Source organism: Brachionichthys hirsutus, chromosome 20, assembly GCF_040956055.1.
Source record: "Brachionichthys hirsutus isolate HB-005 chromosome 20, CSIRO-AGI_Bhir_v1, whole genome shotgun sequence".
NCBI lineage: Eukaryota > Metazoa > Chordata > Actinopteri > Lophiiformes > Brachionichthyidae > Brachionichthys > Brachionichthys hirsutus.
In genome coordinates this window covers 2,023,662-2,084,572 of record NC_090916.1, presented here as the reverse complement: position 1 = coordinate 2,084,572, position 60,911 = coordinate 2,023,662, and the positions used below count along the sequence as shown (strand labels likewise).

The window sequence follows — 60,911 nt, the reverse complement described above, 5'->3', positions numbered from 1 at the left end:
CAGCGATGCAGGAAATGTGTGCAATCCTGCTTGGTTACTGCCAGATCCGCCCTGCACATGTAAGAATACACGGCGCTCAGCTGTTGAAGATGATCGGCATTGATGAGGAGGGATGGAGCACATTGCAGAAGGTTTTGTTCTGCCAGGCGAAGGAAGCATTGTGCTCAACCACTTTATACCAAATAAAATATCCCAACTTGATGAATTGTCCGCATTGCCCTTTTTATTTTGTCCAAACTAATGACAAATCTGCGAAAACTTTACGTGTGGTACTTCTAAATAATTAGTTAACAAGATAACATGCTAAACTCAGCTGGTGGGGCATCATAAAAAAATAAAAAATAACTCATCAGCATCATCCATGTGAGCATTTTACAACTGACAGACCTCTCTGCTGTCTGACACAATAAAGATGTAATGTTCCAGATAGGCACGAGGACAGTGTCCGCCAGCATGTCAGAAGACAGCTCTGCAGGCTCCTTCCCTGCCGTTCAGGCCAGTCTGTTGCTAAATACCAAAACCGCAGAGGTCGAACGGCCCGGGAGGAAACAGCAAAGATCTTTTCTTAGTGACCAGAGGCCTGCGCTCTACAAACCAAGCTCACTTGACCTCTACAAGTCCTTTCCCAAAAGCTGTGCCCAGACAGAAGGAATCATAAAGCAGGGACGCGGTCTAAATTTGAGATGGTCGGGATGCTCACTTCACTGTCGTCGAAGGTCGAAGGTTACGGTTCACTAGGGCTCAGAGGACAGCTAATGTTATCCATGTTAAAAACAGAAAGTGAGGACGTTTCCATGACAACTTTGTCCAAGTAGAGTCATTAAAATGCCACTTTGGGCAGGTCAGGTTTGTGGTCTACTTATATAAAGCCAAATGGCATCACTGGCCCATTTCAGTGACCGTTTTGGTTAATATGTGATTCTTCTATCCAAAAGCTGCACTCTTCTAATTTGGGACAGACTTGAGGGCTCTCTTCCAAACCTCAGAAATACTCTAAATCTATCATGTAGTATTTATAGCGCACCTTCATTTCTGCATTGCTTTAAATACCCATATATTGATCTCCTGTAATATCCTATCCGGCACCAGGTCTCCGGGGGGGTTTTTGGTGGCAGGAAAGCTCTTTGGTGTGTGATTTGTTGCAATGATTGTTTCATGGGACGGACTACATCAATAAAGTCTAATTATCACTTCTACTGTTGTTTTGGGGGCAAAAAAAACCACACAACTCAGAAAACAAATAATTAATTTGGGATTTCTTGAATAATCGCAGTTCTATTAAAAGTAGCAACAACCAAAAAATAAATAAAATCGTACCAGACAGCCAATGCCAAATGGCTGCTTAAGGGTTAATGTATACAGAAGCTCACTCTTACTAACGCATTGAATGGCGCATTTATTTTGACACATCCTTGACTTTTTCAAATGCATTAACAGAGGCCTCCGCAGCAGCTGCTGCGCTTCACTCGCACCGTCTATTGTAGCACGAAGGGAAGCTGTTTGACCATATTAGTCCACAATCTGCCCATCTTTTCCATTCGCTAATGCAAGCTGTAAACGTTGTATAAACCTGCGTGAGGCAGAGTGGGACAGCGTTGGTCTCCGTCCAGCGACGGGAACGTGTTGATGTGCGACAGCTCGGCTACGTGGGCAGAACACAGCCCGCCATTCCGCAAGGGAAAGGTTGTGGGCTGTGCAGTCACGACGCTATTCTACTGTAAAACACGTGTTTGTGCACCGATTGTTAACCCGGCAGACCTCCGGAGGCGGTCTGCCAGACGGTCAAGGTTCTCCACATAGCAGAGGCCTGTTGGAACAAGAGGACATTCCCGTCATAGTCAGGTGAACCTCGACACTCCCACCATCACCTGCTCTCACTGAGGAAGAGGACGGATCAATGCGTCTCTATGTGCAGTTCAATCAGTCAGAGCGACTGATTGAACAAGGCTAAGAGCCCGCTAGTTGATAATGACGCCAAACACACGCTGCATTTTCCACGTCATCAAGAAGAATGCTGTTTATCGAAATGTAAAACAAATCCGAGGGAAACATCAGGACGTCCTCTTGCTTGTGGTACGAGACGACTCTTTTGTCGTCCTTTATACACATCTAATTATTAAACCCGCCCAACCGGAGTCAGACAAACCCGCCTTTGTCTGAAGGAGAGGTCTATCCTTATTGGACAGACTAAGCAGTTTTTTGTGGCCATGTGGTTTGGAGGGTGACCTGGTGCGAGTCCAGGACTGTAAAAAGACTCCCAGTGTTTGTAAAGGGAGTGTCGGCCCGTGCGTGAGGCCCGGGCCAAGACCTCCCCTCTAAACAAGCCCAAGTGTCAGGTCAGCCGGAGAAAAGACAGAAGCTGAGAAGACTATTTTAATCTAAACACACCCTTACTCAACATGCGAGCGTCCAAAGACGACCCAGCTGCTGTCTCTCTGTCTTTCAGCCCAGAGCGCTTCTACATTTCACTGGTTTCGTTCAATCTTGCGTGTCTTTTCCAGCCTCATCTATTGTTCAAGCTGCCTCGAGTGGAAATTAAGTGGGTTAGATTTCATAGTATAGCAGTATCGCTGTCACTTGCAGAAAAGCACTATTGGGAGAAACTTGTGACGCTGTTATCCAGACACCACTATGACAAGAACAGCAACGTTCTGACTACTGAAACGACTACAGCAAACAATGTGAACAGCAGCTACAGGAATGACCATCAAACCGACACCGTAATACACCGCAGGATTGTTTCGGCATGAGAGCCTCGTCGAAATGCCTCTCTTGTGTTTAAGTGCTCTAATTATCAATATTATGGCATTTATTTAAAGTCTTTGAGCAAGGCACAGACATTCTCCCTCTTCTAGGTTCTTCTGTCTGACCCTGATTGTCATGTTCTACAATCATCCTTGGATTATGGAATTTATGAAGCACTGAAAAAAAGACGGTGCGTGCTCTAGTGTGCTGTCTAAACAAAGGAAACACATATCAGTAGAATTATTCATCATCATTGTTACGTGACTGATGACTGGCGGGAGCTTCTGGAACACACTTTATCGCCTGTATTTTCACACATTTTTTGCTGCCGTCTCTCGATTGTGAGCTGCAAACATGACACATCAAAAATGGAACAAACCTGTACTCTCTTTCGAGCTTTTTATCGTGTATGAAGTGGCGAGGCATGACAAAAGTACACAGACACCACAACTGTTTTCCTTCTTCAATCATTTCTTCATTGTACTCAAATCTTGTCAGGAGAATGCAGTGACATCAGTGGTGCACCAAATGGCAGCTGGTGCATAGAAGTTGCACCAAAAGGGCTTTTAAGTGTATTCTATTTATTTTTTTTAAAGCCAGTTAAGACACAATGTGGTTTAGGGATTGCAGTGCACTTTATAAAAACTCTTGCAACCGTTTGTTTCACTACGATACATTCGGTCATTTACGTTGGATCAGTTTGGACAGTTGCAAACAAAAGGCTCAAGAGTCGCAGTGAAGGTTTGTGGGTAAGTCCTTTCATCCACCCAGCTCAAAATCAAACTCGTGGGCAAGGAGAAGGCGTCGCTGCTTAACCTGACGTACTCAAAACTATTTTGTGGCAACCAAATGACCAATAGTTGCACAATAAAGACCTAAACACTGAAACTCCCTCATGTTTTCAGCTCAAAGGCAACGTGGCCGCCTGGTAACTGAAAGCAAACAGAACTGATCTATTCATCAATATTCTGAAACAAACAATCCCCTCTTGTTCTGCAAACTGCTCAATATCACCCAAGAAAGAATAAAGAATTCTACTCTATTCTATTTATAGATCATAACAAAGTTATTTCAAGGCACTTTACAGGAGTAGCAGGGAAAGCTAGAACCCAACTTGAACCGCAAGAGAAAGCACTTTGGCGACAGAGGCAAGGAAAAACTTCCTTTTATTAGGCAGAAACCTTGGACAGAACCTAAGGCTCATAGCAGGCGGCCGTGACCGGCTGGGTTGAGAGAGAGAGAGAGAAGGAGCAGACAAAAACATAACGTAACATAACATAACTTATATGCTGCAGAACAAGACACTGAATATAGAGCTGCTATATAAAACTATAAATGCTAATGCTATCGATCGGGACATCAGGGGTGAGAGCCAGAGGTACCAACGAAGAGCAAATAACTGTGCCATTACAGAAAGGCCGTGTTTCAGGTCGAAAGAAGATTAAAATCAATGTTAACAGCTGCCAATCAGACAACGGAGCAGCCGTTGAGTGAAAGCGGCATGATGCATGTGATATCATCTGCATTCTGTGTCACGCTGACAAAGGCATGACCTCTGGAGCGTTACTGTCACATCACGGCTGTGGGAGTGGGAGGCGGATTAACTTACAGGGACTCAGAGGCAGCGGTGCGCAGCAGCACAGAGACAAAGGAAGTACTTCTTCCTTTTTACGCTCGTCTACATGGCTGCAGGGCCAGAAAGTTTAGATCTCATCACGCTTTGAAGTAAGTTCAGCTGCTCATTGGTTGTATATATAGTGCAAAACATTCCATAGGCTGAAGAGTAACTGGACTCTTTTGGTCTGCTTCGGTATTCCAGATATGCAAACGGACATTTGTTGTTCTGGAACAACAGGGATCTACATCTATGTCATTGTTAAACCCACACCATAGTTGGCTGAGCAATTAAGATGAGAATGAGAAATGTTGTAGCTTTTTCTACCAACTATTGCCGGTAACTATTTAAGGTGAGGCATTTATCCAGAAAGATGAACGACTAAGATTCAAGCATTTAAATCAATGGTTTTCTGATTTTGTCTGTTTTTTGTATTTTATATTGTATATATATTGTATTTATAAGCCGCTCGATGTGTTATGGAAGACTGTGAAAGATATTTTTGGTTTTCCACCACAAAATAGTTTTTTTTCCCCGGTGAATTCATTTACTATTTCCAGGTTAAAATCTGTTTGTTTCTCATGAATATGACATTTTGTTCCTGAGCCCTGTTTCAATGACTACGAACATTTTCTGGCGCTCCACTCACACCCTTCATTCAAACAGAATAAGGTCAGAGGTTTCTATCTACGCTGCTCTTGAAATATTTGAAATTCTCTCATGTGATGCTTTGAAACTGATGACGCTTCATATTATTTGCACTGTTAACAGCCAGTCAACGCGGCAGAAAGCAAGAAGCTCGATTATTCTTGTCTTGTCAGTAAATCCAAATGCTTTTCCACATCCTCCCTCATCAGAGCCTGAAAACACTCCAAACAGACAGCTGAGGACGGAGTACAAGTGTTTATACTACTCTAGACTCCGCTCGCATTCCGCAGATGCATTCAGTTTTTTCCTGATTGTTCTGTAGCGCTCACAAAAATGCGAGGTACGCAGACCCCCCCGCTTTTTCAGAATGTGTAATTCCAGACTCGTGGTTCCCGGGAGACGTTAGATCAGGTCAGGCTTCTGTAGCTCTGGCCACACCTGCTTCTGACAGTCAACTTTAATAAACTGGTCAGAAAGCAAACTGCAAGGAAAGACACGGGTGGCACGGTGGTTAGCGCTGTTTCCTCACAGCAAGAAGGCCGCAGGTTCAAATCCAGCTTGGGGGCCTTTCTGTGAGGAGTTTGCATGTTCTCCCTGTGTCTGCGTGGGTTCTCTCCGGGTTCTCCGGTTTCCTCCCACCACCAAAAACACGCATGCCTAGTCCAGGTCGTTATTGGAAATGAGAATTAGTTAATTAATCAATTAACTTGCCTGGTTAAATAAAGGTTAAAAAGTCAGTTGTTTTGTTGCCTGAAAAAGATTCTGCTTTTTGCCTGAATGGTCCATTTATTGGCAGACCATGATACACTTGCATACAAACCAATCCTTGTCGTCATCACAGATTAAATGAAAAACAACCGTTATAAATAAGATATAAAACCAAAATGCCCCGACCTATTCAATGTTCAGTGTTTGATTCTTAGATGAATGAATAATGCCCCAAAACAAAACAAAAACAAAAACAAAGAACATTTCGGGGAGTGTACGGCTGAAATGTAGGGAGGACAGAGATGAAACGGTGTGTGAAGCTGCTGCTCTTTCTGCAGGCAGGGTCGTCAAACTCGTTCTGCAGACAAACTCTCCAACCCCCCCCCCCACTCTGAGCATTCTTCACCAGGTCAACACTTCAAGTGGAGGTTAGACTCCGGCCGAAAAGGGAAGACACTCACGCACGCGACAAAATCCTTGCCATGGTTTTAGCACAGTCGTCTGGGCCGCCTTGATAAATTATAATCCAAATCAGTGTAATGAGATTAGCTTGGTTTATAAATAGATGGTTAAAAAACGTGAAAACATACAGTTGGTTACACACAGCTGCTGCAGTCTGACGAAGGAGACATAAATGAAGCAATTAAGCGGCGAATCGAGCGGCACAGGAAAAACGCTAATGGGCTTCGGCAACTTTTATGTTTATTGTTCACGGAAGACAAAGTTGGTTTTGGGCTGCAGAGCCAAAGGACTAATGTTTCACAATAACTGCAGAAAGGCAGAGACCGATGGGGATATGGAGCTTGTTACAAACCATTCTAAATCAAACGGTTAAAAAAAGCAATGACTCTAAACATGTCTGCTTCACCCAGCACCAAGAAGCGTGTTCAGGAGCAGCTTCGGGATCCTGACCAACGACTGCACGCAGATCCTTGTTTATAATATGACAGATGAATACTAGAAATATGTAAAAGATGAATTGCTAAAAGGTCCCCGAGGCACCAGCAGGGTGCAGATAAGATGATTTTGTAGATGGTATCTCTCCCTTTACAGCAGCGCTCTCAAACTCGGGGCCCGCGGGACGATATGAAAGTTTAATGTTAATGCTGCCCTCAAGTTTTATGCATCTTTGATTTTCTTTTTATTATTCCATGAATGCAATCTCAAAAATGTCTTTTGAGCTTTCGCTTGTTCGATAGTTCGTTAGCTCACGGCCATACCTGCCTGAGAATGCCCAAAAATTCTGAAGATAAAATTCTTTTTTTGTAGACGCTAACACTAACCGCTGCACCACGGTTCATTGCTGTGGTTGTCGACTGTGGGGTGTGTATATATATATATATATATATCACTGTCATGCTCTCCGTGGGGAAGAGAGCACACACACCACAGTCACCATATCGATCACAAACACATTCCTGAGTAGTGAACTGGATATTCTCTCAGCCGGTCAATAACGGGGCGTGGAGATCGTTGTAATCTGTTCCAGGATACCCTGAGCATCCGCCTGTCCTTTACCTCTTCCTCAGTTGCTATGGTAACCAGAACGGTGGGTGATGGGTGCAATCTGGGTGGGTGATTTAACGTAAGCCCCCTTTCGCCGCACGTTACCCCTCCCTTTTAATCTGCGCTGGATGTTCATAGGAGACAAAATAGGATCGTCTCTCTAATTCAGTGCACAGAAACAAATAACCGAACGGCTTCGGATTACGGAGTCAAGCCTCTCACCGTGAAATCCTGCGGAGTCAAAGAGTAGCTGCCAGTCCCTTTGTCGTGGCCCAGTACGCATTTACATGTGACGAGAGGACAGCCTCTAGATAAGAATGGAAGGGTGAGGATGAACTCTCTCTCTCTCTCCCTCTCTGAAGGTGACTTTCCCTCTCATCGACCTGATAAGCTGCGCTCCCTCATAATGGAAAAAAGCGTGCGTGCGTACCCTCTCTCACACTCGCTCGACACTGATAATGGGTTGCATTTGCCAAACCGCAGGGTGTGTGTGTGTGCGTGTGTGTGTGAGTGTGAGTGCACACACACACATGTATTTCTGCCACTACCTCATCCCATCTCCAGACCAGCCTTGTCATTATGGGGCATCCCCCCCCCCCCCTCCCGTACATACAGGACAACTCTCTCATTACAGAATCAGCCCCGGGGCTCTCGCGGAGCGCCTCGTCATCACCCCCCCCCCCCCCCCTGGTTACTACAGCAACACTTTTTTTCCACGCCGACACCTCCTAATTAGACAGACATGACACGATCGCTCACATTTGACAGAGGAAACCAGCCTGGATCCTGGGGAGTGAAAACGCAAACGCACCAGCTCTGACTCCCCTCATGCTCTCACATCGATAGCCTCGAACTATCTGCCGGTCACATGCGGTCCAAGCACACACACACGCACATTCCAATCACTAGATAGTCGTGCACAAATGTTTTAACAAATGTATAACAGGACAATTCATTGAGCTCATCTTACCCTGTCCAAGTGTGCGCTCGTGTCTTCTGCGCTCTGAGCATTCCCTTTATATCCTCAACTCACTGCGGCGTCCCGCTTTCTGCGCCGTCGACAGGAAAGACGATGCTTGTACACAACGTGCGGCGGAGCATTTCCTGCGCAAGGTAATCCACAGGTTAAAACGTGTCCGCCCGGGGGTTGAATAACCAGAGACTGCCAGGATGTGCCAGAAGGAAGATCCGAGTTAGACGGAGAGTGCTCGTCTCTGACGGCGGATAAACTCGTCATAGAGCGTAATTCTGCTGCTTGAGCCAGCTGGCCGGCGAGAACGTATCCTTGGCGTCTCTCCTCCCTCCCTCCCTCCCTCCCTCCTACTCCTATGTGCTTTTCTCTGCAGAATGCAGTGGGGGCAGAGAGGATAGGCACAGATGTTACTCATTCCAGGCCACACCCCCTTTTTTTTTTACACTCCCAGTTCTAATAGGTTGTTACGGAGCTATGGGCGCCGCCCAGCTAACCCCCACCCCCTCGGTACAGACTTTGGACGACTTGTTTAAATGTTTGCTTAGAGAGAGTTGCAGGAGGAAGACAAAGCCGAGGGGGGGCACTGAACGCCTCACACGGCTACTGAAGAAAAGTAATGTCAAAAATAGGAATAAACACAAAACAGGTTCATTAAATGGAACGCCTCGTGTGTAATCTAAATATATCCAGCCAAAGCAACCTAACACACACACACACACACACACACACACACACACACACACACACACACACACACACACATGCTAGATCAGGAGCATCCCTCCCGAACAGCAACTAGTTACCGACCCGCAACATCTAGTATCCACAAACACTCCATGACATTACTTTGGAGTTTGCATTAAATACACCGTAGTAATTATTCTAATCATTTTATTTTATTAAGAATAGGTAACAGAATCAATCTCGACACATTATAATAACGTATGGTAATCCATTTCCCTTGGGCCATACTTTGCATTGGGACAAAAATAGAAAGGAAGATCCACGGTTCTCCTTTAGGACAGCTGGGTTCTATAGCAATGACCCACTTTCTTTTGTGCATCCATATAAAATCAATAACCTAAGCTTATTAAAAACCTCATTGTTTTTGGAGGCGGCCATTCAGTGTTTAAATCATGTAACTTGTGAAACAATATATGTAGGTGCGATTTAGATTGGACTTTCACTGCGACTCATGCAGGTTCTCTCACATTGAGGTCTAGTTCTTCTGCGTATATAAAGGCGTTGGGTGCTGATTCAACACTGAAGTAATTCCACAGCATTCAAACAAATTACTGCACTGTCAATCCGTGTTAATACAGGAGCCGAGAAAGTCAGACGTGTTCTCATGCACCTGATTGAGGCCCTGCAGGTTTCAGCGCAGGTGTTGATGAAATAAGTGTCACGGAAGAGCGTCCGACTTCCTGTTTTTCTGGAGTGAGTCAGGTCTGGCTGTAATGAGACACTGCGGCACGCTTCTTGCTTAAATTGTCCAAACAGTATAATCAGGAAATGTGACAATCAACGAGACATATGGATTTAAACTACCAGCCGAGACATCCTGGACTCAGACGAGTCTTAATGCCAAAATGGAGTCAAGCTTCATCCTTAAACATTGTGAGTACACGTCAAGCAATCTGCAATTTTCATCATTGGAGATGATCCTTAAACACACACACAGCAAGTCATTGCATTCATTCATCTTCTGTTGTTAACAAGCAAAGGACACAACAGTCTTCACTCTGTCAAGAACAGCGTGGAAAAATGCAACCCAACGGCCAGATAACCAATCGCTGTTGAGTTTCAAAACATTGGAGGTCAATTAAATATACAACAAACACCCAACATGCATCATTTGCTCAGAAGACAACGCTTTAACAGGTTCCTCCAGAGGAGAGCGCCGTTTGGTGGTTAGCGAGGCCCCTTTCACACACATACAAGTTTCTAGAAGTGTTCAAGCAGCTGCCTCTTGTTGCCGGTGGCGACGTCGACATGTAAAGGCCCCCCAGCATGAAGACCGCTGCCAGGTCAAATGTCATCCTAGCAGATACTGTAGAGCGCAATCTTCTAAAGCGCTGAAGCTTTCAAGCCTGGATTCTAAAGCGTCCTCCTTTGAGCCAAGAACCCGGGCTCATGCGAAACAGTTTATCTGGACAGGGCTGGCGTTTACAGACATCAGTGGCGAGCCGCTGGCGGTGCAGTCGTGAGTGGATAAGAGTGGACGCCGCACGGTCCCGAGCCGCTGCATCTGTAAAGAATGTGACGCAGCTGGAATAACAGGCCGGTGGTTCTCACGGAGGGCTTCTGTTCTGGTTGAACGGATCACCCGGGTCAATAAAAGCCAGGGCCGATGTTCTGGTGACCCCCCCCAGGGACATATGGAAAGACGTACACGCATGGACAACATGTTGGGTGCCCCTCTCCTCATGAAAGAACAACCCACCATGATCACAGAAATAAACCTGAAACCGGTGAAAATTTACTGAAAATGAACCAATGAAAAATCAAACATGATGCTTTTGAACAACAACACCATTGTGGGGTACCAACAATTCTGTCCTCGTGTGTGTGTGTGTGGGGGGGGTATAGGATGGAGTTTGGCTAGTAGGGAACTTAATGCTAAAAGTGTCTCCCGGGTTAAAGCGAGGTCACTTTGTCCACTGTAATGCTTTTTGTCTGCTAAACAAGCTGAAGCCTGAGAGCTTCGTGGGCTCTGCTATCTACAGTATGACATTACTGTTGCCACATGTGGTTGTTTCTGAATAAGGGAGTTTTAACTACCCTTGATTCAATCCTCCCCCCCCCCCCAAGTCTCTACAACGTCAGACGCCAGAGCACAGAAACGGCGTTCGTGAGAACCGCTGCACTCTCCTGGTAATTATTAAATACGTAAAGGGGCAGACAAAAACTCACTTTGCATGTAGAAATACAAAGAAAAAAAAGGCTAAATATATAAAGTCGTTTTAAACTCTGCCATTTCAAGCCATGCTTAAACCCAGTTTAAGCCCAAAACAACGCCATTTGGGGGCACCACGTTTGACCAAAGCATGGAATTAATCAGGTCAATCTGATGAATGGAACTCTGATTAGCTGCAGATTGCAGACGACCCTGAGAAGTTTATAACCTGAGGCGTCCCGTGTGCGTGGCGTCAGTAATCCAGCATGCAGAAATAATCCAGCCATGGAGCGACGCAGATCCGCGAGCAGAATGTTCCCTTCGTGATACGTATATTCTCAGTAGAATCATGACTGACAGCTCCCAAATAAAAAGCAGTTTCTCAGACTGCTGTGAAGGAATGTGTGATGGGGGGGTGGGGGGGGCGCTATATTATGGCTTGTATCATGTGGCGGAGGGAAACATGTGTTTCATCCAGGGTGGGGCTATATCTATAAATTCCACTAATGCCGCCCTTCACTTGTAGGATACCCCAACGTCCCTGCTAAACCCGCTGGAAGACATAATTACCCTCTTTAATAGAGCGGCCCGTCCCCCAACAGGACCACACGATTTTCTGCATCCACTAATCTCTTTAAAACATAAACACTTCAAACTTTAGATGCTATAAAAAGGAGCAGAGACCAATTTGGAAACATAAATAGTAAAAGCTCCTTGTACTTCACTACTTCCATTTCCTGCTACATAACACTTTATTTAGTACCTGTGATTAGTATTTTTAAAAAATGCAGATTCAGATCACTCAAAGTTGCTTTTTAACTATTATTTTGTGTCGTGTAAATATTCAACTTTTACGTCAGAACAGGCAAATTGTAGAACGCACAATGACAAGTAAAGCAAATCTATTCCAGCATATCATGCTACAGCGCAGATTACTTTGTAACCCAAACACCACTAATCTTAGATTTAGTAATCACTTGGAACATCTGAAACTGAAGCTAAAAAAAATAGATGATATCATTTCCTTAGGAGCTGTAAATTAGCATGATGTCCTTGACCGCTCTATTTAAAAAGGAAAAGATGAAGGAGCTAAATGACAGATCCCAAAGGAAATGGACTGCACATTCGCAGAAGCAGCTGCAGCTGCAGCAAACATGCCTGTAATGGATCGACATGAAGTCGAGAGTTTAAAGGCCGAGGCCTTGACTCGTTGCTCCATCCAGATGCAGGCCATGCTCACAGCACTGGTTAATGTTTGGAGCAGAGCTATAGTCCAGCATAATCCAATCAGTCAGCTACGGCTATTACCTAATGTCACATGTGGACGATGAGAATCCGTTCAACAGATTGCATGTTTGTGAAACGTTCTGAGGTCTCAGCTTCACCTTTGACCGCTAACGCAGTTGTGAAACCGGTATTAAGGGCAGCCCGGCGCACGGCGCACGGCTGACGGACACGGAGGCAGCGTCTACAGTGAGTTCAAACCGGCATGCGGCGCACGGCCATCTCGGACGGCTGAGCCACAAGCTGCTTATCTCCCAGCGGGCCGCAACCTCAGCAGAGCAAAACAACCCGAGACGAGGATCCGCCGGAACACAATGTCAAAGCGAGGAGCAATGCGCTGCGTACAAATCGTCTGAAATGGAACCCAAACACACGAGAAGGCACAAAAACAAAGCAGAAGAAGAAGAAGGATCTTTAAGGGCGTCCACAAGGACACCTGCTGTTTAACGGGATTGACCTGACAGCGTAGAGCGCCGCAGCACTCGGTAAACAAAACGACCACAAGGTACAACGCACTCAAGCAGTTGTTCTGGTGGGTCGCCTCAGAATCAGAACGCTGGCGACGTGCAGCTCCACAGAACTCATCCGGAGGATGCGGACGATAACCGCCGCTCAAAGTCAGAATATAATGTTGAGGTGTTGACGCAGCTGGATGGTGGTTGTTTTGACGGCTTTACTGCAGCGATGTTATTGCACCCGATATGTTACACTGTGGGAACCTGCTCGGTGGAACAGCGGCCCAAAGACCTGCTCAAAGACAGTTCTGCTCCTGGAGGGAGAACATTTCCTACCTGTCCATGCGCACTACCAAGTCGAGGCCACAGAGCGGTCTCAGGCCAGAACCAGGAAGAGATTTGGGTTTTTTTTTTTAAACTTTATTTATAAAAATTCATAATTTACCTCATACGAAATCCAAACGCAAGACAAAGGGTGCTTTTTAAACTCTAAAACTGCACAAATTCAGCGAGGAAGTGCGTGACTGGCATTAGCGGTTCCAACCGAGTTAACCGTAAATTAAATTACTGTGGTAAAATGGCCGCTGGCCTCATAATGGTTTAGCAGGATAGTCAAGTGGTAAACAAAAACAAGCATTTATTTTCATACACTCTTCATCTGGAATGAGGATTGGACATTCTGGCTTCTCTCTGTGAGCAAGTCTGCATCATTTTCATGAATGAAATGAAGATAGCAGATAAAGCCGGAATCTATTTTGGTTGACGACTTGTCAGAACTTGAGTGTTCTCCATGTAGGGGGGGGGGGGGCATGTCAACAGCAGGATAAAGTATGCCTCTGATTCCGATATCTGCCGACCGCTTCGAGCCCTGCGGCATCTGATTTGTTTCGACTCTAAAGACGACACATTTTGACATCAAAGTCTAAAAAAAAAAAAAGATGCATATCCCAGTCCTAGCACGCCGTTCAGAGTGAGGCTCTTCATTTGCGTGATGAACCCGATGCGTTGAACCCGCGTCAGCGGGCTCTGATCGCGCTGCGGTTACCATAGCTACGAGTCGGAACCTGGATAGCGCTTCTGTAATATTAGACAAAAACGAAAATGATGGGATTCTCGCACTCTCTCTGAATCTACACACAATACGCGGTTCTTATTTCTAGCATCTCTGCTTTGGGAATTAACATAAATGACATCTTAGACAAAAGGAGACAGAGGGCAGGCGAGGACTGAAACACGAAGCCCTATTGGCCCATAAAGCCCCGCTTCCATCCTCATAAACCAGCATCTCCGTTGGTTTGTGAACCCCCCCCGCCCCCCACACACACACACACGCGACCCACATGCCGACTTCGTCTGAATCCAGTATGGCTGCACTCTTTCCACGTCTTGTGGCCGAGGCACACAAGTAATTAATCGTGCAGCTCGTTCTCATGATCATCTGAGGTTTCCCTCAATCTGGCAAGAGAACAGTCGCTTCCTAATTTATCTTCAGCTGAACGGCACTCGTGAGCAAGAAAAGGCAAATTTAGGCTATTAATTAAAAACAGCAAACTGAAGGGGGGGGGGGGGGGGGTCTGTAATTAAAAGAAATCGCAAAAAGCCATTATAAATAAAAACTCTTCTTTGTGGCGTAGCATGACGCAATCATTGGCGTTTCAAATATCCGGCACTCGACCAGGAAAAACTCAAAGGTTTACTGCTGTGCGGCACATTTATGACTGGAGCAATTATATTCAATATAATCAATAAAATCCTTTCGTTGACAGCTCAGCGGTAAATCTGATTGCTCTGTGCTTTGTTAATTTAAGCATCACTTATTGTGGGATACGGTGTGAGAAGCCACTTCTCATGGAAATGAATTGCAGCTGTGTTCAGTGGCGAGTGAATAATACTGCAGGGCCATTAATGATATTGATCGTTTTAACAGTCGCACTAGAAATTAAAATCAAAGCACAAATATATCTTCTGAGACCGAGGCGACAGAGGATCCTCCATAAAACCAAAAGGGGCACCATTTAAAATGTATTCCTCACATATCAGAAAATAAACGCTGATACAGACCATGAGATAATAGCGCTGAATATTGAACCTCATAAGTGTCCAGGCAGGGAATCGTTTTCTCCCAAGTGTACATTAAAGCATAATTAAGAAAGCTCTGGAGACTTCAGCTGTGTTTGTGGATGAGAGCGATTTTGAGCAACTCCATTTTCACAATCTCACATCTCAAGAGGTCACATGTTATAAAATGGTTGAGTCAATCAATTAAATTGCAATACAAGCTGCCACAGTTTGCACATTCTGCCCGATAATAAGGTGTCTACGGGACAAGGAGCTGTCTTGACAGGCATCAGGAATAGCCCCGCTCGAGCTCTGCACTTCGGGGGATTACAAAAGCAAGTTCAGATCAGCCCAAAATATGATTTCATAGGTCACCCAGTTCTAGTTATAGAGCTCTAGGACTGCAGATTGGGGCTTGTTCCTCTGGAGAGCCTGCTCTGTGTAGATCAGTCTGTGCTGCAGAAATAATGGCCTCGGCTGCTGGAGGTTAGCTGAAAGCTAGCGACTAGCACTAAACTATATCAGAGATGCTATGCTCCACATGCTTTATAATCACATTCGTTCAAATGTAAAGTTGAAAGTAGCTGTGCGTAACAGCTGGATTTTGATCATTAATCTTCAGCAGCTGTGATAGATTTGCAATGCTATTAAATTTGGCGTCGGATCGATTTGCCACGGAGGATCCATCGCTCAAAAACAGGTTTGAACGTCTACAATGTAAAAACGATGAATTTAAAAATAAATCTGCATCACTGAGCGGCGGAGCTAGAAAGTGGGAGTCCCACCCTCTGACCTCTGACACAATCAGGAAGGTCAAGAGTCAGCGGGCTGGGGAGGGGGACAGGCGACATGCAACCACTGAGTGCGAATCTAAACTCATCTGCCAACGTAAATGTTTCGCATGCATCGTTGCGGTATTCATGGGAATTAGAATTATTCAGTAATAACTTCACTTCTTCAAACAGTAGATTCTAAAGGACACGTTTTAAACCACACTCGTGTAAACAAACGAGGCTTTAAGCAGGGCTTACGCAGAATGAAGTGGAAAGTCACCATCACCTGTCCTAAACAGGCGAGTTCACAGATGAGTGCCGAACGGCTATGGTGGCGTGTCGAGTTCAAGGTCAGTTAGGAAACGGCGTCAGAGAACAATCGGAGATTCAAGCTGCAGCACGAAAATGAGGTTTCCAGAGTTAGCCGCGAAGAAACAATCCTCAAAACGTAAAGTTGGGTCTCGGTGTGGTCAACAATGGCGGTCTAAAAGCCGGGCCAGACTGGGGCGGGGGGGGGGGGGGGGGGGCAGGGTGTGGCAGGGCAGCGGCGCCATGGTGACGGAGCGGGCTACGGCAGAAAGGGGATGCTAAATGAAGCCATTGTCTGGCCCAAGTGAAGCACATCACACAAAGAACGGCGCGCTGAAACAGCCGTACGGGCCTATTGTCGAGCCCCGGCAGAGAGCTGCAGGCCCACAGTTCATCTCCCACAGAGAGGCCGACCAGAGGCAGCCGCTGGCTCCTCAGCAGAACCGGATCATCACACCGGCCCGGAGGAACCGACTCGCCCGGGCCGACATCGCTGAACTAGTTTGGATAGCAGCAGAGGAAACGAGGGTTTTATTCTGGCCGACGCGTAACGTCCCGGCTGGGAGGTGGAACGCAGACGCAGCTCAAGCGCAGTGATAAAATCAGTGTCACATGTCATATCAGTTTATGTTGAAATGTAGATCTAGATGATCTAGTGAGGAACGGTTGCCCCCCCCCCCCATCATGGAACTGAGATTTGTTGCATGCCTCGTGAGTTCGTCTCACAGGTGAGTTGAGCAACGACATGCATCCAAACCGGATTTACTTCATAGCGCAGCCGTGCCTTCACCGACTGGCACGTCCTACTCGCATATTTCCTGCAGTAATTCATCCACTGAAAATAGTTCCTACCGCAAATAGGCATGAACTTATATTTGTATGCACACGCAGAATCAGTTATATCCCTCGTATTTCCCGGGACGCCGACATAAAAGCTGATTATAACAACGTCAATGAGCTTTAACTTCATTATGCTCATTGGGAAAACAGTCATGAGTTAATGAACCAGCCCTGCTGGCGTATGGTGGTCTGAGAGGCTCAGCTGTCGTGACAGCTACTCCTACAATACCCCCCCCCCCCCTGTTTGTTGTGTGTCATTACTCCGTCGTTGTTAATGCCACCCAACCACAGTGTTGAGTGAAACCCAACACCCGAGTGCGTCAACGTCGCTCCTCTGCGCACGACGCAGCCGCCGCTGGTGAACAACTGCTGTCAGCGGCGTGCACTTTCCTATGATCAGGCGCCGCCGGCCAACGTGCGCGTCGATTCTCCTGCAGTGCTGCTGACTGAAAGTGAGTCACAAGGCCGCAGCCCGTTTCACGGAGAGTCCATTTTATTCCGATTTCCAAGAACAGCGCGTCTCCGGCAACACGAGGAAGGAGAGATGAAACATCAACAGCAAAATGAAATGATATTTGCCGTAGCCTCAGGCCGCGGGCGCGTCGAGAGAACTTTCATAAAGCCGAGCGACAGCAGCCGACATGCTGAACAACAAGCTCGCCGAGGTAAAGACACTCTCTAAGGAGCGCGTGCACAATAAATAAGTCATACACGTGAAGCCCCCCCCCCCGTAGCAAATTGGCGGTGTGTGATTTTGGCATACATATATATAAAATAAACTGGTGTGAATACTGGTACTGCCCCCCTTTGATACGTCTGACCAGAAAATACAGTCGTTTCCACCACAACAGCATCAGTGCAGTCTGGGGCGAAGCAATAACAACCGGTGACGCAGGAGATTCAGAAATCAGAAACACCGGTTCAGAAAAGCAATATGCGTAATCCAAATGTCAGGGCCTGCCCGGGCGGATCTGCACCCCCACTCGTGTTTTTGTCTGCGCATCGACACTGTGGACAGAATAACAGCGCGGTACATCGTGTACGGCTTCTCTCGTGTTTACAGCGCAAACACGTCTGCGGATCCTTTCACAAGGCAGCGTAGGAACAAGCACACACAAGCAGCCCCCCTCCATGATTTAGGCCGTTCTAATTCTCAGGAATGCAAGCATTTTCCGATAAGTGCCTCGCCGAATAGGAGCCATCGCTGGAACGATCTTTTTGTGTCCCGCTCGGGGGCTGATCGCTAACTTTGTGGCTTCCGCAAGCGAGTAACCGACCGGCTCGCCGAAATAGTGATACAAGGTGAATATTAACTCAGAGTAGGTGATACTGTGTCACAGTATCCACACTCTTACGGTGATGCCACCATGAGCCCCCCCCCTAAATCGAATCTGCTTCACGCTAAATTCACTAAATGTTTTTGACTGATGCTGGAAACTCACTTCAAGAATTTGGAATCGGCAGCAATTTAAGAGTCATATTAGTTCCTACTGGCTCTGGACACGCGTTCCATTATTCAGAGATGAACGCTTCTGTACCAGCTCAGCTAAATGCTAGCGGCGTTGCCGCGTTTCCGTTCCTCTCCGCTAGTGCCTTGGAGCCCGATCGATATCGCGCCCCTGTTTGTATCTAACTTGTGCAAAGCGGTGGAACATCTGGAGTTGTTGCTATCCCTGCTTGGAGACAGCGATGGAGGGAAGGACGCTTCAGAAACTACTACAAAGCATCCCGGACAACACCCCCCCCCCCCCCCCCCCCCGCCCCCACCCCCCCCATCCATCAGCTCCTGGTACAACAAAGGAGCACCCGGACGATGAGAATAGAAGATCTTTTCTTCCTGTGGCAATGAAAATATACAGAAATCATTGTAGCCTTTGATCGCTTTGATTTTTTTATTGATGCACTTATTTCTGTGGAGCAATGTTGCCTCTGGGATTAAGAAAGTATCCTGATAACTTTATATTATTATTCCACAAAGGTTTTTAATGTTAAATACCTTCTCATGAAACAGTCAAGGAAGCAATAAAAAGTACAATCTGCAGTCTGCATCACAAGAATGGGCCGCAAAAGCAAGTGTCACCTGCTTATTAGAGGCTGGTTTCTCTCTTTCCTGATGCACGCGCGCACACACGCGCACACATACACGCACACGTGAAATGTAAATGTTGTGTCTTTCATGACTCGGAAAGTCTCGACATGCATCCTTTCATAATGTTTTATAATAAGATCATTGGATTTGGAGTTCAGCCTCCACAGCTCCACTCATTCCTCTGATGACCCCGTCAGGGTCTGTGGGTCATGGGGGGTGGGGGGGTGAGGGGCAGTCCCCCCCACCCCGGGGGGGGGCTTTCACTAGACTGGAGGCCGTTCATCTCACGCCACAGAGATGCATCTTGTAATCTGCGTGCTTCCTGCTGACGCCATTCTCGACCAGGTTTAGGGTCACTCACTCCGCTAAAGCCCAGCAGCTTCCACGCAGCTAGCGCAGACTGAACTAACCCCGGCAGGGCGGGCACCAACAACAAACCGAGCGCCCCCCCCCGGTTTAACTTTATTATCGCCCCTGTCAGCAGCGTTCTGTTTCCTAACGACGCGGGCCGCTTACCTCGTCGACATGAAGACTCCGCTCGGGGAACCGCGTCGTGTCCACAAGTCCATCCAGGTGAGCGGAAAACGACGGAGTCCAGACCCGGACGAGACGACTCGCTGGTTGGTCCGGGGCTGCTCGTGACGTCATCGCGCTGCTCGTCCGGTTAAATGCGCATGCGCCACTTCTTTGTCACGCCGGTGTGGGTCTGGTGCCTCATGGGGGTTGTAGTTCATGGAAATGATTGTCTAGTCAGAAACTGGGAAACACCTGACATGTTTTCCATAGACAAACCTTTAATGGGCATCGTCTCTCATTATCTTTTTTATTATTATTATTATTATTATTATTAAGATAAGCTATTTATATAAAACGCAGTTTGCCCAAAGGATTTGACAGCACTGTATTTATTTGCAAATGATTGGTAGCTTGTGTGATATGAAATCTGCACTTTCTTCCTTGTCAACGTTTGCTGACTGAATTAGTGATCAACATGTAAACAACAACAACAGCAAGCCACACATTTGGGCGGATAAACAGTTGTTGTGCGTTTACATTTTGCACCATCACCTGAGGACCTGAAAGGTTTCTGTGTGCCGTTTGCATGTTCCTCCCGAGTCTCTCTCGTGTTTCTGTTCCCTCCAGGTTCTCCAGATTCCTCTCTTCACTAACATCACGCAAAAGATGTCAAATAGTGACTAAATAAATCAATAATCACAGGAATGAAGGTGAGTCGGATTGGCTGTCTATCTTTTGTTGTGGCCCAGTGATGAACTGGCGACTCATCCAAGGTGTACACTGCCTACTGCCCAAAGCTGGGATAGGCTTCAGTAAATAAATGTTTGCACTTTGCATTAAACCTGTAAAAAAAAAGATCATTACGAATCTACCGCGTCTCATCAAACTGAACACAACTTGCAAGCTGTTTGATAAGGAACAGGACGAGGTTCTTTATTGTCGACTTTTACAGAACTGAATCTGTGAGAATAGTTTATGCAGCAAACAGACATGTCCGCTCTGCACTGTGTATAGGTTAGTGCATGATAGAGGCGGGCCATCACAAAGCACAAAACGATGGGACAGATGGCAGATACGCTGGTGTTACTGGTGTTACTGGTGTCACTGGTGTGACGTCGACTCGGGATGGTCTGAAGCAAATCTTAGGTTGGAAAATGAACATTTGCATTCCAGAAATGATAACTAATCAGCTGATCCATCAATTATTGATACTCACAGCAGACTCCCGTTTAAAACTATAGCTCTTCTGATGTAGTTTGCTGCTTAAATAAATGTTTGTCGAGAGGGAAAATAGAAATATGGTCACTAGTTCAGTGGAGGAGCAGCATCAGCAGCACCACGTAGGTCCTGAGATTATTTCAAGTGGAGTGGAGAGCTACTCAGCAGCTTATACATAAGGAAATGAGATTATTACAAATCAATTTGCCAAAGCTCAGAAGGTGGTCTGGTGATGCTTTCAGTTTTGTTTTTTTACATTGTCTGGATTCCACAAGTGCTTCCATTAATACATTTGAGAAGATATTGCCTCTTGCAAGAAGATTTCTGAAACGAGGCCCAACTTATTATATACTGCTGGGGCTAAATTAAACGGCAGACATAATTTAAATGACCCAATCAATATTAACAAACAAAACTGCCACATCATCAAATGAACATGTCTTTGATTCACCTTTTCCCAACTTCCATGGAATTAAACGTTAAAATGGATCCTTAATTCCGATTGATCTACATTTGTGATTGTTTTTGTAAAAAAAAACAAAAAAAAACAGACAGATGGGATTCTTTCTTGTAAAGCAGAATTGTATTTGTTTCCCATTTCAGTGACATTTGGACTGGACGACCAAATAAAAATAAAAGCTTTTGTAAATTGATCCAGTTCATTGTTTACCATCTAAAGTGTGACCTTTACTAATTGGTAAGAAGTAAGAAGGTATTCTTTTTCCTGCCAAACATCCAACAACTGTTCTGAATCCACATTCTGGCTGAAAGAACAAACGTTGCAACGTTGTGCGCTGTCAAAGTATAGTCGTCATCATCATGTCAATAAATCGGAGTCTGACTGGTCTTTGTAGTTCACTCTGAGGATTTGGCAACCTTTTCTTCTATTTCAATTGTCCGCAAATCTAGAACATCTGATCAAAATCCTGGCAGCTAATAATCATTAATAGCAGTTGAACTGAGATTGTCTCACACGCCGACATTTCAGCATGATCGTACGCAATACTGGAATTTAAACTGTTTAATCCACATTTACCTTTGGTGGTTAGACTGCAGCAAAATTAAATAGAATACATTCTTCTATGCAAATCTTTTTTCGTGCAGTGGCCAAGTTTCCATCCATCCATCCACTTTCTTCCGCATTTCCTCTTTGCGGGTCCATGGGAGTTGCTGGAGCTTGCCGTGGGTGATAGGCGGGGTACACCTCGGACGTGTCGCCAGCGAATCCCGGTATGGCAGATTTGTGCAATATAAAAACATATATCTTTTAACAGGGATTTTTGCACTGGAAAAAAAAACAAAAAAATGGTAATTTTCTAACCATGAGAGATGAATTAGCATTAACTATATATACAGTGTCATATAAATCCGTGCCACCAGAGAACATATCAGATAAATGTGAACGCTGCAAGAAATACTGAGACAAAGATTCGTGTTTTATTCTTCCAGCTGATGTCTGATACAGAGCTCACACTGAATCAGGTAAAATCAAGTTGAGGAAATGAGACAGCAATAGGTGTGTGCGTGTGTGTGTGTAGAGGGAAGTGGGCACCAGGAGTGGTTTCAGAGGTTTTCGTATTTGCAGTGCTAGTGTTTCATTGTGTGTCCACGTGTGTGCGGCTGTAAGTACGTGTTTTCCAGAGATTGGTGCTCGCTGCTTCAGGAGTTTGTGAGAAGCACAAGTCTGGGGAAGTTATGGTATGGCCACGGGAAGGAGGCGAAGCACCAGGCTCCTTTGTTTCACTGCTCTCTAGTTTGTAGTCCAGCTGTTAGCCAGGGGTCAACGCGAGGCGCTATGCCAAGGTGCGCTGCCGAGGCTTGATCCTTGGATAGAGCTGCAAGCAAACCGGTCAGAGAGGAGAAATGTTCAACGTGAACTTTGACTTGCCTGTGTTTTTTTTATTTCATGTACTATATTCAATTCAGCTTTATTTCTATAGCGCCAGAACACAACAGAGCGTTAGCTCAAGGCAATTTACAGGTGTAGCACAGAAAGTCCTGCAGGGGAAGTCAGAACCCAACTTGACCCACACAAGCAAGCACCTTGATGATGGAGGCAAGGAAAAACTTCCCTTTAACAGGCAGAAACCTTGGACAGAACCCAAGAAGTGCCTGAATCGTTACATATTTGGTTCTTACCCCCAGCAGGTTGCGGGGCACGTAGCCCTCGTTGTCCTCGAGCCGTGCCCACCACCAGTCAGTCTCGCTGTCGTCCTGTCGGCGCACAATAGTAATGGCGTCCCCCTCGCTGAACGGCAGCTCGTCGGGGTTCTGAGCTTTGTAATGCCACAGAGCATACACCGTGCCCTTGTTCATCACGCCCAGTTTCTCCTGAACACCTGCATATGAGGATCCAGAGCAGTCCGTCAGTCTCTGGCCCCTCCACTTTGCTCCTATCCCTCCGTTTTATGAGTTTTTTTACGGCGCACGTGCGCCCTTCCTTTAGGGAAGGTTCCTCACCGTATAGAAACTGGGAGCACTGGATGAAGCCCTCTTCCATCTCCTCGCATTTATCGGCAGCAGTCTCCACGTCACTGATGGTGCTGGCAAAGATGGCAGCCCCCGACTCAACCAGCAGCTTGCAGAGATGGACACTGTTGCAGGACGCGGCACAGTGCAGTGGAGTCCTTGTTCCAGCAAACACAACGAGAGAAATGAGTGGATGCAACAGCGGCCGGCGCAAAAGGTGGCGCGAGCTACGATCTCACCATCCATCGCTGTCTGAAGCGTTAACGTTGACCCCAAAGTCCAGCAGGAACTTGACTATGTGGTGATGTCCCGCACACACTGCGTTGTGCAGAGGTGTGATGCCCTCGTCATTAGCGGTGCTGGGATTCTCAACCTGCAGAGAAAAGGACCGGGATTCAAAAACGAGCGCCGGTCCTACACGGAAATCAGCCAATTTAAGTACTGTAGTGTAACGGCGCACCTCGTAAATGATCCGCTGGACCAGGTCAAACTCTCCCTCCAATGAGGCGTCGAGCAGAAGAGCCAGAGGGTTGAACTTCACCCTGAAGCCATGGCCAGTGCGCTCAGAGTCTGGCTTCTTGAGGTTTGTGCGCTTATCCTGTAGCAATAAAGAGAGGAAGGTTCCATTGATAATGGAACTGCATACGTTCAGTAATCAACCGGCTTCTATGCGCCTCTCACCAGGAGCTGCGACACTAAAGTGCCCCCCTCCTCAGGAGTGGAGACTTCTGGCACTGGGCTCGGAAGCAGCGCCTCATTGTTGTTGTTGTCACCGTCGTCCTTTGGTCCCTCTGCTTCGGTAGGATCCCTCGGCCCTTCCGGCTGTGAGGGGGCTGGCTCGTTGTCATCGTTGGATGACGGTGGAACCTTGGAGCCCGGCTCCTCCATCCCTGCTGGTGGGGGTGCCTCTGGGGGGAGGTCGCCATTGTCTGTATGAACCCCCGGACATCCGGCGGGATTAGCTGGCTGATAAAACGGCGTTCCGTTACCTGCGCTGTTCCCACTTCCTGATCCGCCGACGCCGCTTCCCTCTATGCCTCCTGCTAGAGTGTTGAATCTCTGATACAGCAGTTTCTGGATGTTGGGTCCACTCGGGCCCTCCGGTTCCGTGATGGAGCTGCGCTTCTTGAGCGGCCTCGGTGCGTTGGCCAGCTTTTTACGGAGCACCTCCAGATCCGCGTCACTTTGGTAGCGCAGTGGGGAGTGCACCATGGGCGTCAGCTTTGTGGGGCTCAGTGGACGCGGAATATTCTCCACGCTCGGGGGAGGCGCCGAAGGCTCCGCGTGCTGGTAGCAGTCGTGATCTTCAAATTCTCCATCGAGAGCATCCTCGCCGCCGGGCTGGCCTTGGAGCAAAGGGAAGGCCCCTCCTGTCGGGACCAAAGGCAGGGGCGAGGGGGGTGTCGAGCTCGAGGGGAGAACAGGCTTTCCGTATACTAGAGACAGACACACCAAGGGGAATTATTGGAGAGCAATGTAATCAATACTATTTGCAATATTAATTAACCGGTAAATTATTTCATGATGAATTAATTTCGGCAAAAATAACTTTACATTTATAAGCAGACAAAACTGGATTATAGAAATGCAGCAATACTGAAATTAAAGAGACTCAATCCAGTCCATAAATCATGGCACGAATGAACCGAGATTAAGAGACAAACTACACGACAATGAAAATGCATCGCGTCCTCTTATCACTGGGCCGTCCCTCGACAGCAGGCTCACCGGCTTTGAGCGCTGGCTTGAGAGGCTGGCTCTTTGGCGCTGCCTGCTGGAGGTACATGTGATAGATGGAGCTGGAGTTCATGGTCGGGGGCCCCTTTCGTGGGGACTGGGGTCGTGATCCTCTGTCAGGGACGAAGGGGCGCACTGCAACAGCTGGCGGGGGATCAAGTCGCTCGCCCAGCCCAGGGGGGAAAAGGGGTGCGCTGGGGTGGAAGGTGGGGCTCGGGGGCACCGAGATTCGCTGCTGAATTTGCTGCGAGGACGAGCCGGCGGAGGCGGGAACACGGGGCCAAGCAAGGGTAGGCAGGTTTGGGAGTGGGCGAGGAGGAGGCGCGTCCTTGCGGCGCTCCAAGGAGCTGGCGGAGCTTGCTGAGATGAGGTGGGAGCCATAGGGAGGTGGCTGCGGCTTGGCCATGAGGGGGGAGGGCAGGGGCATTTTTGAGTCCTGCGAAGAAGCATGAAGGTTACATTTAGTTAAAAGGCCGAAACTAAAAACACGATTGTAACGCCAGAAAGTAACAGCTTTAAAAGTGGTGGACGATGTTGAGCTGAGCTGGTAGTCCAAGAAAAAAGGACCAACCTTTTCCGCACTTGAAACAACGGGCGAGCCCGAGGGGGGGCTCTTGCGTTGACTATCGGACCCCGAGTCCCGTCTCTCAGGAGGCTGTAAAGATGTGCTGGTCTTGCCAGCGGTGGAATAACCGGCATCGTTAGCTAGAATAAAACAAAAAAAAACAGTAAGTATACTACAAGAGAAAAGTTAAAACACACCCAATGATTAAGGTGATCTACCAGAGCAAGGCCTGAACGCTGACTTATTTTTGCTTTTGACATTTCTAACAGATATCTGTACCACTCTGACCTAAGATAACGGAAGATCTGGAACGAGACAACTCGGAGTCAACTCCTCATGCAAGGGCCATAAAGTAAAATCAATCAAAAGTCACTGTAGAGGAAATGTTTCCGGCAGGCCTGTCAATGGGGCAACAATCCTCAGGCGTCACTTCACTCCAACGATGGACATGAATGTGCCTGCATTAGAACTGGCTTCTGACTTCTTGCACCTCGACGAATGACGTTTTAATCTAGTTACCTGTGCTAAGTATTTGCCAGACTGCACAACTACGACTGGTGTCAGTACTCTTTGTGAGATTAACAGGGTTGCTTTAAAGTGTGCGATTAAAAACAACATTAGGGAGAAAGAAGATGGAAAAAGGACGATGCAAAACAAAACAGCTGCTGTATGATCTGAAAACGATTTCAATAAATAAAGCCACGCTGTATCTTTAAAAAGTTCATCAACATAAAAGGAAAAATGCATTTGATGCAAATTTATATCAACTTTCCACGAAAACATCCTGAAACATAAAGAATTGCAAGAGACTAAAAACTGATCCGGGTCTTCATCGCAGCCCGTTTCTGAAGACGGATCTCATGTCGTCATCCTTGCACAGACTCTACGGTCAGAAGTGACGGCTGCTGAATGAATCCAATAGAATGTGAACACGGGCAAACCAATAATCTGGAGCATGATCAATGTCTGGAGTCAAAGTCAAAATGATCTCAAGGCAAAATGAAATGGATAGATGGATGGATGGTTTGCACACACAGGATCGTTTCCCAATGTCATCTATGGGCGTTAAAGGACTGTAGGGGGCAGCAAAGTGTTCAAGAAGGCACTGCAGCTATAGTGACATCATCAGTCAGTCCACAGAAGAAGCACTAGAAGATAATTGCCACCATGAGGGACAGTGAGAGTGTGAATGTAATATGGGGGGGGGGGGTTGAGGTTCCTGCGCTATGTTTGCACGGGAAGGTTCAGGAAGTGCCGCCGTTCTGCTCATGCAGCGTTGTGCACTCACGGGATGTGCCGTCAGAGCCAGTGGAGGCTCCTGTGCCCGGCTGTGATTCTGGAAGGGGATGGGCTACCGGGTCCACAATGATGTCTAAATCGGACACCTTCCAAGGGCCGGGAGGCTTTCGCACACCGTCTGCCCCAGGAAGAGTCACCCCCACAACCCCACGGCCAGTTAAACCAGAGATATCACACAGAGCAGACAGCAGAGACACACAGAAGTGGAGGGGAGAGAGAGAGAGAGAGAGAGAGATGGAAGGGAAAGGCGGACGTTACACAGGCAGGAAAAACCAGAGAGATCAAGCAAAGGTGGAAAAGTAACTGAAAAGTCAGGCTGGAAAGAATCAGAAAGAAAGTCACAAGCTGTTCATGCACGACGACTTAAATGAGTAGCGGCCGCAAATATTTGCTCCGGGATTGAATTTATTTCGGCTTGTTCTAAATCCATAAACACAGATTTTCTTTCTTCCTCTTACATCGAACTGTGACAAGAAAGGAAAACTCTAAATGACAGCTTAAACCAAACAGATAATTGATCACCTGTACCGACCTGTTGCCTTTTGTGTTTGACCTGGAAGAATGACCACTGTTAATCTAACGTCGTGGGACTGCACTAACCTGGCTTGCTGCCGCCATGATGGTTGGCTTGGTTATTAACGCCCAGAGTCTGAGGCTTCAGCGGTTCCGGTGGCATGGTGTAGCCCACTTCCTGTCGGCCTGGCACAGGGACCTGGATGTATGGCCCGACAGCAGCGACCCGGCCCAGGGTACCAGGCGCAGACTGTGGGGAGGGGGGCCCGTTGGCTCTATTCAGCTATCAGGGGAAAACAGTCAGAGGAGACTGACATGTCAGATGGGCTGACAGAGGGAAAGAGTCATTTCAAGATTTCTATTTCACGTGTCGGAGCCCCCCCCCCCCACGGTAGATGCCCAAAGAAGACACGAGCAAAGACTGCCCCACTAAGACTGAACAAGCAGAGAGAATTCTAGTCTTTCTTGTAGGTCTGAACAACATCTTAATGAGGGGATGAGTCGGTCTTAGTCTTACAGGAAGGTTCTCTTTTTGACGTGCCTCAGCTTTTTTCTTGTAGAGGCGCTCCCGCAGCTCGCTGATGCGCTTGTCCATGAGCGTCACTTCCATGTTGCGCTTGTTAAGAAGCTCCTTCTGCTGCTGCAGCTTGCTGTTCTGCTCCTGGTTCAGCTTGTTCCGGATCTGTGGACGATCCGAGCAAAGGCAAAGGCGAAGGCTCGGTGAAAGCGGGCCACTAAGACAATGGCTGCTGCCACCGCTGTGTGCAGGGTGACAGAAATTATAAAGGAAAACAAATCTTATTTAAAAAAGTATTACAAAATACACGCAGATGATCGATTATCAATATATATTTTACATTTTCGTTTTCCTATTGACTAATTCCTTGGGTACCTGAAGCTCCTGGTAGAGCTTGCGGAGCTCTAGCGCTGCAGCACCGGTTACTTGGCCCCCCAGTGCCGTCTGTACGCCATTGAGCTTCCCCCTCCGTAGGTCCTCGAGCTGCACGCTCAGCTGCTCCACCCTTAGCACCGCCGACTGGAGCTCCGCCTGCTTCTCTTGGAACAGGCTGCTAACTTGCTCGATCTCCACCGCTGGATGCGAGGAATCGCGTCAGCTCAGTCATAATCTGCGTTTAGCTCAGTTAGCAACTTTTAGCATGGGTGCTACGATACATACACAGGTTGCCATTGATGACCTTGCTGTAGTCCACCTGGCCTCGCATCGCCCGGATCTTCTTGAGTTTCGCCTCCTGGCCCTCCACGCGATCTTTAAGCCTCTGTAGCTTCTCACTTTCTGAAACGGTTTGCTGCTGCCGTCGCTCCTGCTGCTTCAGATAACGCAAGCGTTGCTCCTTCAAATGACGAGACGGGAGATCGACATTTAGTACGAGTACAGGCAGGCGCGCAAAACCATCCAGTGAGGACAGTCTCCTCCGTCATAGTGGAAGGAAGGAAAGCTGAACAGATTTATCTACTCAATGTTTAGATTTTTAGAAGCAAGCCATCAAAAGTCATCTTACGACACTTGTTGAGAGCCTAAAACTAGGTTGAGGCTTTTTTTTTTTAACTGTAGGAACGAAATGGAATCACGTGTCGTCTGAAGGCTGAAGAAATGGTCGGACGACTTCATCTCTCTTCCCCAACTGAGAATTGCTCTAGTTAAGGTCCTAAAATTGGAAACGACAAGCAAAGGTTTTCCACATGACCGCAGGGCTTTGAGTGGGGCCTACTTTTCAGATGCCACCACAGAGGCAATAAATCGCGTTTCTATCCGTGTGTCTACAGTGAGCTTCGCCCTGCACGGCTTGTCGGTACACTTTGGTGCAGCAAAGTCGCACTCAGTTAATGTAGTATTAGTTTTGTGGAGGATTGCCTAATTCCTTCCATTATAAAGACAAAGTCTACATTTTCTAAACACTGTAGTGAATTAATGAATCCTTTGCTTTCCTTTGAGGCGCGGCCCCACCTGCACATCATTGGTGTGACAGATGTCAAGCTGTGTTTAACAGAAAGCCACGTCCGTGCTGCGAAACAAAGCGCATCAGATTGAAACATTTCATTTGGAAAACAAAGATGACATTGCCTTTAAAATATTCAGGTTAACGATTGAAGATCAAAAAGGACGACAGGCTAACCTTTGCGACGAGCATCTGCTGCTGAGCCTCAATTTGCTGCTGCTGCCGTGTGGCCATCTCCTGCAGCTCTGACAGCGTGAGCTCCACACGCTGACCCCCCACCTAAACACACACGCAGGACAGAAGCGGTCAACACACTGAAACCCGAGCAACCATCTATTCTAGACTGATGCTACACCAGACACTGATCAGTGTGTCAGTGGTAAGTGTTTATATTAAAGTTTTTAATTGTTATGAGAACATAATCCAAATGAATGTTATTCAATTCTGGTTCCTGGTTCCTCCACCTACAGAATCCTGACCGGACTGAGAGTCTTACTGACATTTGATGTGTGTAGCATCAAAAAAAATACAGTACCGGTATTCATTTTTGTTTTAATAGTAAATTCATAAAATAATTCTTGCCATGGTACAGAATCTATGGTGCTTCATCTCCTTCGTGGTTCCAAATATTTAATAGGTTTACAAACACAAAGGAGAAGAGAAAACAAGCAGACACAAAAAAACATTTTGGGATGTCACTTTGAAAAACGATCTCATTCAATGCCGTTCACGTCTGAAGACGTTTTTTGAAACCCAAACATTCACTGCCAACTCTGACTTTGAAATCTTCCTCTCTTCAACGACCAATAAGACTGGAACAGAAAGAGGAGACTTTAACCTTTCATTTGGTAGATTCGGTGTTTGCATAGTCGTATTACAGAATATTCTGTGGGACTTGGAATGTCTGGCAAAATGAGCATAAACTAGGGCTGAAGATGGCTGGCACTGAATGAGTTAAGTATAAAATTAATTTACTTGTGTCGTAATAAAAAAAAAAAAAGGTTAAACTCCAGAAATGTTTCCAATGAAGGCCCATTGAGCCAGGAATCTGCATCGCTCTGTTTTTAGAGCTCTCAGACACACCAAATTCTCTCTTCCCCACAACCAGACCTCTGAAAGTAGATTCTACAGTCAGTGGCTGCTCTATTCATAGTCAATGAGCATTGAATACAGTCATCGGAGCTCAGAGCAGAAATGCAACGCCCAACCGCTTCCAGACCTCGCCTTTTGAAAGCGTGAAAGCAGGAGGCGGAGGAAAAACACTTGAGATTGATAATGGCAAGTTCCAGCTTTACATTGGCGTCGTAAGCTCCTAAACACGAGTCTAGAGAACTGGGGACACAAGACAAAGCCCGGGAGACAAAATAAACTCAGCAAACATTTGGGTGAAGTGTTTTCACTGGACTGGAAGTGGCAGATGCTTGAGAGACTCGTCTCGTGTGGATCAAACATGCTTCTTGTCTGGAATTTGATTTTTACGACATTGGAAAGTGGAGCCAAAACTCATCTCTATTGGTCTCGGTGCTTGTGATAGTGTGTGTGTATGTATGTGTGTGTGTGTGTGTGGGGGGGGGTATATGATCAGACACACACACATACAGACGGTGATGAAGAGGGATTATTGATTTTGTCTTAGAATACAGGAACGTAATTATTCACTACAACTCCAGAACAAAGGAGGGAAAAGATACAAGACCTGAACTTTGACTAAATTATAAGCAGAAGAGTTTCAGCTTTTTTCCTCAGTTGGACTAAATTATCTCTCGTTTCGACTGCTGGTTGGAAATAATCATTCTGAAGGCATCATCTTGGATTTAAGGGAAGGATGAATTAACTCATCTAAATAATAAAGAGCAGACAAAATACGCAAACAATTATGAATAATTGCAGTTCCTGGACCTGACTGACACGGGACATTTTGTTTTATTGATGCGTTTCCCCATTGCTAGTTATGACTCAAACTCTCAGGGAAGTTTGAAGCAGGAACCAGAGAGAACTTTAAATATATTATATTGGGAAGATTGCAAATGTTGTCCAAATAAATGACTTCAATACAGCCGATGTGCAAAACTGGGATATAAAGTATGCACAGTCACATTCCCCTTCCCTTTGAGGCACCGCTGCTCTTTATGAGGCAGTGCTCCTCCCAGAGATGATCGGCTCTGCTCTGGGGTGGGGGGGGGGGGTTTGGGCAGCAGCCCGTGTAAAAGCCAAAGCAATGATCCTCTTATGGGCCGTTATATCATCCAGCAGGCTGAATGAAATAATCTGCTAAATCAGATATCAGGAAGAAACCCGGGAGGTTAGAGGGAGCCAGTCATGCAACTCTTGTTTTCCTGTGGGGGGGGGGGCAACAGTGATATTTTCTACCTTTCATGCCATATTCGGGGGTTTATTAACGTGTTTGGACAGAGTGTTGTGAGAACAGTCTGTTAATAGTCGGTTTCTATATCTGTAAATGTAAATTGATATTTCCTGAACACGAAGGCTGACGCTTCTCCAACGACCGCTCCACCTCCAGCTGCACTGTGAATCTCCCTGCGTACCCCTTAAGGTCGAATCTGTTACCGCAACGCTTTCCTATCCTGAAATCTGGGACAGATGGAGACAGACAGGATGGCCACGCCAGAAGCTGCTTTTTACACACAACAGTGGGTTCCCCTTTACAGTGGGATTAACCCTTTAACAGTTTACAGGGTCCAACGTACGTACACGTTGAGATTCTGAGAGATTTACCTTCCAGAGACTGGAGATTATCAACCAAACCGTATAGTTGTAAAAATCGAGCCGGGCATTGTGAATGGATCTTAAAGCCACCAAGATTAGAAGTACGTTTTGAGGCGTGTTAGAGAAGAACAACATGCTGTGCACAGATTATTTTTGATGTGTGTCTGGACGATTTCATTTGTGCAGAAAACGTAAACGGTTAACCGATAATTAAATTACTACCGTGCAAAGGTTTGATGATAACACTCTACGTCAACGTTAACAAAAAGTAGTGCAGGGTTCATCACCAGGCTAACAAGCTTCCACTCTCATTTTGTCCTCAAAAGGTGCACGTTAGCCTAGCATCTAAGCTTAGCATCAAGATGGGTCTGCCCAGATATTAAACACAGAGACAGAAAGCTCACTGTTTAGGAATCTGACATATCTAGAACTGATTTGGTGGGGGGGGGGGGCATTTTCCTGTACATCGATTTAATCTATCTTTATGCGTCTTTCAGATTGAATTCTCTCAAGGTCTGTCCTTTACAATTGATTCCAGGCGTTTACATTTCTTCTTTTAGTTCTGTTATATGGTCTTTTATTGTGAAATATAGATTTTGCTCAATTAACTACCGCCCTAATCTAGGAGAGAAAGATGGAACCAATTCTTTATAAAACTAAATTGAAGTTAATGCAGCTACATTTCTGCTTTAAAATCATTTAGAATAGATAATCCTAATCCAATCTCACCCCATTCTCATTGTGCTTCTCTCCAGCGCTCCCAGTACTCCGACTCGTCTGATCCTGAGACTGCTGACTCCCTGTCAAAAAGAAAAAAAGAAACAGGCAGAACAGAAACACACACACGTGAACAACTGTGGCTTCAGAGCTATTGTTAGAAATGGTTTGAGAACTAAGTGACAGGATTTTAACATCTGGAATGAGGACCGCTGGCCGAAACCACCAGACTCAGTCAAGTTCCAACCTGATATCAAACGTGAATTAAAACCAGGATCACTTCCCATTCAGATGAATGAACAAGCGGTGCATGTTTAAACAGGCAAACCGATTCAATCCCGTCCCCACCGGGATTCAGGTGAGTCAGTAATCTTGTGCAGGGCTGGTTTCGCTGGTTGTTTAATCTGAAGGTATTTTACAGCTGCCTTTTTTTTTGTGTGTTGCTAGACTACAAATACAAAAAAAGATTAACCTTAGGGCACTGTGTGGAAATGTGTACTGTGCAATAAATATTCTATTCTACCGTGTGAAAGCAGAGCACTGACTGATCCCTTTAACATCCCCGCCAGGCATCAAACTTCAAATACAAGAAAGCAGCCAAAACCAAAACTCCTAAGACTCTATCCCCAGGGCGAGCGAGGGAGAATATCGACCGACAGCAGCGTCCAACAGCTGAGCAGCCACGAAAAACAGGTGTCAGGAACCCCCCCCCCCCCTCCCCTTGACTCGTCTCCCCAGGCTTCTGAAAGTAGGAGACCACACAGCGCAGGAAAATCAACAACCCATCAGACAGAGGAGAACGCGCCGCACCTTGATCGCTGCTCTCGGTCGGCGAGTCTTCGTGCCGCAGGAAGAACTTGACTTCTTGTTTCCGAGGCCCCCATTTCTGCAGATGTTCATACATCATGTGCTCGAAAGGAATCGCTCGCTCTGCCAAGACGGAGGCAAAAAGGAAACGGGGGGGTTCTATAGTGCATGTCCGAAAGTCAGACGCGTCCTCTGCTGACACTTAAAAGCTTATTTGTCTTCTCGCCAGGAGTTTGACTGAAGCCACGCCGTTAACTATTGGACAGACATGAAGGTACAGTACAAAAACTGGACACGACAGGAAACAGCAGCCTCGTCTTTGAGCCAAAAGTCATAAAAAAAGTGTAGATGAGTGTAGAAATTAAAGTGTTGCATAAAAATTTTCTGGCTAGCTGTTTCCTCTGAGCTAATAGGCAGATTGCTAAACTAAAAATATAATATTTCCAATGCAGCCGTTTTATCATGTCATGAAGATTTAAACTTTTTTTTTATACACAAACGACCTGAGAGAAGGAAATAACTTGATTTATTCATTTAGCCTTTACCGGTAGATTCGACCAGCATCAGAGAAGAGATGGAATTTGGGTGCGTTTTGCTGCCGATGTCCTGAAAACTTTGATCATTTAATCTAAATCAATAAAGATCATTACACAGAAAGACCTACGATCACGAGTCACCCCATCCTCTGTGTCTCTGGATGATTTCAGAAGATAAATCAGACGCTGTTTGCACAGTGATGGCGAGAGAAAAAGAGACAGGGTTTTAGGAGGCTTTGGGGGGGTGGGGGGGGGGCAGACAGCTGCATTGTCGTGCAGGTCTGCACATCACGGCCTATTAAAGCCCTCGGCTGGGACGTTGTTTTCGACAGGGAAGTGGCCCCTCAGCAAAAAACAAATGCTGGTGACATGTCAGCACGGCCGTGGAGAAGAGAGCAAATCACGTGGGCCGAGTGGAATCCACTCTGACAGACCACCAGCACGTACCTCTTCTCACATTTGTGCTTCAAGTGACCTATTCTGGTCAGATAGTATATGATCAGACTGAATTGGAACAAACAAACAAATCGCCAGCTTTTGTTCGTCCGACTGTTAGCAAGATAACTCCAAACGTTCTGGACGGATCTTCATTGTATTTTCAGGAAACGTTGAGAATGTTTCCAGGAACAGACAATTCAATTTTGTTGATGATCCAGAAGAGATCCTGGATTATGGATCCGTTTGAAATTTTCTGTAACATTGCAGTGACTGGAGCTACAACATTTGCTCCTCAATATCTCAGTTGATTATTGACCGTTGTTTATGGAATTTGACACAGTCGCGTAGGGAGGGGGCCTCCATCTCACCACCAGAATGTCATCTGGATCTGATCGAGGATGGAGTCGGGAAACAATATTACATTTTAACATTGAAAACCCCATTTAGAGGTCAAAAAACTGTTAAAAGTACAACCCCAATTCACTTTTACTTTTCATGGTCGGTGTATAAAGATAACAAGAACAAGCTAGAACCTTTTGGTGATGATCCAGATCACGATGTGGACGGTGTGGATCTAATTAGGAGGGGAATGTGCTGCTCGGCAGAGGTCTGTGCTCTCTGAGTGCTTTTCTAGTTTATTTAATGAAGTGCTAGTTTTGTGCATAAATAAGGGAAGCCTGAGGCTTCAGCTTCCTGAAGCTGAACTCCAGACAGAGTACTGAAGCGACCCGATAGGTGATCGCTCCACGCGTTACTGCCGACACTCACTCCAAGCGCTTTCTCTGCTCACCGTTTCCTCTCCACACCTCTGCCAGGTGGCAGCCGCTCTCGCCGGGCTCTTTGCAGAACTCCACGACGTCCTTGCACGTCGTCTCGGGGGTGATGGGCACCTCGGTCACAGCCTGCTCGCCGTCGCTGAGGTACACCGTCAAAATCATCTGGAGAGGAAATGAAAACGGGAGGAGACGAGAAGAGGAATGGCAAAAAAAATGAGTTCCGTAAGAAATATAAAGACGTGGTTTCAGGGCAAATCTCAGCTAAATGCTACATTCTGCTGCTCAAGAGGAGCAACCGCTGCTTGAGCTGCTGAGGGACGCATGCCTGTGCCTGCCTCACGTCTGTTTACTATGATTAAGGCCTGCCATTACGTTTGAGAAGTAAAGTTTAGGCTGAGAGGCGAAGCTCAGAGATTACAGAAAGACGAGCCCCCGCACGCTCCTCTCTGTGTTCACGTGAAAATAGAAGCAGAGCTCACCGATTTATTTCAACGTAGTAGACAAATAACGTTCAGGAGGTTGTTGAGTCAGGGAAACTACAACCCCTCCATTCCAGCTTGTTTGTACCTGCAGCTTTCGGTCTACCTGCACAAACGTAACTGCAGAAGGTGAAGGAAATGCAACGTCACAACAACGGCTGAAAGTTATTCCATCAGCTCAATGACGCTGCTCGCACAGTTTAATTCATGTGCCTCGTTTAGACCAAGCTAACTGGACTGAGGCTGGATGTGAGTGGCAGCAACTCTTCCCACCTCAATACTTCCCCTATCAAAATGAAAGGATCTGCATTCCGTGCTTGTGATGGCACGGATTTTCTCTTTACGCGTAACGATGCACGTGTAATACATGCTAACAGACAGAAACGCAAGACGTGCATAAAATCCTGATAGATTCTGATAACAAAATCACCAGCAAATGATTTTTGTTCATAGTCACATACCTGCTTCCACATTTGTTTAAAAAAAAGTATGTTTTTTAATCAGCCCTGATAAGGGAGCGCTGGTACAGAAACCTTTTATGGACGCATGGAGGCAAGATTTTAGCTCAGAACACATTCAAGTAAAATGCAAAGAAACAAAGCGATGAAAACTAATTATGAAACATTACTTCCACTATCACAGCGCTGCCGAGACCAACGACTACAACACTGTTTGCATAATGCTCACAATGTCAAAGCCCATCAAAGGGAATCGCCTTCTAGGATTACTGTGCATCAGACCGTTTACACCATGTAGTAAACTGTATTACATCCATGTATTTTATTTATCGGGTACTCAAACGTACAGCATACACTACTCGTATTATATGTGCGTCTAGTCACCGAGCTTCACTGAGATCATTTCTCTGGCGGTTCCTCCCAGATAAACCGACTCATCCTTCGTAAAGACGCGTCTGTGTGACTCACTGACGTTCTGCAGCAGCCTGACCGTCGTCGTGGCGACTTCACCCGGCTCAGAGCCGAAGCGCTCACAAACCATCCAAGATAAAGCAGCACTTATTTCCACAAATGAAATGAATGAAAAAAAACTGCCATTGTCATCGATGCGTCTTATTATTACACATTAGTGAATGTTTAAGTACGTTTTATGTTCAATGTAAGAAGCAACAATAGGTTACAAAATAAAATAGCCGACCATATTCTACACACAAATGCTCAAGTCGTTTCTCACTCGCCTACATGAATATCCTCCTGAGAAAGTCCTTGGATTAACTCAGGACATGCAATCAAGAACTAAGGCAGCAGTTCCGTCAGGGCCTCGTTCAAGCTGGCAGCAAAAACGGACTATTCCGAAAAGCCTTTAGAGAATAGAGACAACCAAGTCGTGTGAAATTCAGAGAGCGACAGTGAAAGAAAACAGCGATCCAGTCGACAGACCGCTGGAGGAATACCAACCGCCCTCACTAGGCTGCGTCTGCCCATGGTCTTGGCTCCTTTGACTGCCCTGCGTTTCCTCCCGATGGCCCTCTTTGGTGGCCGGCGGCGCTCCTTCGCCCACAGAGGGTTCTCCTTGGAGAGGCTGACAAGGCCACGCAACACAATAGTCACAAACCTCTTCATCATAGCACTGCCGCCGTTGCAGGTATGACACTTAATTCTTTTTTAAGCCATCCCTAGAAGACCTCTGAAGCAGACAGTGACGCGCGCGCTTTGGAAAAGTGCTGCAGAGGAGACTTGGGAGGAATAAACGCTGGCTGGATGTGTAATTTCAGGGAGGGAGGGGGGGCGAGAGAGAGAAAAAGGAGGGGAGGCAGCGAGACATGATGAGGAGGCTGAGGACAGTGCAGACAAGTTCTTCTATCAGAAATTGAAGTTGCGCCAGTGGCTGGAACGCCAAGGACTCCGTACTAATGAAAATAGTTTGGCTCCAGCTGCGGCTGGCAAGAAGCTCAGGGTGCCATCGTGAACAGAAAAGAGGGGGCTCTTCTCGTTCTTCATTTTGGCTGAGCATGAATAGAAACAGCCGGCAATGTTTTCCTTTTTTATCGTTTTCGTTCTGAATCATCAGAACGCTGCAGTGGGTTTCATCTGGAGTGAATGAGCTGAACTTTTAGTCATGAATGAAAGAAGCGCGGCTTGCCTTGATCTCCAGCAGAGTCATTTAACCTCACAAATCCTGTCACTCATTTACCCACAAAGAAGTTCCACAATGAAGAGGAAAGAGGCTCCGGAGATTCTTCTTTAAAGCAGAAACTACCCACAAATGGCACAGAAGGAAGATACTGTGAAGAAAAAATGCCCCTCTTAAACCCATCTCATAAAAAATAATAATAATAATAATAAAAAAATACAGCACAATGAGCTAAAATGTTGGGTCAGAGACAAACACACGCTACACCATTAACCAATGAAAGACAACTATTCACATGAGAAGGTTATCATTTCTGCAGCTATTAGATTCGTCCTGTACAGATCTCACGTGCCAAAAGCCGCCAAGCACAATTCATTTGAGATAGTCTCGCTTTATCTAGAGACATGTTAGCTTTGCATTTAGTTAAACTATAACTGAAGGTGTGACGATGGAAAAAAGTCAGTATAAGATTTAATCTGCTGTTTAAGAAACGACGAGTCACTTTGAGTTACCAATGTGCATTAGAGGACGCCATCAAGAAGGTCTAGTTAATAATGTATGCTACTATTCTTAAACAGGTGGGGGGGGGCTGTTAAATAAATCACTAACTAACCAGAGTTGGAGGAAAATGTCAAGCAGAGAAAAATGATCTCCCTTAAAATGATGACATTATATTTTGTGTGTTTTATCATCTAACTTTGATGCTATTTCAGGCTGGCCCAAGCTCCACTGTGTGAGATTGATGCCACTTGACAATCTACTCAGCTGAAGCGTTCCGCTCAACAACAGCACATTAGGCGCCGCAGCCACACAGACCTAGAACTGCCAGGGTGTCATTGGCTGCTCGGGTCACATGACAAGCGAATGCAGGGCTGTCTCTCTGCTCGACTGGCTCTTTGACTCTGATAGCCCGTTGGTGCCACGGGGTACGAACGTCCACTGAAGCGGCCATCGCAGCCCATCCGCATATAGGGCTCCTCCTCTGTGACACCTGCCTCAAGCGTCTCTGAAGTTCGACCATAAAGTGATTTTCATAAATGAACAAAATGTTACTGCAATGCCGTATTTACACCGAGACGTGCTGTAAAGCCGGCGAGCCCTGATGAGATCATCAGAGTTCAATTTCCTCTCTCTCAAGGCCAAAAATACACAATCATATCTCCCACAATGCACTGCTGCATTCTCAGCTCCAACGATAACAAAAGAAGGCCCACAAAGCATGACTCCAAACGGGGCTGCCATTCAGGTATTCTGTGCGTCTTAAACAACAGCACCACACAAATGAAAAAGTCACTATTCTGTCACAAACAATACATTGTGTGAAGCGCTATAGCATGACTTTCTGAGGAGGAAAAAAAAAATACTTTCTCGTGCCAAAAGCAAACAGACGTCAATCAAAAATGCATCCGTTTACTCTTTTAATTACTATTGATCACCAGCATTGAAAATGCAACTCCTATATGTTATTGGTTCTCTTCGTTTAGATCAATGACAGTGTGACATGCAGGTGGACAGATGTTAATGTTGAATATTTACAATTTCAGTGTGGATCAATGGTCAGATAGTCCAGATGTTTACTATTCATCTCATTAAAGATGAATGAGAAGCCCAAACTTAAATGGTGATTTCCTCCTTACACATATTTAAGAAGAAGGTTTCCTTTTAAGCACAAATAGACATTTTTTTCCTTTAGTTGTGAAGGGACTGACTTTGAAAGAATAATGGTGGAAATCTTACATTTTATGCCAGTTAGAGCGAGGGTTGTGTTGCACTTACCGGCATCATAGTGGCAGCTGTGACGGGTCAAACCCAGGGGAACATCGGTAGGAGCTCTTTGCTCCAATGTGACAACCAAATTGGGCCTCCGTCCTCTGCAGATGTTAAATCAACAACAGGAAAACATGTAAATAGAACATTTTCCGTTCTATAAAACAGAGAATTGTAAAGTAGTCGACTCCCAAGAGAGATCAGGTGGAATCATTCATTTAAAGGTCCCAGGCGTGGCTCCGTGCAGCGGCTATTACAAACAAGCTAATGGTTAGCTTGAAAAACAACGCTGGAGCGAGTCAGCGTTAATTACATATAATAACTACATATCACTGCGTTATATCGAGGTAGTTATACTCACCAGTGTCAGAGAGAAACCATCGTTTATGCGAGCATCTCTTAGCTACGTTACTGGCGAAAGGCTCGCAGCTAGCCAAACCAGCTAGCGTAAGGTGTAAGCTGCTAGCTAGCTAGCTAGCGACTCAACGACGGCGTCCGCGGCGATCTCTCCGCTCTCGCCTGTCTTTCAGTCCGCACTGGCCGCACGGAGTGTGTTTGAAGCACGCGTAAATGGTTAAATGATGACCACTGGGAACGGCTAACCAGTGTTTTTACGAACGAAATGAAGCAGCGTTTACAAGGCTAGCGATGCTAGTTGAGGAAAACACAAAATAGCTGGAATCCAGTTGTTGATGGGAGGCGGGGCGCTGGCAGCGGCCGTGACGTCAGCGGCCGTGACGCAAAACGTCATGAATCAACGTCACCAGCCAGGATGTCAAGACAAGAGACAGATTTAGAGAGGACATTTAATGTAATCAATATCTCAGTATCCCCGATGCAACCCTGTTCTAATAGGAAAAGACTTTCATTGACTTTTCAGTTAAATTTTGAATTAAGCTTTTTTCTAACCTCTCAAATTAAGAATTGCTTCCAATCATGATCTGCAGTGATTTTTAAAAATATCAGGAATTCATGTGAAATTTAAAGTTAAATACTTTTTTTTTTATTTGTCATTAATTAAGATCAGAGTATGAGAATGTCTGAACACGTGAATTACACTAGTGGAGATTAATCTATGGATTCAAATAGACTTTACTTTATCTGGTTATGTTTTCAAAGATGTTTGTACAAAGATTGAGAATACCTTTTTGATTTTATAATAAAATGAAAATCTAATGTAATTAACTAATAAAAAAAAATAATGAAATAATGTCAATCAGGATACTCCATGAATGAAAATTCATAATGGAACTTTATTTCAATGTATGTATTTGAACATCGGAGGATTAAACCTTTATTCGATAAATTCTAAAATATGGTACATATGTATGTGTGTCATTTATTTATAGCTTTTTTATTTATACTGTATTCATTATTTTTCAGGATATTATCGGTAATTTTGAACCATAATACATTGTACTGGAAAATAATTACAACAAACCAGTAGAAATACATTTACTGACATGTGAATCACTTTAACTGCTTTTTAATGGCTTTGGTTTGACAAAAAAAAATATTTAAAGTACATAAAGAACTTAAAACAGATGGACATGTATAATAAAAGCAGAAAATGAATGCAACTATACAAAAAAAATCTACACATGCAAAAGTTCAATGGTCTGGCTAATGCCAGACCATTCAAAAAGTATCAGGATATGTGTAATGTGTTTTCAAGTTACTCTTCAAGATGTGTATTTCTGTAAATACCATATACTGTATTCTAAAAGCTATAAAACCTTCATCATCAATGTCCCAGTTATAAAACAATAAGATAACAGCACAGATAAGGCCATAAAAGACAAACAAATATTCTCTGAAAGGTTGATCAGCTTCAGCAGCATAGAGAAAAAACCCATCATTGTAATAATGATGAGATGGATGGAAAAAACAATTTAAAATTGCACTCAGTGGAAGCACATAAAACAGCGCGTTGGTCCGTCAGACGCTTCAGATCGCTCTACTCGACTTTACCACGAGCCTTCAAGTGAGAAAGCACCTGGTCTACCTGCAGCATAAAAGAACAACTGTAAACAGATGCAATACATATTATTACTTATATTAATAATTTACAGGTTTAGTTACAATTAAATATACCGGTAAGTCTATGTTTGGCTAACATTAAAACCCTTTAGAAAGATGGATGGATGGATGAACACTGGTTGGTGGTCCAATTTCAAAAATTCAAAGTTTCAGGAGGTTTATAGTGTAGAGACAGTTTTGATATTCGGTTGTCTTTATTAAAGCTTTTTATACATTCAAATTGACCTCAATCTAAAAATGCAATGGGTTTACCTGAATGTTTTTAATGACTAACTATTGGTAAACGCCCAGTGATCTTCTTGTTGGAATCCAGCCTCCATAGATAACTGACATGACTCACTCTGATGAACCAGTGCGACTGGGGACCGTAGCGGAGCCGCGACTTAAGGGTCATCATGCTGGCCGGAGCCAGCACGTGAAGGTGGAGGTGGGGAACTGATGAGAATGGAGGTATGTGAAACCCCATCCTGCACAGTTTCAACGACAAAGAGCAAATAAACGGTCGAAATCCAACAGATTTCCTCTCAGAAAACTGATTTACCTGATGTCATCAAGGTCAGTGACTTTATTCTTCTCCAGTGCGTTCCTCCCCATTTCCACCATCCGCTCAACTACAAGGAAAAGAAAGAAACACACAACCTAGAACAACTACAGTATACCGGCTTCAGAACATAAAATACACAGTCATATATCTTCATTCAAATATTTACTGGAGCAAAGTAGTAATAAAATTAATAAAAAATTAACATTAAGGTGCACTTGAAGTACAAAAACATACAAAATATGTCAACAATGGACAGTTTCATAATTATATATAGATCATATATCACTGGAATAGATATTAATGTATAAGCATCCATTAAGTTACGGCTAACGGGTGCAAAAAAAAAACAAAAGTGCATCTACACAGTGCCAGCCACCTTAAGTCACCGCAGGGCATCATAATGTATTATTAGACATTTTGCATTGATAATGTGTAAAATAATAAGTGCAATATTGTCTTCCACATTGTACTGGAGTCGAAGAATAAAGCAGAATAAAATATTAGCATGAAGTATGCGTACCTCAAATTTATTCGCAGTATTTGAGGAGTACATCACCACTGAATATGGAAAAACAAATTAATAAAAAGGGATAGTTTGTTTATAAATGCCCTCGTCAGAAAAATGTCCGTCTTTGCTTTCATCGCCACACCTAAAAATCAGGTCATGCTCCGACTTCCGTTTCTCGAAACGCAAGTCGAGCCTGAACAAAGGGCGAGACCCACGCCGACACCTCTGTCACCAAAACCGCAGGAATAGGTTCCAGATAATTATCAGAACTAAATCCAAAATCAATTGCTGCCAGAAGTGAATCACTGCCATGACGACGTCACTCGAGCATCAGCTTTACACCTCAGGTGATTATTAAACATGTTTGGCTGCTTTGTCAACAGGATTATGCCATGAAGAATGCAGAACAAACTTCCATGAAACTGGGACGGAGGATTGATCCCAAGCCAGAATGGATCCCGCTACATTTATTGTGGATCTGGATGAGAAAGGTTCGGCGGTCGGCAGAATGTTTTTCTTAAACCAAGCGAACTGTCTCTAAGAATAGATTCCATCTCAACGCATTTCAGCCAAATGGCCATTTATCCAGATCCACAATAAATTTAGCCGGGGCTATTCCGGCCTTCCATACAGAGTCCAGCTGGGACAGGCTCCAGCAACACCAGGAAGAGAGGTGGATGGAGGAGAGACAGACGTTTAGAGAAACGTCAACGTCTCTCTCGTCTGTACTTCTGACTGAACTTCTGAATGTCTGTCTCCTAAAGCAGGGGTCGGGAACCTTTTTGGCTGAGAGAGCCATGAACACCACATATTTTTAAATGTCATTCCATGAGAGCCGTACAATATGTTTAAAAGTAAATGTGTGCATTTTATGTCGTTACACTTTCAAAGTACAATAAGCCTCTGAATTATTTTTAATAACGTTATGCTGACCCCTGACCTAAAGGCACGTCGTCCCTCTTGAGACTTTTGCAGTTGTCGATGTGCATTCTGGTGACGACGAGGTAATGATGGGCGGCGCCCGGCTTGACGTCACGAAAACACAGCAGGTCCTCGTCCTGTAAACAGGAAGGAGAGAGAGAGAGAGAGAGAGAGATAGAGAGAACAAAAGCATTGAAAGGCGAAACGTCTTCAAGCTTAGAAGTTCAGTCGACTTAATTTCAGCGCAGAGCTCTTCTCTAACGGCGCGGAGACATGAACGAGCCGCCGGTACTCACACCGAGCAAGACTTCCGTGTCCGTCCGGTTCACCGCTATGAGACAGAAGGGACAACCGTCGCTGCCAGACCCCATCGTTGTTAGGACACTAAAGAGGACAGGCTGCGAGGACCGTCTCCAGGTGGAGTCTGCGTGACGTGGCATGAATCACGTGTCTGCAGGCCGGCGTCAGAACGCAACCAGCCAATCACAGATCAATGAAGCCGGCACAATGCTGCGTCAGAACACGACCAGCCAATCACAGATCAATGAAGCCGGCACAATGCTGCGTCAGAACGCAACCAGCCAATCACAGATCAATGAAGCCGGCACAATGCTGCGTCAGAACACGACCAGCCTATCACAGATCAATGAAGCCGGCACAATGCTGCATCAGAACACGACCAGCCTATCACAGATCAATGAAGCCGGCACGATGCTGCGTCAGAACGCAACCAGCCAATCACAGATCAATGAAGCCGGCACGATGCTGCGTTCACTGCAGCTCCGTCCATTATGAACCTGTAACCCGCAACAGGTGTAATTAAAAAAGATTCTCATGTCGGAATGAAAATTCTCATTTAGTCGTTTGTCACATAGCAAATCGCTTTTGGGCATGTGTCAGTCGCTTTTATACAATTCTCTTATTGTATTTGAAAAGCAGCATTATGGTTAATTATACACGACTCAGTGTGATCGTTCCTTATCGTGATGTGCTGTTTGCTTGTTTGACGAGCTATTTAACAAATGAGAAGGGCATCTTGCAGAGTTCACTAAAGTTCACCCTTTGCATAGGTCCCATCAAAACAGCTAATCGGCTAGTCTTTTTTTATCATACATAATTATATAATAATTTAATAAATGACACGTATTTGCTTATTTACTTTTATTTATTCTTTGTAAATATATGTTCATTTACTCAATGTTTTAATACATGTATTGTGTAAATATGTATGTTGGTGAGACTGTTCATTGGGTAGTAGAGTACATTTGAATAAGCGTATGCTCCATCCTACTCCTTTTCAGACATTTCATTTCATTTTCTAACCGCTTATTCCGCTATCGGGTCGCGGGCCAAGCTGGAGCCAATCCCAGCAGTCAATGGGCGAGAGGCAGGGGACACCCTGGACAAGCCGCCAGTTCATCGCAGGGCAACACAGAGACAGACAACCAGCCACACACACACTCACACTCACACCTATGGACAATTTAGTGTCACCAATCAGCCTAGGCAGCATGTCTTTGGTGGTGGGAGGAAGCCGGAGAACCCGGAGAGAACCCACGCAGACACGGGGAGAACATGCAAACTCCTCACAGAATGGCCGCAAGCCGGAGATGAACCCACGACCATCTTGCTGTGAGGCAACAGTGCTTACCACTGCACCACCGCGCCGCCCCCCTTTTCAGACATGTTGGGCTCATATTGTTGTCATCGTTTTTGGTTTGTTGTTCTGTTTACTTTGTTTTATTCGCACATGCTCAAAATAAAGCATTCATTCATTCATTAAAAAAAGGAAGAAAGAGAAACATTTATAGATTAACCCCTTCACATTTGTTACGTCCCACTCTTCCATCCAGTTTCACTGTGATCTGTCAAGCAGTTTGAAGCCGAACGCAGACAGTGAAGAGTTCGAATCCCATCTGCGTGGAGTTTGTGCGATTTCGCCTGTTCCCACCCACCTCCAAAAATCATACAATTTGGGTGAATTGATGACTAGTCTGCGTGTAAACCTGCTTCCACACAAACAAATGTTTGTTTTTAAATAGAAACTTTAAAAATGACCAGCTAAAAAGGACCATTCTCCTCGGTTGGGGAGACAAACACGACAGCCTCATTGATCTTTGATAGCTATTTGGTTATTGAATATCTCAGACAATCCCAACAGTAATTCCCAGTGATGGTCAAAAAAGGAAAACTATCCATACATCCATCTACGTTTAACACAAGCAGCACCATTATTAAATAGCACGGAGCTTGTATACTCACCATTTATTTAGTTTTAAACGCGGTTGCAATAGCATGACAATAAATAGATATTTTATAATACTAGAGAGCACAGCAGTTTTGGATTTTACAAAAAATAATTACAGTTCACAGTTACAACACTGATCGGCTACAGACAGCAAAGCTCATGTTAACGTAAAGCAATAACTGGCATTGATAGATAGTATGGCAGGTATAACAGTGGTGTCGGATGCGGTATTGCTTATTCATGCGTGACAGACCTGTGTCCGATACACAGGTTATCAATGAACATTTCTTTTCCATGTTAGGACAGATTTTTCAGTTAGTGGGACACAGAATGCAAAAAAGAATACAGGAAATCCCTTTTTCCACCCATTTCTTTTTTAGGGAAGCAGATTCTGATGCATCCCCTCCTGTAGTGGTGATCAAACAACATTCAGTACCAATTTTACAGTGAAGAAGTGCTTAATGATGTAGGACTACAACACAGCAGCAGGTGTTATTTAACCCTGTGCTGCAAAGTGATTACAGACGTATACTGGCTGTGATTATTTCCGGAATCATTTCAAGGGTCACAAAACAAAAAAACCCCGGTTTTGTGTGCAATAAACAATTCAATACTGACAGCTAGTTCTAGTGCTTGTTGGATCAAAATAACCACATTTGTTATAAAAGTACAACCATAAAAAAAAGCAAACTTAAGCACTATTGATAGAGAAAACAAAAAACATGTAAAAATAAATCTAAAATATTTTATAAAATATGAGCTCACAACAAATATGAAATTAAAATAAAATATATTTGGTCATTGCAAAGCTTCCTGGATTTACCACACGTTTTGGTCTATACGGGGGGGAATGAGGACACGTGAAGGTGAACGGCTACGCAGCGCCGTCACCCCTTGTCCATGTCAAACTCAAAATTGGGGAACCGATTGGCCTTCAGAGGAAGTGCAACACTCCCATTGTAAACAGTAACATTTCCCGCAGTTATAGCGAATCCAATAGTGGAGCATCCTAAAGTCCCCCAGACTCCTCCCACTTCCTTTGCACCCAAAATTCATTGCGATGTGTACAAAAAAAATCACTTTCAGTTCATTTCATGTATATTTCTATACATACAAATTATATCAGCACAAACTGAACATTATTGGAAAGACATTTTAATTCACATCCTTTGATTAACCTTATCAGCATCTGCTTTCTTCTCATGGACATGGAGGCGCCGTCTAAGGCAGCCAATGAGCCGAGGGCCTCATCTTCTCACGCCACCTCCTCTAATGAACGGCTCAATCGCACATAAACATACCCGCAGTTCAAACCCACCTCGAAACCGGCTACAGCAGACCTTCTGTTCCGTTTTTCAGTAACAACCGCTTTCTGTCTCCTCTCACAGTACGTTTAGTGTCATCGTGGAATAGGTTGGAGGTTCGGGTTTGGAGCAGAGAGCTAAGCTAGAAATAGCTAAAGCAGGTGCGGCTACTCGAAGGTCCAGATCTCTAAACTGTGGATATTGAAGTCCTGTTGGGCAGAGAGTGGCTGGTTGTTGAAGGTGGCGCATTCGGTAGTGGTGCCTCGGTACAACTCGGCGTCCAGCCACAGCCCCAGCTGACCACTGCAGAAGAGCAGGCAAAGAGTTACACAGGTGTGTGTGTGTTTGTGTGTTTTTCACACATTCAAAGGGCTGAGATTGTCGATATAATACTCTGGAACAAAAAGGAAACGGGACTTTTTATTTCACCTCCCATTTAAGAAGCTCTCGCAGCTCTAACTAGCCATTTTTTACCAAGGCTGTCCAAACGGGGGCCGTAAGCGTCTAACGTTGGGCCTGTTATAAAGTCAAATTGATGTGTATAAATGGAGCAAGCTGGAGAGGCTTCTATTTTCTGACCAATAAAAAAAACCCACAGTCGGTATTTCCACACATCCTTCCTCGCATAGCTGATGTTCATGTAAAATGGGTTTGTGTTTTCTAAAATAAACAAACAACAAAAAAACTTCAGTTCTCGGGTTTTGACTTGATCCCACGTAGAAATCCAAGATGCCTCCTATGTGAGAATCTCCACAAACACACGTGCATCCTTACCCTCCTCCTCCCATCTGCAGAGAATCAACATTTCCCTTTACAAAGTAAGAGTTCTCCCCCGACCAGCGGTACACCTGCAGACAGACGGCAAACCGTTCACGTGGGGAATGACGCTGAACAACCCAGCGTCACGTTGATAAACCAATCAGCGGAACCAACCTGGATTTCAGGACAGAAGCTGTAGAGGAAGGTCTCCCCCGTGCCGTAGCAGTGTTCGCTCACTCTGAAGGGATGAGTCGAGAACGCGCCAAAAACCTGCGCTCGAATTCAATTTAAGAACATTGAATGAATGAATGAATGATCCTGCATCCGTCCGACCTGGTGGATTTGCTGCCGTGTTAGTGACCAGAATATAAAATAGATCAAAGTTTAGGTTTTGCAATAACGACAGGTTTATGGGAAAGGAGTGGCCTTTACACTTTATTTTATATTTGCTCCTTCCCAGAGGCAAGGCACAATTTGCCAAATAGATCTAGGTATGTGTCCCCGCACCCGATGCTATAGTTTTATACCCCACCCTTCTGTGTAAACTGTGGACCGCTTCGTGCCCCACGTTAGATCAATCCTTGCTCCCCTCCCGTCTCGAACAAGAATGCTAAATGTGTTCTGTAAGCATTTAAACTTTTGTGTTTGACTTAGGAGTTTTTTGTGTGTGTGTGCGCACCGAGCTCTAAAACGGCATCTCCCGATTATCAGCGGTCACTTTACTTTCATCGACAGACGGGACCGACCTGGTTGTCCATGTCTTTAACGACCAGCAGCACGGGACTGTCGACGTCCGCCAGGTTCCTGTACAGCGTCTTCAGACTGGTTCCATTTTTCACAGTGCTGTAAGCCAGTCTCCAATGGTAACCCTGCACACGGGCTGGCAGGCGACAGGCGAGCTGGAGGGCAAACAGATGATGGGAAAACTTATTCCATTTTTTTTGCCCGATCCAATCTTTAGATTTTTGTCATTTTCTTTACTTCCAAGTGGATAACTTCAGTTTAGCTGCAAGAACCTTCTGGACGTGCGTGTCCTGCAGCAGATCACTGCTGTCGCTTAGCAACGGCAGCACGTCCACGGCACAGTCTCCGTCGCAGCTGCTGAAGCTCTGCCTGCGCCTCGCTTCATCAACGGTGATGATCTGGGATCAAAAGCAAGCGGCGTCAGCAGCGGCACAAAGAAGCTAGCAACTCTGTGGACTTCCTGCTTTTGTACCGAAGCTCACCTCCCAGCTACAAGACGCAGGGTCACTGAAGAAGTTGTCTATCATGTCCAGCTCGTCTTTCTCCACAACAACAAAGCCCTGCTCTCGAGCCTCCTTCCCGTACACGTCTGGAGACCACTGGACGAAGAACGAGTACAGGTGGTCCACCCTTGGAAACACAAACACACCTTGAGTTCAACAAAGCTGGAACGCAGCGTGCACCAACACAAGTCACCAATCATTATCGCCGTTCAGGATCTATATGGCCGCTCTCTCTGCGGGGCATTCATTCATGTATAATCACCTTTCCTGCGGCACGGCAAACCAGTACTCCGGCTGTTTGCCCCGGCCCCCAAAGGAATGGGCGGGATTAGGATTCATCCCAGAGGCGAAGGACTTCCTCATTGGCTTACCCACTTTGAAGCACAGGAACATGGGCGGGTTTTTACTCTTCTCCTCTGACGAGAACAGCATGTCTACGGAGGGTCAAAATCAGAAAATGGAGAAACAATTTCACGAGTGTGTGTGTGGAACCGCATGCCGGTGCCAGACCCCCCCCCCCCCCCCCCCCCCGCCATCAGGATCGTTACCTGCGATTGGCGCCTGTATCCTCTCCAGGAGCCACGACTCCACCTCTGCCTCGTAGCTCTTCTTGCGTTTCTCCTCCTCGCTGAGTTCGGCTCCACCTGCTGCTCTGTCCTGACCTTGCATTATTGGAACAGTGTTCCGCCCCTTGTTCTCGGAGGCCTTCAGACTTAACGTCCCTTTTCGGTCCTTTGGTGGACCATTTAGCAGCTCTCCACTCCCTTTAGATTTCAGATCTTTGCTTTCGGTTACCGCGTGGCTCTTGGGTTCATCATCCTGTCGCTCAGTCTCTGAAGAGGATTGTATCAACTCTCCATCTTCAGCAGGGCTCTGCGCTTGCCCCCCGACCTCTTCGTCATCCAGTTTCCCTTTAGTCTGTCCAAGCTTTGACTTGTCCCAGAAGTCTCCCTCGCACGGGGAGCTCGGACCTTCTCCCTGCTGGTCTCCGCAGACACCGCTCGCTGGTTTGGAGGGAGACTCCTCCAACTCCTCGATGCTACCGGAGAGAGTCGGCTCCAACTCTGTGAATCCTTCGTCTGACGGCGACCTCCCCGTCTGCTCACCCTCTGTGCCCCCGGATGGGAAGACGGCATGATTAGATCAGATCCAGCTTCATTGCTAATCCCCAACACAAGTACTCAACAGTGAATTTTGAGATTAGCATCCAATCTGAAGGAGCAAGTCGCCAACATAGGGACTCAGATAATCCTGTTTTACAGTTTAAAGTGAGTCGACCCACAGATCTTTTTTTGGTCGAATGACAGTAAAACAGTAAGAACTCTCAGACGGATATTCCTTTCAACATGGAGACTCCCCCAAAATAGTTGATTCAACTGATCATGGACAACAAGACACGAAATGTGAGTTCTAATTTAACCCTTCAAAGCAGGCACCATGACGTAATCATCAGAACACTCTAATTTTTGGAAAATAAGGTCTTAATGGAACCTTCTGACAAATTTGTCAAAAAACAAAAAAACAAACAAACAAGTGCTCTAATTTATGTAACTTTTACAAAATCCAGAATTCTTTTATGGAAAATGCAGATGCATGTGTTGGCTTGTATCCATCAGCTTTTTCATGAAAAAAACTAATTAATTAAACTTCTGAAGTAGAAGTCTCAAAATCCTGAAAGGCCAAGTGTATGAAATATAATACGGTTGGCAATAAAGGGTTAAAGTTAGTACAAATTGGGCCTTGGACTCACTACAGTGTATCTGACATTGGATGGCATGACGTTACCAGTTTCAGAGAGAGCTGATCCGATGTCGTCTAAGACGATCGGTCGCTTTGGATTGAGCGCTTCGTAGCGGCTAAAAGGATTCAGATCTCGCTCTGAAGGCAGCTGCTCCCACTCGCCGGGCCTGTACACAGGACACAAATCCTGGGGTAGGTCTCTGCAGGGTGACGGGGCATCGTACATACGGCACCGCAAACAATGGATGAAGATGGGAGGGGGGGGGGCAAAAGAAAAGAAAAGGGTCCAGTATAAATTAAAAATGACTGAAATGGTACAAAACAAGAGAAAAACAAAACAATCAATGTGGCGTAAAATAATAAATACTAGAAGAACATATAAAAACAAAACATCTAAAACGTTTGTAATGTAAAACTGAACAGATGTATTTAACATGAAGCAAAAGCTCTTTGAAAAATAGTTTATTCTCAAGAAGAAGAAAACAACAACAACATGCAGACGCTGGAGGGAGGAACACGCAATAAAAGCTCCAAAAGAGGGTGAGGAGAAAACAACGCCGAGAAGCTCTTACGATGGAAGAGCATCCTTGAGCTTCATACGAGAGACGTCGTCGTACAGCGCCACAGAGACCACCTCCTCCATGGGGCAGATGAGGCCGTACTCCTCACAGCCGTGCTCGATCACCAGCGGGTCTGACTTGTGGGGGTCAAACATGATGTTGTTGGGGGTCACAATGAGCACGCCTCCCACCACTCCCTGTATCAACAACACAGCAGCACTGAGGGCGGCAGCAGCCACATCAAAGGGGCAATTGTAGGAAAAGCTGCATCGAATTTAAGAATCAAAATAAATAAACTTTACATGACTTAAAACCTCAAAAAAAAACACCCCTTAAGTTTAAGGGAAGGTCTGCAAACACTAAAATGAGAAATATTTACAAATGCAAATTTCAGACAGTACAATAAATCCATCACCAACATTGGTTGGTGACTAGATCACCCTCGTGTTTAATGGTTAACCCTGCGTGATTCCACGCTCCACACTTCTCACCATGCCATCAGTGAAATACTTGCAGCTCATCTTGATGAATTTAACCGTTGCAGGGCTCTCGTCCTCGGAGTTCGGGGAGAGCCGGCGTCGGATCGACTTCGCCGACGTGCAGTCTGAAACACCGTCCTGCAGAAAGAAACACGCGCCGATTGGAGACACCTGATCTCACGCATGTGTTGAGTCTTTGATTTTAGGGCCACCAGAGGAAGACATTTGATAGACATTTTTAAAAAACACATTAAATTAAGGTACCTTCCACTGAAAAATAAAATGGCCACTTAAAGCATGAAGTAAATTTCAGATTCATCGTGGAGGGCAGCAGAATTTGAATGCAATGCAAACGCATGCCTACCATCACAGTCGACACGTCCATACTCACATGCGAAGCATCCTCTGAGGAATTTGGGATGGAGGGATCGGAGGAACCCTTGTGGCCGCTTTCTGAAGGGCTCATGTCAGGAACATACAGCCTCTGTGGTGTTAATGAGGACGGACATGAAAGCAGGAGCAGCAGTGGGTTCTGGGTTAGTGCAGAGCCTTTTTCTTTCTGTCTCACCTGACCGGGGTAGACGCTGCGGGAGAAGAGCCGGTTCAGCTCGACCAGTTTGTTTGGGGTGATGTTAAACTTCAATGCAATGCTGTTGAGGGAATCATCAGGCCCCACCTACAACGAGAGACGAAATAACAATAATGATAGCGAACCAGGATGTAATGGAAACGTGCCATTGCTGGAATTTCACTCACAATGAAATCCACCGTCCCCGGCGGCCTCCTCTTCTCCCTCTTAGCCTGATAGGTACTTTCACTGCCATCGTCTGTAAGGGAAGAGGACAATGAGGAAAGTATTTTAGATAGAGAGAGCCCAGTTACGGTTTCATAATGCCAAACATACACTTTGGAGTTTACAACATATTTCTCATTATAATAATAGCAGCAGCAATGGACAACATGGTGGCGTAGTGGGTAGCACTGTCGCCACACAGATAGAAGGTTCCGGGGTTCGGTTCCTATCTGTGCTGGGATAAGCAACACCCGTGAGGCGCAGGGCGGATAAAGCGGCTGTAGAACAGACGACTGAGGTCGTCTCATCTGCAAGAAGAGGGACGGGAAATAGCAACGATAGCAGAGGTTTAGGCTCATGTGGCCTCTAGCTGGTTCATTTTATATCTATAATCATGAAAAAAATCAAAATCAATTCACTTTATTCAGTCAATTCCCTCCAGGCAGATGAAAACGTGATGACGGTGTGACAACCCCGAAAGACCTAAACTCATGACAGGCCTTTTGGTACAACGTACAAACCCCCCCCCCCCCCCTCCCCCCAACGCTTGTTCTTCCTGCTCTAAAATGACGGCTGACACATATCATAAAAACACTCAAACAATCTGACCCGGCGCTCAGTCAGCGCTTTCTTCTCGCCAAGAACACAGAAGCCATTATGGCACCGCCGGCTGTAACTACGCTGCTGCTGTCTCCATGGAAACCAAAGGTACGACTCCACCCGGTTCATGACTCAGCATTAGAGGCTCATTAGCTCTTCTTTACTGCAGCAGGCATTCAAAGACAAGATCACTGGCACTGCTGTGGACACAGACACAAAGCACTGTGAATGCCTTTGGGCTAGTCGTTCCCATTTCAGACGTTGTGTGAAAAAATCTAAATAGAAATCACAATTAAAATGTCACAATAAGAGCATGTTACAATCCCAGCCAAGATCTCTCCTATTACATGATTTTATTTTAAGGCTATTGCAGTATTTGTATTGGCCTTTGGGATTTTCGCAAATCCTGGTTCTCGCAAACTTTGCAAAGACAGCAAAGTCAACATCAACTGTAAAAGAATGTGTGATTAAATGTTGTGCAATTTCCTGTTTCAAACTGCCGCGGGCGTCGTCAACGCAGCAGATCAGCCGGATGGCAACGATTCGAGTAGCGCTAATGATGCTAAAATGACACTTTGCCTGTTTAAACCGGGAGCGCTGAAAACGTAAGCACTTTGCATTATTCCCAGGGTGTGCTTTGAATAGCGCCGAGCTCCTGGATGTGATGAGAACATTCTTCATATAAATCTCGTGAGTTTTAGCTACCGATTACCCGAGCAGGGTTATTGGAGCTACTGTGAATGGGAGCATCCAGACACAACCTGCAGGCGGCTTCAACGTTACGCTCTGTGGGTCCGTCTCCTTGTCGGGGTCTCCGTCACCGAGGACGTCTGGACAGGAAATGATTGCCGGGCTCTGCTCGATCGCATTCTTCTCCGACTGGCTCTGCTTGAGCTGCCGCCGCTTCTTCAGCCTGATGACGGGGTGGCAGAAGAGACGGCGTAATGTTAAAGTGAAATGAAATAGGAATAAATCACTAAGCCTGTTAAAACTGAATTACACGTCTGTTTCCTACGTTGAGAGTCGTATCGTATTCGCCCTTTGAAGACACTGAGATGGATCAGACAGTCCAAATTAATCTGGCTTGCATTTTAGTTACACTCATAAGCCTGGGATCGACCCCCCCCCCCCCACACACCCAGGAGCTGCCACCGCCATCAAACATCTTCCTCTCGCTTTAATTTGCTGCGTCATCTGAATTTTCCTCTCAGTCAGACTCCGTTAAATCATTGATAGGTAAGGAAATAATGCAGAGGCATCTCTAGACTCTTCTGGGGTTCACCGAGGGAGGGGGGGGGGGAGCAGATCCACGGTTTAGTGGTGCACTTAAGGACAGTGCGTTACGAGCTAAAAGCTAAAGTGTAGATATGCATGTTAAGAAAAGATGAGGCCAAATTGATTTATCGGAAGCTTTGAGTGAGGGGGGAGGGATGGGGGGGGGGGGGGGATGGGGGGCAGCGTTGTACTGCAAAGCTCCAGGCAGAGACAGGAATGACATCACAATGAGAGAAAAAAACATGTTTAAGTGCCGAGATGGAAAGGAAAGAGCGGGTCAATGAGGATGCTGACAGACGGAGCGCTGCCGTGGCCTCAGGTGACACTCCGACCTGGGGGGGGGGGGGGGGCTATTCTACAGCAACAATGCTAATTCTTACAAGGCTTTTGGCACATTGAGCCTTTTTTACCAGACCCATTTGTGAATCACGGGGTTACGCGAGGCCGCGGGAAGCTGCACGGTCCTGCCAGTCATTTAGGCCGTTTACATCCACGCCTATCCAAGCCTACAGGCCGATTCATTTATCATTTAGTGGCTTCTTCTTCCGGGAAGACCCAACCCGGTGCATCAACAATCACCTGAAGCTAAATGTCAGTAAGAACAAAGAATGGTACATCTATTTACTGGTTCTTCTGCACATCTGGTATCTGTTGCAGCCGTTTCCATCCTCGGAGAGGAATTCCTTCATTTTGCCCATTAATGGGGATTCGTTCCACTTCTCGGAATAGAGGTTTCCACGTGCTCCTCGCATTCTGAGAAGCCATTTTGACTTTTAAAGCTGTAAAGATGGAACTGATCTGACTCGACTTCGCCGCTCTGCTGTATTTCCATCTGCGCTTGAAGTCCATTGAGAAACAAAGCAGAGGCAAACCGTCAAAACCTGACAAGTTTGTCGAAATCCTGGAAAAACAAAGTTGCTTCTGAGAGATCACGTTCACGATAATGGGACGAGCAAACGTCCCGAAGGCGAATCACTTCTGATCCCGGAGTCGTCATCCAAAGTCAGCAGCAACAACGATCCTTCAACTAAAAGCTTGGAATTGTACTTTTTGCACGTATAATAAAATATGAGAATTCAGATCTCTTTAAATATATTTAAGCATGTACAAATACAGAATACAAATACAGCTTAAAATGAGTACAACGATGTTCATAAAGAAGAACAGCCACTGGTCGCGCCCACTCTACCATAAAAATCAGGCGATCTTAGCTTAGCTACACTGCTAACGGCTTAGACTGCTGGGCCCCCCTGCTTATTTTCGCCCTACTTTCATGTCCCATCAATATTTTTTATTGATTTACTGTGGAGAGTGACAAGTTCTACTGCCGGCAACGAGACACCGGCTGACATGTTGACATTATTGCTGTTGTTTTTATGCTCGCCTTAGTTATAATCATGGTTATTACTATGATCAGTGTTGTTATTGTAGCAGTTAGACAGGAAATGGTAATCTCATTATAATCACAGTTATGTTCCTCTCTCGCTCTCTAATAAATCTCCCACCCTTTGATTTTTACATTAGATGAACTGCTCACTTGATTTCATTTTAATCATCAAACGAGATCAGGGATCTCAAACCCGCGGCCCCTGGGATAATTCGTGGCCCACAGGACAATATGAAAGTTGAATGTTAATGCTGCCCATGAGTTCTATATGAATATTTTACTTTTTTTATTAAATGAATGCAATCTTAAGGCGGTCTTTTGAGTTTTGGATTGCTTTGCCCTTTCACCCCCAACCCGGCAGCATCACGAAACAACGGTGCTTCCACCGCCAGGCCCAACAGTTGAAACTTAGACATACATTTTCACGCAAACTCATGCTAAAGTTAGTTTTTGTGCCGTGTTGCAATTCACATTTTCCTCCCCGTCCGAGGACAGAACCTTCTCCCGTTCCGATGCCCGGTCTCTGGAAAGCACCGCCCTGGCCTTTTTTCAGAAAAGCTCTTAAGCTGTGACTAATGAAATCACCAAGGCAACAAACGCAGTGCAGTTGCAGCGTCTCCTTATCTCAGCCGTGACGCCCTGCAGGCCCTTCACAGCTGCCACGAGTCTCTCGGTGGCTTGTGGCAGAAGTATCTTTCCATTTTTAGCCCAGATCCTTGAGCGCTGACTGCAGCTTCATTGATTCTGAAGATAAAGCAACTCGTTACGGATTGTTCCCTTTCAGAAAGGAAACTGACCAACCAGCGCCTATTTAGCCATTTAAGCAGACGCACCTTTCGACTCTTGTGAAGACGCACCATGCCAGATGAAAGGAGCCCACGTTATTTCATTCATGCGTTGCGTTTTGACATTAGCTCTTCCCCCATTGTTTCCTGCCTAAAGAAAATCCTTCTCTAATTAAAAGAACAGGCGTCTCCGTTATAAAACAATAACATATGACTGGTTAACGCTTGGAACGGCTGCTCCCCGAGTGGCTTTTGCTCTATTTGACAGGAAGTGAGGCAGCAGCAGCTGCTCGGCGGAGATAAGGCCGAGTTTTCCATCTCTGGACGCAACAGCACCGTCGGTCTTTACACCAGTTCAAGTCTGCATCAGGCACGGCTCTTCCACTGCCGCCTTGCAGCAGCTCACTCCCACAGGCTCATTTACTGGAAAAAGCACCCCCTCCCAACGCCACGCGAAGCCTCATTCCATTACGACGCGGCGCTACGGCCAACCCCGGGAACTGAAATGTGACGCCTTGCAAAAACAGATCCCCCCCCCCGCGATGAAACGTTTTCAACGAAGGCTAATCAAATCAGCGACGCAAGACAAACTGCAGCTTTGCGCCAGGCTGCCGGTGAGGTCGGAAGGTAACCCGAGACAGGAGGAAGAGCGAAGCCCATTTCGACCGCGCCGCACTTCCTCACAGAATTGATCAGAAATGCACGCTCAACATGTGAATACCGCCTTCCCATAAACAGAGCTGCGCATCTAGTTTGAGGCAACACCGCCTTCGCAACCTCAGGGCCTCAATTTGCAAATAAACCAAAGATGCAATGTTTCCCGTGCTTCAATACGTGCTTTGTAAGCCATGTGAATATACTTCTAAATCATCACAGAGGTCATTTGACCCCCCCCCGCTCCTAACCCCCTATGACACACATCAGAAAGAAACGACCTTTGCTCACAACCTCCACCGTGACTGTGACAATCGACTCTCCACGCACTTCTTTCACAATGCCGCCAAAATCCAATTATTGAGCGGGCTTGAGGCGGCCCCCCAGTACCGAGCTGCGATTGAGAAACAGGAGGGTATAAATATTTAGCTAATGCATCAAGTCACGCCTCGTCGTTCATGTACGAAACGCCACTTCATAAAGGTTTAGAGCTTTAACTTTACAATCCCGATACGCGAGCCGAGTGGCACGAGGAAGACTTTCCCTTCCAGCAGATGCATCGATAGAAGCTGTGGGTCCTTTAAGTGGACCGTTCGTGTCATTGAACTTCGTGGTAATGACTCTCGAGTCATTTTAGGACGCAGATGGAGAAATCTGACACTCCAACTCCGCCGCTACACAAAGAGTAGAAAATGTTCAACATATGTCAAGCGCACGTCTCCATATTGAAAAAACTTCTAAAGTAGTGAACTCAGAATCCTTCTTTGTATGCTCCGTCCTGATAGATGAACAAGTCACACACACAAAGCCATGCAAATTGTAAATCCAGAGGCAAACGCATGATCTCCGAATATCAATAACAAAAAGCCTAAAGTGAGTGAAAATTGAGATAAAAACAAACAGAAATCTACATTTCTTTCATCCCTTACTTTAAATATGCACGACACAAATTCAAAAACAGAGACTAGAGACCCTTACCGTGCGAAATACCCAGGCTTCCTGTCTCTCTTCTCCATCAGGAACGGGGTTCTAAACGTTCCTGCAGCCAGACGCGTCCATGCAAGCGTCCACGCTTAGACACCCACGGCAGCGTGTCCGATCCGGATCCACCCTCTCAGGCAGCGCCTTCACGCTTCATCCTCGTCCTGTGGAGCAAAAAAAAAAAACAAGAAAAGGGGCTTCAGCAGGACGCGACGGGGCATCTCCTCCTCACAACGCCGGACATTAAAAAAGGCCGATAAGTGATCAGTGAAGCCTCACAAGCCTGCGTGGAGGGCGATGAGTGGAGGCGTCCAATAATAATAAGCGAGCCAGCTGATAATGGCTGACCGGGTAACATCTGCTACTTAACGCCGCCGCAAGGAAAGCAGGTGTTGATTATATAATGCTAATTAGCGGCGCGTTTATTCTTAGCGACGTCCGTCCGTGAATCCGGGCGGCGTAAAGCATTCGGAGCTCCCGCAGCGACAACAACCAAAACCAACAGGAAACGGAGAGGGACGTCGCCCCGGCGAGCTAGCGCTCATTTAGCGGTGTTGTTGTTGTTGTTGTTTATCCCCCTCTGTTGCAGATTGCTTAGGAATTCCTATGAGGATAAATCTACCTCTTATGACGCAGCAAACAAAAAATAAAAAATAAAATCAAGTTGCGCGAACGTGAAAATTACCGAAACAAACACGAGCACAGGGCACGGGGTACGAGCCTTCCAGCGGATTTAACAGCTGATGCTAGCTAGCTAGCTAGCCACGTTGTGTATAATGACAATAGCAAACCTGCCGGAGATTGTAAGAGCTTTTGTTCGGCCAATCCGCTTGCCCCCGTCGTCCGATAGATCGATTTACTGTTGTCCTTCGCGAGCAAATTTATCAATGAAGCATAGCTTTGAAGAACACAAATTCTCATCACATATTAGGTCGCTAAATCTGTTCCCTTACGTGCATCCGAAAGCAGCTCTAATGAAAAGGAAGCGCGCCCCCTGCTGCCAAAGGACTGTTACACAAATGCGCTCACCTCAAACGCTGAATTGTTTTGCCTGAACGCAACGATAGCCCGAGTCTGTGGATTAATGTTAGTTTGGATGCATGTATGAAATAAAAACCTCAAAAACGCGAATCATTACGTTGAGCGATTGAAGTATTGAGATGTTTTCGACCGGGATAAGCTCCCTGGTGGTCTAGTGGTTAGGATTCGGCGCTCTCACCGCCGCGGCCCGGGTTCGATTCCCGGTCAGGGAACACCGTTTTGTGTTCGGATTTATTTTATATTCGTTCAGAACGATCCTTTCTCAAATTTAACTTGGGATCAAAGTCAGACCAAAAACCATCTTGACATAGTTTGTATTTTTATAATCAAGATCCACCCAGCAGTTTTTCTGTAACCCTGCTAACAAAGAGACAAACAGACCGGCATACAGACTCTCTTATAGGCAGAGGAATTTAATGCGGCTGATTTATTTTAGTTTAACGATTCCCTGGCCTGACAACAGATGGGCTCTCAAATTGTATTACTTTTCACCGACACAGTTTCATTTAAACAATGTTTTATCAGGTCTGAACAAAAGAAATAACCGCATTTGTAACCTAAATGTGAAAAGCAGAATACAGTTTATGAGAGTTATCTCTTTATCAACTCAGGAGCAATACACCAAGTCGACCAACAGGAGGCGACAGTACACGACAAATAATACAAGAGACGCACAGTAATGAAATGCATTGGAGGTTAAAACAGTGCCCTGAAACTTATATCAGTTTTTTTTAATACAGTAACATTCAAAGCAGTTTGTTGGAGGTGAACAGGTATATTTTGAATGGCAACATTTTACACTGGGGGAAATAAATGGGGGGGGGGGGCAGCCAGGAGACTAGAGTGTGTTTGAATTCTTCAGATTGCACAGGAAGTCAAAAAACAGCGCAAAGAGCCACAGATGGTGTGTCTTTGTGGAACTTGGGCCCAGCAGAGCCTTTGTGACGTTTCACCGCCGGCCCTCTGATTGGACAAGGCAGGAGTTAACCAGTTCCTGGCTGGTTACGTATCTTTGCAGTTATTTTGACAGGCGCTATCATTGTGAGAGACGAGATAAGTTGTCTTAGGGATCGCCATGGCGCCGGTGTGTCCCTCCTCCATCCTATTTAACCCCAGTCCACCACCCCCCCCACCCCCTTCCTCTCCCTACCTTCTTTGGAGCAAAGGATTGTGGGATGGGCTATTTGGTTGAGAGTCGGGTTTGTGTTGGCAAGGCCCTTCGGCCTCTGGGTTACATCGCCCCCCCCCCCCCCCCCCCCCATCAAGACAACGAGAACCTTCATGCGATTAGGGTACCGCTCACAATCATTTCACCATCCACCTTATGTTAAAGGCTCTTTTCCCCTGATGCACTCTTCACTTCTCCTCTTCAAGGTTTAAACTGCGCGTTAAACCAGATGTTCTGAATGCATTTCTGTCAGCGCATGCTTTGAAATCAAACATGACAGAAAAGGAAATCCCATTACAGGAGACGGAGTATCGGCTCTCTTCACAGGTTTTTTTTTTTTTATCACCTAAAGAGCTGAGGATGGT

At 45.8% G+C, this 60,911-nt stretch overlaps 4 protein-coding genes and 1 non-coding gene across 5 annotated transcripts in view; 2 read left to right on the top strand and 3 right to left on the bottom strand.

Annotated features, from left to right (window-relative positions):
* Positions 1–22,056: 22,056 nt before the first annotated feature.
* ppp1r13bb (protein phosphatase 1, regulatory subunit 13Bb) lies at positions 22,057–37,234 on the bottom strand. The gene is made up of 19 exons (XM_068753533.1): positions 37,070–37,234; positions 35,190–35,337; positions 33,429–33,548; positions 32,631–32,701; positions 29,352–29,453; positions 28,394–28,568; positions 28,109–28,308; positions 27,734–27,898; positions 27,304–27,499; positions 26,693–26,821; positions 25,407–25,544; positions 25,351–25,352; positions 24,831–25,275; positions 23,784–24,538; positions 23,563–23,700; positions 23,342–23,475; positions 23,094–23,260; positions 22,773–22,972; positions 22,057–22,468 (listed from the first exon to the last, which is right to left on the bottom strand). Exons 1-19 carry the CDS (start codon positions 37,232–37,234, stop codon positions 22,427–22,429), a joined length of 3,492 nt encoding a protein of 1,163 aa, XP_068609634.1. The 3' UTR covers positions 22,057–22,426.
* A 3,561-nt stretch (positions 37,235–40,795) lies between these two features.
* Positions 40,796–43,896, bottom strand: LOC137909394 (adenosine 5'-monophosphoramidase HINT3-like). Its single transcript, XM_068753845.1, has 5 exons — positions 43,822–43,896; positions 43,545–43,662; positions 42,094–42,163; positions 41,893–42,019; positions 40,796–41,517 (listed from the first exon to the last, which is right to left on the bottom strand). The coding sequence occupies exons 1-5, from the start codon at positions 43,894–43,896 to the stop codon at positions 41,470–41,472; spliced, it is 438 nt and encodes a 145-aa protein (XP_068609946.1). The 3' UTR covers positions 40,796–41,469.
* A 3,223-nt stretch (positions 43,897–47,119) lies between these two features.
* ncoa7b (nuclear receptor coactivator 7b) lies at positions 47,120–58,372 on the bottom strand. The gene is made up of 16 exons (XM_068753647.1): positions 58,335–58,372; positions 54,014–54,168; positions 52,619–52,692; positions 52,431–52,538; positions 52,254–52,346; positions 51,875–52,000; positions 51,396–51,580; positions 50,869–51,023; positions 49,632–50,192; positions 49,346–49,517; positions 49,063–49,210; positions 48,853–48,978; positions 48,583–48,735; positions 48,011–48,106; positions 47,852–47,925; positions 47,120–47,380 (listed from the first exon to the last, which is right to left on the bottom strand). Exons 1-16 carry the CDS (start codon positions 58,370–58,372, stop codon positions 47,245–47,247), a joined length of 2,400 nt encoding a protein of 799 aa, XP_068609748.1. The 3' UTR covers positions 47,120–47,244.
* Positions 58,373–59,518: 1,146 nt separating this feature from the next.
* trnae-cuc (transfer RNA glutamic acid (anticodon CUC)) lies at positions 59,519–59,590 on the top strand. Its single transcript has one exon. It is a non-coding gene; the product is annotated as a tRNA-Glu (tRNA).
* Positions 59,591–60,453: 863 nt separating this feature from the next.
* The window catches only part of LOC137909578 (uncharacterized), a 19,406-nt gene continuing 18,948 nt past the window's right edge, over positions 60,454–60,911 (top strand). The window contains 1 exon segment of the mRNA XM_068754041.1: positions 60,454–60,462. Within this exon segment, the coding sequence (XP_068610142.1) occupies positions 60,454–60,462 (9 nt within the window).

Coding starts and splice junctions, on each gene's coding strand:
- ppp1r13bb (XM_068753533.1), bottom strand. CDS start 37,234: ATGAAGAGGTTTGTGACTATTGTGTTGCGTGGCCTTGTCAGCCTCTCC. Junction 26,822..27,303: donor TCATGGCGGCAGCAAGCCAG/GTTAGTGCAGTC, acceptor TTCCTGGGGCAG/ACGGTGTGCGAAAGCCTCCC. Junction 22,973..23,093: donor GTGCTCCCAGTTTCTATACG/GTGAGGAACCTT, acceptor CCTCATATGCAG/GTGTTCAGGAGAAACTGGGC.
- LOC137909394 (XM_068753845.1), bottom strand. CDS start 43,896: ATGGGGTCTGGCAGCGACGGTTGTCCCTTCTGTCTCATAGCGGTGAAC. Junction 43,663..43,821: donor ACACGGAAGTCTTGCTCGGT/GTGAGTACCGGC, acceptor TCCTGTTTACAG/GACGAGGACCTGCTGTGTTT. Junction 41,518..41,892: donor AGTCGCACTGGTTCATCAGA/GTGAGTCATGTC, acceptor TTTATGCTGCAG/GTAGACCAGGTGCTTTCTCA.
- ncoa7b (XM_068753647.1), bottom strand. CDS start 58,372: ATGGAGAAGAGAGACAGGAAGCCTGGGTATTTCGCACG. Junction 50,193..50,868: donor ATCAGCTCTCTCTGAAACTG/GTAACGTCATGC, acceptor CCGGGGGCACAG/AGGGTGAGCAGACGGGGAGG. Junction 48,107..48,582: donor TTAAAGACATGGACAACCAG/GTCGGTCCCGTC, acceptor ATTCGAGCGCAG/GTTTTTGGCGCGTTCTCGAC.